This window comes from Thamnophis elegans, chromosome 4, assembly GCF_009769535.1.
Source record: "Thamnophis elegans isolate rThaEle1 chromosome 4, rThaEle1.pri, whole genome shotgun sequence".
NCBI classification, from domain to species: Eukaryota; Metazoa; Chordata; class Lepidosauria; order Squamata; family Colubridae; genus Thamnophis; species Thamnophis elegans.
This window is the reverse complement of record NC_045544.1, coordinates 123,173,087-123,245,175: the sequence shown is the minus strand read 5'-3', so window position 1 is coordinate 123,245,175 and position 72,089 is coordinate 123,173,087. Positions and strand designations below refer to the sequence as shown.

At 41.7% G+C, this 72,089-nt stretch overlaps 1 protein-coding gene across 1 annotated transcript; it reads left to right on the top strand.

Moving 5' to 3' along the window:
• The first annotated feature begins 25,396 nt into the window (after nt 1-25,396).
• MYL10 (myosin light chain 10) lies at nt 25,397-56,078 on the top strand. The gene is made up of 6 exons (XM_032216828.1): nt 25,397-25,480; nt 29,012-29,087; nt 30,327-30,431; nt 42,971-43,049; nt 52,838-52,886; nt 55,980-56,078. Exons 1-6 carry the CDS (start codon nt 25,400-25,402, stop codon nt 56,076-56,078), a joined length of 489 nt encoding a protein of 162 aa, XP_032072719.1. The 5' UTR covers nt 25,397-25,399.
• Nucleotides 56,079-72,089: the final 16,011 nt, after the last annotated feature.

Below are 72,089 nucleotides of genomic sequence, written 5' to 3'. Positions count from 1 at the left end.
ACCAAGCTTGGGACTCAGGACAGCCTACAGAGTTGCCCCTGCATGGCGCCATGTGAGTCTGACAACCAATCAGAATACAAGCTCAAATTCAAAAGCCCAGAGAGGGCACAAAACCCGGGCACTCTCAGCATCTCGTCCCTCCCCCACCAGCATTCAAGCCATGTGATCCCGTTCATCACTAAACCACCTTTCCAAGCAACTTCCATGAATCCAGTGTCTTTTCCCCCACTTGGAACTGAATCTTGAAGGATATTTCTTCCAACAGTATGTTTCCACAAAAGAGCAGAAACAAGGAAAGGGATATGCCACACTTTCAGATAAAGCATCAGCTTTTTCCCAGCCATCAAGCAGGGAAGAAGCAACAGTAGGATGTTCCTATTCTTAATCAAAAATCCATTTCAACTTCACTGGTAAACTGCTTTAGGATTGCAGACATCATAAACACTGTTTGGAATATAATTCTAACGGTTGGGTTGGCAATATATAAATCATATAGCAGTGCTATACCTGTTTCTTTAAACATACTGTAAAATGTGATTGGTTGCTGTTTCCCTCAATCGACCATAAGAGGGAGCCAGAACGACTGTTAGCTCTCTGTTTCGTTAGATGCTGGGCTGATCTGATCTGAGTATTTTTTGGAAGCTGGCTGTTAGAAAGTTCCGTGAGCTATTGTAAGTTTTGCAACTGCTAGCAAACTTTGTGTACCGGACTGAATTATCCGTGTATGACTTGGACTGTTTGATGGACTCTGATACCTCTATTTCCACGAAAGTAAAAGCCTATTTAAACTGCAGTGTCTCTGTATGCTGGTTTGTGTGTTCTCCAACACAACTCTCACTCTTCGCTGAACATACTCGCTCTCCCAATGGGGAGCTTACCTAACAAACACCATTCCAAGTGCTACTTTGTGCTTTTAGATGTTGTCTCCATCTCCAATACAGAACAGTAGAATAGCAACAATCAGTGTGAAGATCACCAAGCTTACATCTTTTGGATGGTGAGCTTCATAAGATTCCAGTTTGATTGTTCAGCATCTGGATCAAGTCCCTGATGACTGTGAAACTCCAGTCCCACCACAGAGATGGCCTGTCAGAGTGCAGATTTCGTTGCCTGATCACAAAGCTCCAGTACTGTAATAGCAACCGCTAAGGAATTTGTGTGCGTGCTTATTCCAGCGATATGGTTTTTGGTGGTGGAACAGAAGCATTGCTTGGTCTTAGGATCTGGCTTAGAGGATGGCCGATCTTGTTACAAAACTGCCTGGTTTGTAAGATAAGCGGGAGAGGTCTTTGTAAACTAACTCTCCACTTCTGGAAATTCTTTTATTAAGGATGAGGGAAAGAGCTCTGAAACATAATCCATTAGAATTTGCAACTGATTCCCACTCTCTTTCTCAGGAAGTGTGTCAAGATATATCTTTTTAAACGTATGAATTATTTTAATGATGTTTTTAATATGAATTATTGACATTTTCACAATTGGCACCACTGTACTAGGTTACATTGTCAGTCAATTTGGTTTGCATTCTACTCTTTTTCCTTTATCAATCTGAGTGCAGCAGAAAAACAAGTAGGAATTCAATTAATATAAATAATTATTTTATATCATATAATAAGGGAAAACTTTTTGTACCCGGAAGCCACTTAAAATGTCCTTCAAAACAACGGTGCCTCTAGAGCAGTGTTTCTCAACCTTGGCCACTTGAAGATGTCCGGACTTCAACTCCCAGAATTCCCCAGCTGGGGAATTGAAGTCCGGACATCTTCAAGTGGCCAAGGTTGAGAAACACTGCTCCAGAGTATCATTCTTTATTCTTTGGTCAAATTACATTGTTTAGTCTATAAATTCTTGACAATATCAGTCATCCCTCTCAAACATCAATAGTCAATGTGCTGTAGCACATCCCATAATATCTTTACGTAGTTTCCCCCCACCTTTTAATAAGAAAAAATTAACAATCTCTGAGGGATCCCTATTTTAATTATTGTAACAGATACAATTCTCCCCCAGAATAGGATCAGAATAAACCTCCATCGTGATTTTCATGAAGCTCAATCGACAGGAAATTGTGAAGATAAGATGCCTCATTATGTGTCTTTTTCATGTAACATGTTAATCCATAAGATGGTTTGGTTTTACTTAATGTGCTACGTGAATCTAGCTCCTGATGTTTGTAAAAACATTGTTTTAGAGGTGATCTTATTACACTATTGAGTATAGGTAGTCCTCGACTTACAACAGTTCATTTAGTGACTGTTCCAAGTTACGACGGCACTGAAAAAAGTCACTTATAACCATTTTTCACAGTTACGACCTTTGTAGCAGCCCCATGATCATGCGATCAAAATTCGGATACTTGGCAACTGGTTCATACTTATGACCATTGCTGTGTCCCGAGGTCATCTGATTACCTCTTGCAGAATTCTGACGAACAAAGTCAATGAGGAAGCCAGATTCACTTCACAACCAGGTTACTAATATATCCATTGCAGCGACTCACTTAACAACCGTGGCAAGAAAGGTTGTAAAATGGGGCAAAACTCACTCAACAAATGTCTCACTTAGCAACAGAAATTTTGGGCTCAATCATGGTCTTAAGTCGAGGACTACCTGTATTTGATCCATTATATTCTATTCCAGGATGTAAGGGAGGAGCATTTTAGAATTATGTGGCCATTGGGTATTGGTGTTCTTGTGGCCTGCCAGCGGCCAGAGGAAATGGTAGCAGATTCGGACAGTGAGGAGGTTGGGGAGGAACGTGAGCCAGTCCTGGAGTCTGGGGAAGGCTCTGATGAGGGCTCTGTGTCAGAGGCAGAGAGGGAGCCAGAGCCGTATGCCACTTATCAGCTGCCTTCCAAGTCAGACATCAGTGAGGCAGATGAACAGCTGTAGCCTGTTCCCAGTGTGCGCATGGGCAGAGTTGTCAGACGAAGAGAACAGCTAAAGAACAGGGGTCGACTTGGGAGTAAGGCCACAGGTGGACAATGAATGGCCCCTCCCAGAGGAAATAAAAGAGGAGCGAAAGGGGAGTGGAGTTTACAGGAGACAATTAGTTTGCTTAATTGGTCCGTAACTCTCCAAGACTCCTTGCCAAAGTTTGCAGATATCGGCCTGTCAGCTCTCCACACCAGATAAGGTCTGTGACTGTGAATCCTCCCTTGAAAGACTTTGCTGGATGTAAATGAGCAGAATTCACAGTAAATTAATAAAAGGTTTTTTTTTTGTCAGGACAAGGAGTTTGCTTCATGCTCTTGGGAAGCCTAGGTCAGAACAGGTGTGTAAGAATGCCATCAAGGAACGAACACAACTTTTCAGGTAGGACACTAGTCAGTTTGTTCATTGCTTAAGGCAATGTTGTTCAACTATCCTGCATTTTATTCCCTTTAGCCGCCTGCTTGTGATTGCAAATAGACTTCATGCCCTGACCCAACATGGCATTCTACTGAGGCCACATCGGATTATGTTCCTTTCCCTGGTGCTTATTTAAATTAGTTTGTTTTCCGTTTTTGACAGATTATCTTTTCTGATGGAGTGTAATGAGGTGTAAATAAGCAGAAGTGAGCTTGGAGGCTGAAAAGGAGCACTGTGTTTGTCAAGTTAGATACAGCAGTTCTGGGTCCACAGCAAAAGAGACAATCACAAATCAACAATTCATTGCTGTAGACATGCAACCAAGTTGCCAAGGCAGTTGCGGTGATGGAATGCAGAATCTGTTAGGCCTGGCCCTGCCAATTTCTTCAGAGGTGTGTGTGTGTGTGTGTGTGTGTGCAGGTATGTGCATGGACGTTTCTGTTAGAAAGGTAATAGTGCAGCTTCTCCAGTGTCCATTTTATCCTGGCACGACAAAACTGCGGTCCACTAAAGCACGCCCGATTAAAGTGCGTCGCTGACGTCATCAGCAGCACGACAACAGCGACCGCGGAGAAAAAAGGGCGCTTTAAAAAGCGCTTTGAAAGCAAGCCGATTCACGTTAAGGTAAGAGTTAGGTTAAGGGTTAGGGTTAGGTTTAGGGTTAGGTTAAGTGTTAGGGTTAGGTTTAGGGTTAGGTTAAGGGTTAGCGTTAGGTTTAGCGTTAGGTTAAGGGTTAGGTTTAGGGTTAGGTTAAGGGTTAGGTTTAGGGTTAGGTTTAGGGTTAGGTTTCGGGGGTTAGGTTTAGGTTTAGGGGTTAATTTTAGCTTTAGCACTCACAGCGTGCTTTTTTCGTCGCGCTGTGGTGACGTCAGGTACACGGTTTCGTCGAGCGCGCTTTAGTCAATGCGGTTTTGTGGTGGAACCCCATTTTATATGGTGTTGTGCAGTGTTTCTCAACCTTGGCAACTTTAAGATAGTGGACTCCAACTCCCAGAATTCTATGCTGGCTGGGGAATTCTGGGAGTTGAATTCTGCCTATTTTAAAAGTTGCCAAGGTTGAGAAACACTGCACTAGAGCATTCTTGTTTTCAGCCGTTGATTATGCTCCCGTTCAGAACTGAATCTTATTTTGCTCAAACCTTTCAAAATGGCAACGACACAGCTGGCTGGGGAATTGAAGTCCACCAATCTTAAAATGGCCAAGTCTGAGAGACATGGTGGCGCAGTGGTTAGAGTGCAGTACTGCAGGCCACTTTAGCTGAATGCTATCTGCAGTTCAGCGGTTCAAATCTCACCGGCTCAAGGTTGACTCAGCCTTCCATCCTTCCGAGGTGGGTAAAATGACTGTGGGGGCAATATGCTGACTCTGTAAACCGCTTAGAGAGGGCTGAAAGCCCTATGAAGCGGTATATAAGTCTAACTGCTATTGCTATTGCTATTGGTGTAGTGTTTAAGATGTTGGACTGACAGTAGGGGGAATTAGCTTTTATCTCAAATCCTTCCTCAGTGAAATTGGGTTTAGTTGGGTACATCACTTCAAGCTCCTGAACACAAGGCAAGATATAAAACTAAGAAATAGCTTTTGGGGTTAAGATCTTAGTTTAGCAATGAGGAGACCTCATCCTCCCTCAGCCATAGAACTTCACTAAATGATTGACTCTTTCTCAATACACCTTGCCTCATGTTGGTGGTGAATTACTTATTCATGTGATTTGTCTACCACTTTGCAATCAAAAATCAATCAATCCGGGCAACTATTATGAGATATGGATTGTGATGCCCTTGAGAGTGCAGCAGTAATTTCTTTTTTCTTTTTAAATCCTTTGTTATGATCTTTTGGCCAGAAAACGCAACCAGAAAATATGTAGACCTGTAATTATTAGTAATACTGTTTTAAAATAAGTAAAATGACATAAAATGCATTATTATAGTAGCTGTAACACAGATAGCAGTGGAAATCACAAAATTTATGCTAAACGTAGAAGATTGAATAAAATCTATCTGGCCTAAATTAAATTAGAATGATAGACATTAAACAGATATTTTAAAAAGTCAATCCACAGGATTTAAGTAGTTTTAAACTCATATTATATTATATATACTGTCTATATGTGTGTGTGTGTACACACACACACACACACACACACAGACATATACATACATACATACATACAGTGTGTGTGTGTGTGTGTGTGTGTGTGTATCTTTTGATTTGTTTACAGCTCTGTGAAAGATAAGCAGGATATAACATCTTAAAAAATAAGAAGTAATAGTCACATTTCTTCATACGAGTGAAATTCACAGGAATTAGAGAGCAGCATTAATTACTCATCATCAACTAGAGTTTTCAGCAGTATTTCCCCTTGTATAAGAAAAGGGAAATCTGCTGGGGACAAATAAAGCCCAACATTGGAGAAAAATACCACAAGCATTTCCTATTTGAGCAGGGGGTTAGACTAGAAGGCCTCCAAGGTCCCTTCTAACTCTATTTTTCTCTTATTCTGTTACAATAGAAGAAATCCTGAAACCCTTGAATTTGGTAGATAATATTTCAAGTAAACATTCAGAGCCTTTTATCTTTGTGCATTTTTTCTCTTCTTCCTCCACTGGGTCTTAGAAGGCAATTATTTGCTGAATCAGCTGTCCTTCTAATTAGCACATTGAATGATGGATATTCTTAGGGCAGGGTAGATTAAATAAACATATGCATTCCCTTTTTATAGGTATTTTAAAAATTCTCAGTTCTCCTTTGAGTACTTGTGTGTTGAGACTTGGAATTAGCTGTTAATGTGAAGAATCCAGACGGTGAAAGCAAAATATTTCCACTGTGGAGATTTTAGAACTTAACAGGAATCAAAATCCAGTTAAGTTATCTCTCACTATTACACATATAAGATTCCTTAGTTACAGGAATATCCTTTTTTTTTAAATTTTGCTGGGAGACACACTTTAAAGGAGGAACCCATTGGACCTGGGAATGGATTTAAAATATATAATCCATTTATTAAATAGATATATCACTGTTTCTCATACATACAATAAATTTTAAACTTCTTCTATATGATTAAAATTCTAAAATCATAATCCTGTCCATTTCCTGTTGTCGTTAGTTGCGAAGTCATGTCCAACCCATCACAACCCCATGGACAACGTTCCTCCAGGACTTCTGTCCTCTACCATCCTCTGGAGTCCATTTAAGCTCATGCCTACTGCTTCAATGACTCCATCCAGCCACTTCTTTCTCCGCCGACCCCTTCTTCTTTTGCTCTCAATCGTTCCCAGTATTAGGCTCTTCTCCAATGAGTCCTTCCTTCTCATTAGGTGGCCAAAATATTTGAGTTTCATCTTCAGGATCTGATCTTCTAAAGAGCAGTCAGGGTTGATCTCCTCTAAGACCATTTCTATTTCCTGGGGGCGAATAAAAAAAATTAAGTTAGCAACCCTGAGTGTATAACCAAAGGGCTGCATCTTTTTACATGTGTTTCTTCTGAGGATGTCCCAGATTAAAATTTAGCAGCAGATGTTCTAGATTGTATCAGAGGTTCAGGCCTTTTCTTTATGAATGCCCACATTGTCTTCAGTAGAAGGACTCTGGTTTTGCATTCCAACAATATACGTGGCCAACGCCATAGATAAGCAGAAAGAGATATTGATTTGCAATGGGAGGAAAGACATTTTCGTTCAGATACAGGCAGTCCTTGATTTACAACCTTTCATTTAGAGACTGTTAGAAGTCATCAAAATTTGGACACCTCGCAACTGACTCATATTTATGATGGCTGCAGTGCCCCGGGATCATGTGATCCCATGTTTGAGAACTTCTGACAAGAAAAGTCAATGAGGAAGCTAAATTCACTTTTAACAACTGCAGTGATTCAACTTGAGAACAGTGGCAAGAAGTTATAAAATGGGGGCAAACCTCACTTAACATCTGTTCTTGCTTAGCAATGGGAATTTGGGGCTCAATTGGGGTTGTAAGTCGAGGACCACCTGTCATTTTGTTCCCTAGCTTACACAATGTTGGGTCCAGAAGTTCTGTAATTGTGAACAAAGCAGGGCAAAAGTAATCATAGCAATTTGGAATGAGAGACTGAAAAGGACCGTATGTGATCAAATAATTTGTAAAAATAATAAAAGCGGGATTCAAATAAATAAATAAATTTTATTTCTTTTAAATAAAATAAATAAACAAAATTAATGAAGGATGGGATTTGAAACCCATCAACTCTTTGGAGAGCATGCTGTCAGATATAACCTTTGTATGAAACCCATCAGAAAGCAAAAGACTATATTGATCTTAAAACATTAGGGTGGCTGTTTTTTGTTTTTGTTTTGTAAAATAATTTAAGAAGCAAATCTTAGATTTATTGAGAACTAGCTGATAACCTGGCATTGCCTGGGTATTTATTTATCCCAATCCTGTATTAGACAGAAAAAGGAATGAATTATAAGTGGCACTGTAAGTGTGGAATGGGTTGTCTTCCCTACTTCCATTAACTTCGCCGCAACTCCTGAAGAGGCGATGGTAAGAGCAACTTCTCCCTGTGCCCTGATTTTGGAGACAATTAAATTAGTTAAAATTGTTTTCCCTGTGCCCCCACACAAGGGTCAAGAAAAATGATACCACCGTGTTGAAAATGTCCAAACGTAATTTCTAATGCTGGATTTTCCCTGTGGCTAGAGGGAGCCCCCTTGTGCAGTACTGTCAACCCATTATCATGGCAACTCCACTGCGCTGTACAGTAGAAGCCATTTTACAGCAGTACAGTAGAAGCCATTTTAAGGCACAACAGGCTGTATCTTAACAGAACAACCCCCTCCCACCAAGAGCTGTTAGGGGTGTCTTACTCCCAAAGTATTCGTTTCCAGAGAGAAAGTCATCCTTGTACCAAGTTTGGTTGAAATTGCTCGAGGCGTTCCAGAGTTATGTTGGAACAGACACACACACACATAGAGCCATTTTTATGTATAGAGATACTATTATGGAATGAATGCTTTTGTTTAATCTAGTGTTCTCCTGGGAAGATTAGACCAGTGTTTCTCAACATTCATATGTGAGGCTTCACTTCCAGAATGTTCCAACCAATGAACATTGTAAAGTATTGATAGTTTAGTTAAAATTATTCAGGGTAATTGAATGCCAGTTTGGTGTAGTGGTTGAAGGTAGCAAGCTAGAAAACATTACTGTACGCAGGAAGCCAACTGAGTAACTTTGAGCCAGTGACTCTCTCTCAACCCAAGGAAGCAGACAATGGACACCACTGCCACCAAAAAAAAAATGTTACCAAAAAGTCTTGCAGGGACCTGCAGATAGTCCATAGCAGTCATGACTGACTTGGCAGGAGAATTTAAATATTGTCTCATTCATTTAATAGCAGTAAAATATGATTAATCCTAGATCCAATCTACCAGCCGGAACGTATTGATTCACGGTTTAAAATAATCCTATTTCACTTAGTGTCCTGTGTTATTTTATCTTTAGTGTCCTACGATAATCCTTCTGTTCTGGGAAATCCGGGTGGTTAAAAAAAAATACCAGGAGGATTGGTGCACCTGGAAAAGATTTTCAGCCCGACTCTCTCCCTGTGGTCTCAGCTTTCCTGTTCTACTTACATGCTGAATTAATTTGAGGAAAACAAAACTCCCATCAAGTGGGATATGTGTGGAATGGCACTGAGATCCAATTGCAACCGTCTCTAATCTTGCATCTATTGTCTAAACTTGGAGTGGGCATATTTTTACTCCAGAATAATGCTATATATAAAAACACAATGGACATTTGGTTGGGTTGGTGGTCAAGTTGCCAGAGTAAGAGAAGATATTCATTATGGTAAGATCCTTGTTTCCTTTTTCTTCCCTTCTGCATTATCTTTTTTTTCCCCACAAGCAATTTCCGTCCTTCCCCTTTTGTTTCCTTTCCTTCCCCTTCCCCTTTCCATTCCCTTTCCCTATTTTTTTATTTAGTTTGTCAAACATGTAAAAGATAACAGATATAAGTATAAACATAAATATGAACACGGTAAATAGGTATGAATAAATGGAGACAGTAGGACATGGACGGTAGGCACGATGGTGCACTTATGTATGCCCCCTTACAGACCTCTTAGGAATAGTGTGAGGTCAACAGTAGACAGTCTTAGGTTAAAGTTGTGTGGGTTTGGGGATGTAACAACAGAGTCAAGTAGTGCATTCCAGGCGTTGACCACTCTGTTGCTGAAGTTGTATTTTCTGCAATCAAGTTTAGAGCGGTTTACCTTGAGTTTGTATTTATTGTGTGCTGGTGTATTATTGTGGTTGAAGCTGAAGTAATCATTGACAGGTAGGACCTTCTGGCAGATAATTTTGTGTATTACACTTAGGTTAGACCATAGGTGGTATAATTCTAGGTTGTCCAAGCCCAAAATTCCAAGCCTGGTGGCCTAGGGTATTGTGTTGTGAGTAGAGGAGTGGAGTACTCTTCTCGTGAAATACATCCGGACTCTCTCAATTGTATTAGAATCCAATATACAGACAAGCTTTGAATCATATAGTGGTTCTTCAGGCTAGCTTCTTGATTTTCAGCTTCCTGGATGAGTTGGAAATCACCAGGACTTCAATTTATATAGGCAGGATTTAACCTGTTCCTTGCTGTGAAGTAAATCTCTCACTTTTCACGGTGATAAGTCAAAATATGCAGAGGTCCTGGGATGATAGACAAGTTCTAGGCATTGCTTTTGAATTAAAGAGGGTGAAGAATTTGTTTTATTGAGTGCATCGCAATGATCCCAAATATGAGAATGACTTTATTAATACTGAGTGCATTGCAATTGTTCTAAATATATTAGCTACAGCTGTAATGTAAAGATAGTATTTGGTAATGCTCATTTTAATTGAAAGAAAAATGCTACCTATCTCCTCTTAGTGCAAGAATGTGCTTTGGAGTAGCATGCCACATTGATACAAACCAGACAAAGAGTGGGAGGGACAGGCTTCAGAGTTATTTTGTGGTTGGTGTGGAGGGAATATTTGTGATTTGCACTTTGTATTTCCCATTGTTTGGTCCCATCATAGACCTGCCTGCTTGACCTCTATTCAGAATTCAGACGGCTGTAACATAGTCCATTACAATATTAGCTGGCTCTTTTGCAGAAGGGGGTTAAAAGAAAAATGGAAGAGGATAAGCTTGAAGGAAGATTTTACAGAAGGTCATGAAGATGCCCGCCTAATGACTGTGGGAACTAGGATTAATAGTGCCCTAGTGAACACATTTCTGGTTGGATCATATTTATCATTGGCACAAAATCTGCAGTCTATCTCATTACTAGCCACATTTAATTGGTTGGATATGACCAAACTGCTTGCCTTGAGGTGGCGAGAATCTAAGACTAATCCAAGATAGTTTTCTGATTTGGCTTGAAGAAACAAGTTCTGACCTTAAAGGTAAAGGTAAATGTTCCCCTCGCAGATATGTGGTAGTCATTCCTGACTCTAGGGGGAGGTGCTCATCTCTGTTTTAAAGCCAAAGAGCCAGCGCTGTCCCAAGACATCTCTGTGGTCATGTGGATGTCATGACTAAATGCCAAAAGTGCAGGAACGCTGTTACCTTCACACCAAAGGTGGTCCCTATTTTTCTACTTGCATTTTTACATGCTTTTGAACTGCTAGGTTGGCAGAAGCTGGGACAAGTAATGGGAGCTTACTCTGGTACGCCGCACTAGGGATTCGAACTGCCAACCTTTCTGATCGACAAGCTCAGCATCTTAGCCACTGAGCCACATGTCCTGCCCTTACAGTCCCCCAAATCACCTAACCTCTGACCTGGAGAATCCCATAGACCTGTATATGACGGTCAAACATTTCATGCTTGAAAGTAGTGTTCTTTTCATGATACAGACATCTGCTGCCGTCCACCTTATTCTGCATAATAGTAGGTCTTCTCCTGCAACTAAAGTTCCCAATTCCAACGTGTTAAAAAGCATGTTCTTTGTTCTGGTTATTTATAAGCAAACATTATTTACTTGCACCTGATAATCACGGCCTTGCCTCTGCATTTGGGTGATAAAAATATGAACTTTCCAAGTCTGGGAGATTGGCATCAGCAGCTGCTGCTTATCACATCATCAGAGATGCCAGATGGGTGGAAATCAAAAGAAACCAGATCTGTTAACTATTGGCATCAAGACTGTGCAATCCTAATCCCTCTTGTGCTACCTTTGCTATTAATAGATATTCTACTTTTCTTCCAACAAGCTCAAAACAAGCATTCCTATGATAATGGTTATAGAAAGGAAGCCACTGGTAAGAGGTCTCCCCCAGGAAGTCCCTCGATTGTTTGAATCTGGAATTCTGCATTACTTGCTAGACAGGGCAAGTAAAATATAAAAAAAAAAGCTAGTAGAGATCAAAGCCATGATGGACAGTGGAGGTCCATATCTCAGGGCCAATCTGGTAAAGACTATTCCAGGGGTCGGCAACCTTAAACACTCAAAGAACCACAAAGGTCCTAACCGGAAGCCCCTTGTTCAATTCTGGAGCTGACCAGAAATCTGATTCCCTCACCATAGAGTCTCCTCCTAGAGTGGCATCCTTTTCCCTCTACCTGTCCTAACCGAGTGTGGAGCCAACCAGTGAAAGGGAGCCACAGCAGAAGGATGAAAGAGTCACATGTGGCTCCAGAGCCACAAGTTGCTGATCCCTGGACTATACCAAATGGAAGAGTATGTCTTGGAAGATCAGAATAAGAGTATAACAGAGTTGGAAGGGACCTTCGAGGTCTTCTAGTCCAACCCCCTGCTCAGGCAGGAAAACCTTATACCATTCCAGACAAATGGTTTTCCCATCTCTTCTTAAAAACCTGCAATGTTGGAGCATCCACAACCTTTGGAGGCAAGTCAATGATAAAATGAATTTATAAAGAAAATGAAAGATAATATGGAGAGGTATGGTGTGTGAAGATGGTGATTATGTTTCTTTTTCTTTTTTAAATCTTATGCCTCTTGTTCCTTTACCCTATTTATCACTCCTTTCCTGTACTCTACGTAACATTCTAAAGGGAAAATAACTATGCATATAGGTAAATTTGTTTGGATTATGACTGCTAGATTAATGATGATGATCATTTTCTGAAATACCTCTGAGAAGCATTAGAGGGAATTTAAAATAGTGGAAGGGAAGAAGTGGGGGTGGGTGGGAGCAACCAGACCTAACCTCAAATGATAGCAATATCCTTAATGAAAGCAACTGAGATTGTCTACACATAAGAAACTGTGCAATTATGCTAAATGAACTCTGCAGAAAAGCTGTGCCTCATCCCTTGCCTTTTTATGATGTCTTTTAAAATGTATTAAAATTATGGAGGTTCAATAACAGTAGCGTCACAATGGTTTGCTGGAGACAAAGAGCTACGGTCAGAAATAATTACAGCCATAATTACAAGGGATGGCCACTCACAAGACAGAAAAAAGCATGGGGAAAAAATTGCAGACTATGTAAATACAGGCAGTCCTCGACTTACAACCATTCATTTAGCAACCAAAGTTACTGTAGGAAGCAAATGGGAGGAATTTATCAGCAAGGTGAATTTACCACCACTAAAAGAAAAAAAGGATAACATCCTAAAACAAAGGCACCACTAGAAGCTTTTTAAGAAAAAACAGGAAACATTGGAATAGAAAATCATTTAAAAAACCCATAGAAACAGATAGCCCAAGAAATGAGACCAAAGTAATTAAAATTCCAATATAGTGGAGGAAAAACAGGAAATGCAGATATAAGAGGAGATCAGGCTACGTGACAAGGGTGAAGCAAAAGGTGCTAAAGACAAGCCAGGAAGACAAGGAAGGAAGAAGAAAGGTGCTGAAGACAGGTTATAAAGATAGTATCAGTTTTGGGAAACCTACTTGGGGCAAATAAAGTTAAAATTACAAACACGAACTAGCAAAGACCTCCTTGCCAATCAAAGAGCAAAGCAGGAATGAAACCATTAACACAGGAATCACGCAAAAGCCGGAATCATTAGCACAAAGCTACAAAAATATATATCAGACTTCACAGGTAAAAAGAGTATAAAATATCTAGTCAATCCCAGTCTAGTAGCTAGACCAGGAATGGTGTCCTTGCTGCTTGTACCTCCTTCCTGAAAAATAAAATACCTGGCTTCCACGCAGCTGTTCCACTCAAATTATTTTTCACGCTTCCCGGTGGGAAATTCAAACCTAGCAAAGGAAGATTTGAAACCTTCCAACATTACAATGGCACTGAAAATAGTGACTAACAACTAGTCCAGTGGTGGGATTCAAATAATTTAACAACCGGCTCTCTGCCCTAATGACCAGCAGGGTAGGTGGGGCTTGGTGGTCATGTTACTGGATGGGCATGGCCAACTCAACATCACTCACGTTGATGGGCGCTTCACCTTAGCTGTTACAATGTAATAAGGGTTAACAAGAGAGGCAGTTTCTGTAAGCAGGGCAATAAAGATTAGGCTAGAAACAACACCAGAATGTTTCCTTCCTGCCTTCCTTACAGGATTAGCCCTGTAAAGTGGAATAAAACAAAAAGAGATTTCTTCCAACAACTGGTTCTCCGAACTGCTTAGAAAGTTAACAACCGGTTCTCCTGAATAGGTGCGAACTGGCTGAATCCCATCACTGGACTAGTCTTTCCCCTTAAGAGCGGTAGTGCCACACAGTGATTAGAAGTAATATAGCAGGCTAACTCTGCCCACATCCTGGAGTTCGATCCTGACAGGCTCGAGGTTGACTCAACCTTCTGTTCTTCGAAGGTTGGTAAAATGAGGACCCAGATTGTTGGGGGACAACATGCTGATATTGTAATCTGGAGAGAGATTTTTCTGCAGAAGGGGGGGGGGACATGGTTTCACATGCTGCCTGTATCCCACGGATGGGGCTTTGCTTGTTTGTATGGCCCGGTTTCTGGCATGCTGCAATTGGTGTTGGTTCATGGCCGGGGGTTGGGAAAGGCACTATGAAGTGGTATATAAATGTAAGTGCTATTGCTATTATGACTACTGCAGCATCCTTATGGTCAGAGGATCAGAATTCAGGCGCTTGACAAGCTGCATGTATTTACAACAGTTGCAGTATCCCAGGGTCACATGATCACCATTTGTGACCTTCTCAGGTGGCTTCTAACAAGCAAAGTCAATGGAGAAATCCAATTTCTTAACAATGATGTGAATCTCTTAACAACGGCAGGGATTTGCTTGAAATTGTGGCAAAAAAGTTGGAAAATTGGGCATGGATCACTTAACCTCCCTGCTTGTCAATGGGGGTTCTGGTCCCAATTGTTGAGGACTACCTGTATTGGTATGTCAGGATCAGGGGTGGGCTGCTGGGGGTTCGCAGGGGTTCAGGAGAATCTCTAGCTAAAATTTTGTGCAGTTTGAAGAATCCCCAAATCCCACTCCTGGCTGGCCCCAGCCACCCTCCCCTCCCAGGAATCCTCCCACAGCCCATTTTCGATGCAGGTAAGGGCACGCATGGAGGCTCAGGGAAGGCAAAAAACGGGCCTACCAGAAGTTCGGGAAGGCTGGAAACGGTTCTCCAGAGGGCCTCTGGAGCCCGGGGAGGCTGTTTTCACCCTTCCAGAAGCTCAAGGAAAGCCTCCGGAGCCTGGGGAGGGCAATCCCCCTCCCCCACCTATGGTGCTGACTTGGCCACACCCACCGGGCAGAGAACCCCTTGCTAAAAAATTTGAAGCCCACCCCTGGTCAGGGTGAATGGTACAATACAGACCTAGTCTGTACCAAGAATATCTTCCTTTTCTTCCAAAAAAGTCCTGGAAGAAACCAGAATGTATACTGTGCTTCTTCTTTCCAGTCCTAGAGTGAATTAAGGGTCCCTAATCGAATTTGAACATTCCCACACCAGACAGCTATTGCTTTTGGGATCATCCTTGCTGAAAACTCTTTCCACTTTCATGCTGGGACAAATATCACCTGAATATGGAGATAAAGTAAGATATCAAGATGAAATAATAAGAAAGGTTATGGACTGTGCTGAAATGGACAAATTAACAAAAGAAATCCAGGGAAAAGAAGAAACAGAATTCTACCAGATATGGGATAAATGGTATAGGTGGATGGAGGAAAGAAACAAGAATCAATGAAGGAAGACAACAAAGCCCAAAAATAGTAGTTAAGGAGAATTAACACATATATATGTATCCAAGTGGTTTAAACTTACTAGAGGTAATCAGCCAATATAGCAGACAGAGGAGTAAGATAAGAGGGTTAAGAATGGTGAAATACAAATGAAATATAATGGAAGGGGATACAATATAAGGAGAGTGATATCGACTGGCAATTGCTATTAGAAAGAACAGGAAGCTCCTGTTCGTATTGTATTGTGTAAATGTGGTGTACGTCTAAGTTTTGTGTATGTGTATTTTACATGTTTGTAAATATTTTTTTTAAAAAAATGATGGGCCTGTGCCCTAAAAGGTAAAAAAAGAAGTAAGATATCAAGACATCATCTCAAGAGAATCAACTCTCTGAGGAACACAATACAGTGGTACCTCAGTATTCATCATTAATTGATTCTGGGAGGCACAATGAGTACCAAAGACGATGAGTAACAAATGTACTCAAGGAAAAACAAAGTTCAGTTGCCTTTTGAAAAAGCACCTTTGGAAGAACCTTGACCTGGGTGACTGAGAATCTCCATAGACGATGAGTACTAAGCAATTTTTTTTTCATAAGGAATAATGTAGTGAGTCACAGGGCAGCCCACACCAACAAGTTCTAGCTTGTGCGTTGAGTACCAAACAAACAATGAGTACCCAGATAAAATTTTCACATCAAAATATATTGAGTATCAAATCTGATGAGTTCCAAAGCAGTTGAGTAAAAAAGGACCCCTGTATTAGCAATATTATGTATGCCAGGTTCCGAAGAACACCGTCTAGAGAACAGGGTGTCAAAGTGTTGCCCCCACAATCAAAGTTCGCAGCACGGCAGAGCAAATTTATGGAGGAAAGTTGATTTACTAATGGCTACTCAATGTGTAACTTAATGGACTCACCATATTCTAAGTATTTTAAGTAGTTTTTATATTTATCCTTATAACTGTCTTCTGAGGGATCCAGTAGGGCCTACCTTATGGATCCTTGCTTCTATTTTCTGAGGGGTTCTATAACAGGGGTGTCAAACTCAGGTCATCATGGTGTTATCACGTGACATATCACAATTTTTTTCCTCCTTCGCTAAAGCGGGAGTGGGAGTGGCTAGCATGTGATGCAGGCGGCCCGCGGGCCGTAAATTTGACAGCCCTGTTCTATAGAAATGAATGTTCATTCTCGCGAATAGTTCCCATAAAAACTGAGGGATTTTTTTTCTTTGAGACATCCAAATCAGGGGTGGGTTGCTACCGGCATTACTGCTGGTTCGCTTCACGTGCCGTCACCACGTGTTGCTTGCGCATGAGCAGTTGCCTGTAAACTGTTCTGTGCTGCACAGCACATTAAAAAATCACTAAAATCATTCCGGCAAAGGCATGGGTTACCAGGGAACTGGTTTGGGGGCTGGGCTAGCCTGCCGTCCCTACCGGTTCGGTGACCCATGCCCAATTTCCACTACCGGTTTGCCCGAACCGATGCGAACCAGTAGCAACCCACCTCTGATCCAAATCCTCCCCTTTCACCCGAGTGCTCTGATGCCTGAAAAACTGCTGCAGAAAACCCAAAGCAAAACCTTTTCTTCCAGCCTTGAACACCCATCCGTCACTTCAGAGGAATCTGTTGTGACATCATAAACTGAGACACTCGGATTAGATTTATCATCTAATTATAGCAGAACTGGGGGGAAAAAAAGATGATCTTTTTTTTTTCAAAAAATGATCAGAGGTATGGAATGCTGTCCATAAAAGGAAGGCATCAAACCATGGCAGCATATTGGATTAAAAAGGAATCCCGTGGGAGGGAAACTCCTAGGTACATTAATGGCATTTTTTTCTAAGCAGGCACAGAGAGAGCCTCTCAGAAATCCTGAATCTGGAGCTGCTGAGAATTGTATTTTTCAAAAGCCCCCAGAGAGCCACAAATTGAAAAGGAATGCTTTTCAGTTCAGTTTTCAAAATAAAATGGTGAAATGCTGGGGGTGGGGGGTGGGGGGGAATGTTGCAGCAAGGAAAAAGGTCCGCTGGATCAAATCCTAGATGTTACTCTAGCCCAGTGTTTCTCAAGTCTTAGCAACTTTTAAATTGTGTGGACTTCAACTCCCAGAATTCCTCAATTAGCAGTGGAAATTTTGAGCTCAGTTCTGGTCATAAGTCGAGGGCTACCTGTAATTCCCCCGCAAAAAAACATGGCAAGACAACTCCTTCAATGAGCTATTCCTGTGATGGCGAACCTATGGCACATGTGCCAGAGGTGGCATGCACGTCCTCTCTATGGGCATGTGAGCCGTTGCCACAGTTCAGCTCCACTGCGCATGCATGCATGCCTCCCACAAGCCAGCTAGTCTTTGGGTCTCTGACACGCATGAACAGGGGGGCAGGGCATGTGGGGGTGGGTCATGCACATGCATGGGGGCCAAGCACATGTGCAGGGGCAGGGTGCATGTGCAGGAAGAAGCATGCGTGGGGGCGCACCCACGTTGCATTTTGGGACTTTGGCCGCACATGAGTGCATGCGCTTTGGGCACTCGGTCTGGAAAAGGTTAGCCATCACTGGGGTATTCCAACAGTAATGCTTTGCCTTTGAGAAGTTGTTGGAGAATTCCTTCTTCCCCAAAGTAATTGGGATAAAGTCTTCTAACTTGGTGGAGAATTCTAAAATGCTACTTTTGCTTCTCTCGGAATAACTTTAGAAAAGACACAACCTTTTTTGACTGGCAGAAAAAATACATACTGGAGCTTAATTTTAAATATTTAAAAACAATGTCTGCAAAGTGATCTGGAGGCTAAAAGGTGCAATCTGAATTCATAGTCACAGTGACGTGCGGTGAGGCTTATGCCTGGTGAGGCTCAGCTGGGCATCCTTTTGCGAAGCCTCGGCGGTGGGGGGGGGGAATTTGCGGCCTCGGCGGTGGGGGGGGGAATTTGCATCACAGGAACCGCCAAGCGCCTGGGTCTGCAGCAAAGGCGCTTGGCGGCTCCCGCAATGCAAAGTGCCCCGCCGCCCATCCGCTGACCCGGCCTGCGGCCGCTGCTTCTCCAACCTCCACCGCTTGAAGTCTCAGATTGCCTCTGGGGAAAAGCTGAGTGAGAAGCGGAGCGAAGCTTCTCCGTGGCCTCCCGGCGCTGCGCAGAACATCTGCGCAGCGCCGGGAGGCCGCGGAGAAGCTTCGCTCCGCTTCTCACCCAGCCTTCCCCCAGAGGCGATCCGGGACTTCCAGTGGCAGAGCCTGGAGAAGCAGGCCGGGGCAGCAGGCGGCAACATCGGGGATGGTGGGGCACTTACTTTGCATCGCGGGAGCCGCCAAGCGCCCAGGTCTGCAGCAAAGAGGCAGCCTCCTCCTTCTCGCCCACTCCTCTCTCCTCTGAAGCATGCCCCGCCCAACGTAAGCGTGCTCAAGAAGACACGATTGGCTGCTTCCAAATCAGGAGGCGGGAGAATTAGTGCCTCTTTTCCATCTGAACTTCTTTGCCTTTTAACTCTTTATTAACTTTTAGAAGGCGAAAAATACCTTATGGAAAAGAGGCCCCGAGTTCTCTCGCCTCCTGCTTTGGTTAACACTAAGCAGACACCAAGCCACTGTGAGCTGGAATCTGGTAGCAACTATCTTGGCTTTAATTATTTTTAAAAATATATTTAAATTTTTTTTCTTTTCCTGAGGAGACTGGTGAGGCTCCGCTTCCCTTGCCTCTAGTGACTGCACGTCCCTGCATAGTCATCATATAAAGGAAATTAAGTTTCATCTTTTAATGAACTTAAAAAAAAAAACAATTGTCCGTCTCATTTGGAATCAACTCTGCATTGTGAGAGATGAAATGAAATCCTTCTTTTCTCCCAACTGGAATTAAAGATCTAGAACAAAAAGAGAGAGTAATTTAAAAACAAAACAAAGAAATCAGAGGGGAAAATGCATCAGAACAAAAAAATGTTCAAATGTATGCTTGTAAATACATACGAGATCTTGAGAAATACATTTTTATCATCCATATTCAATGTTTTTGTCCAAAATTACAAATAATATAGCAATAGCAATAGCAGTTAGACTTATATACCGCTTCATAGGGCTTTCCGCCCTCTCTAAGCGGTTTACAGAGTCAGCATATTGCCCCCAACAACAATCCGGGTCCTCATTTTACCCACCTCGGAAGGATGGAAGGCTGAGTCAACCCTGAGCCGGTGAGATTTGAACAGCCGAACTGCAGAACTGCAGTCAGCTGAAGTAGCCTGCAGTGCTGCATTTAACTACTGCGCCACTTCAATATATTATAAAAATAGTTTAATATGGCCAAAATTTATTCTTAGATGATAGGTTTTCCAAAAACAAAGCCTTGTTCAAATTTTTCATTCAAAGAACTTTCCACACTTTTAAATGTCAAAGTATAGTAAAACATGTATGTTATTTTTCAAATGTTATGTAATAAAAAAACCTGGCAACTGATAACAGGAACTGAATTGATTTCTTACGTTGCATCAATTTATATGCATTAGAGATAGAAGACAGTAAACCAACAGTCGACCTTTCTGATCAACGAGCTCAGCATCTTAGCCATTGAGCCACCACATTCCTATAGTACAAATACTATATTTATATATAGAATATTATTTAGTTCTGTCTAAAGTCATCCATGGATCATCTTCATGACTTGTTGAATTACGGTACCTTTTAAAAAGTTTCTATGTTAAAAAGAGTTTTGTGAGATTCACGTTGAATCTCAGATCCCCTTCAAAGTTTTAGACTTTCAAGAGAATCTGTCCAGAGATGGGTTGCTCCCGGTTCAGCCCGGATCAGGCGGACCAGTAGTAGTAGCGGTAGGAGGCTCCGCCCACCCACCCAGACGCTTCTGTGCATGTGCAGAAGCGTCGCGCACATGCAAGAGCAAACCGGTAGTAAAAAAATTTGGAAACTCAACACTGAATCTGTCATGCCTTATTTAAGGAATGTTTCTGATACATTGAATTCCTTGCTATTCATTGAAGAAGACAATGTACCATTGTAGCTGAAACAAAAAAAAAAATTTTCTAGAAGAATTATTCAACCTGACTTGAAACGATTTCTGTTGCAAATATATTCAGTCATCTATATTTGCAATTCTGCCTTTCCTTTCCTTGTAGTGAAGAAATTCACTTTGTGTTTATAAAGATAATAATAATAAAAAGATGGGGAGAAGGAAGATCATAAGCCAAGGCTTTGCAGATACTTTCCAAATTTCTGATGTCTGCAACAGAGCAGAACAAGGAATGGCATTCCTCTGGAAGTTCAATATACAATTTTATTGTATATGCTCAAATGCATCTGATGCACAATTGGATCCTTGCTTGCCGACAAAAAAACCAGCCATTTTTGTTCAATGAATTTTGCTTAACAGTCAAAAAACAGTCATCTGGGGTTGCTAGTTTTCTGCCAGAAATTGCCAGTTACTGTCCCATGAGTAGAATGGCTACAGCCTGCTGCTCATTTCCCAACAAACAAATAATTAAAAAAAACCATTATTATTTTTTTTCTACCACCTGGTTGTTTCTTTTTAAGAATTTGATGTCATTGACTACATATAGTCCTATTTAGCAATTGCCTCGTGCAGCAACTGTTTGCCGTTTGCAGTTACAACGGTGATGAAAAAGTAACTTTGCATTTAGGACCTTTGCAGCAGTGGTGAAATTCAATTTTTTTTACTACTACTTCTGTGGGTGTGGCTTGAGGACATGGCAGAGGAAGGATACTGCAAAATCTCCATTCCCTCCCCACTCTGGGGCCAGTCAAAGGTGGCATTTGCCGGTTCTCCAAACTACTCAATATTTCTGCTACTGGTTCTCCGGAACCTGTCAGAACCTGCTGAATTTCACCCCTGCTTTGCAGGCCACTGGAGTTATTAAATGAATCTGGATTCCCCATTGACTATGTTCGTAGAAGGTCACAAAAGTTGATCATGCAAACCTGGGGCACTGCAACCATCATATATATCAGCGGCGCCAAACTGAAGTCCTATGGGCTGGATCCAGCCCGTGGAATGCTTAGATCTGTCCCATGGGGCTGTCCTGGAAACAGTAAAGGGCTGGCCTATGGTGCAGCTGCTGACCCTCCCAGACTCCGTTTTCAGCCGGGTTGGCCTCCTGCAACCTTCTGCCAGTGAAAATCTCCCCCACTCCCGAGCTTGGTTTACACTGGCAGGGTCAGGGGGGCCATGCATAGCCACCTCAAGCTCCAATTTCTCTGGCAGAGGGCCACGTCCACTGTGGCCCAGCCGTGTGCCCCCCAGTGTCTTCCGCCCAGGTCAAACACAACCCTGATGTGTCCCTCAATGAAATCGAGTTTGACACCCCTGATATTTTTGAATCAGTTGCCAAGCACCTGTATATTGATCACATGACCATGAGGATGCTACAATGATTGTAAGTGGGATAAACAATCATAGGTCACTTTTTTCAGTGTCGTAATTTTGAACAGTCACTAAATGCACTGTTGTAAGTCAAGGACTACCTGTACTGTGCACGTGTGTTTTTCTGTTCAGCATCTGAGTTCTGAACTAATTCAGATTTTCCATGGCTTTCAATGGTAGCCCTGATTTACATTTAGAGCTTATAGCTGTTCCTCTTGTTTTTTCTCCTTGACTCCATGACCTGGAAAAAATGTAAAGAATTCTTGCAAGGAAAACCTAGCCTAAATTTTAAAAGAAAAGAAAACAAAACCTTTGGCCAAGAGAGTACAGCTTGATTCAGCCTCTGGTTTTATCTTTGCAGGTTGATTTATTATTTTGGTGAGTGGAAATTAAAAGTACTCTTAGAGAGACATTTAATTTTGAAAAGGAGGAAAGAATTCTAGGGCTGATTCTACCCACAAGAGTGGGAAATTTCTGGCCTCATCCATTCTGAGGATGATGATCAATTTGCATTTCACAAATAATATAACCCAGGATAACCTGGCAGTTATCTTTCTTTATTTGTCTCTAAGAGTTGTGAGGCAGTACTCAGATCAAACTGAATAGAGAATATTTGCTCTCCAAAATCTGACAGAACATATATATTAATAAAATAATTTTAAAAATGTATTCAAGTAGAGAAAACTACTTGTTAACCTTCATGCAGGTCAAATGGCACAGAAAATCATGTGTACCAAAGACTATGCCCAAAATGACTTTCATGCCCCCTTCAAAACTTTATATTGTTACATTACATTGTTATTTGTAAACCACCCAGAATCATTTAGGTGAAATAGGCAATGTAGAAATTTGATAAGTAAATAAGCTGCTGAAAACAAATTCAGCCCTTGGAAAATAGAGAAACTGAAAGGACATTAATCATCATTCCTTGACTACTGCCATCTAATGACTAAACTATATGTTATCCATGTCAAGGAGTTTCTGAAATCACTACTACTAGCAGTTAACGACAACAATATATTAATTATGTTGCACTTAGAAACTAATTGTGCAAACAGGAATAGATATCAATAGGACACAAAAAATGCAAAATATAAATTAAAAAGCTAGACTTCTCCAACTCTAATGGCAAAATGGAATCTCAACTAGGTAAATCGCTTTCTACTAAAAGAAATAATAAACTAGAACTTATAAAATCTACTAACAATAGATTAACTGTTAGTAACGGGGCTAATTATATCAAGTTATTAAGCAATGTGCTTTATCAGTGATAACTACCATGAAGTTGGGATTTATGGAAAGTGCTTTTGAGATGCATTATATTTGATCATAGTTCTGGTTATTGTACATGCTGTTAATTTTCTATTTTCTTATTTAACCCCTTCTATATGGCATGTTATAGGGACGCGGTGGCTCAGTGGCTAAGACACTGAGCTTGTCAATCAGAAGGTCGGCAGTTCCACAGTTCATATCCATAGCGTCGTGTAACGGAGTGAGCTCCCATTACTTGTCCCAGCTTCTGCCAACCTAGCAGTTCAAAGGCACGTAAAAAATGCAAGTAGAAAAATAGGGGCCACCTTTGGTGGGAAGATAATGGCGTTCCTGCACCTTCGACATTTAGTCATGACATCCACATGACCATGGAGACGTCTTGGGACAGCGCTGGCTCTTTGGCTTTAAAACAGAGATGTTACCATTATATATCACACCAGTATATATTTTCTCCTCCCTTCTTCTTAAAAACCTGCAATGGTCATATTTGTATTTTCATGCTCTTTTTTTATATACCTATGATGCTTCTGGTATCTTTTGTTAATGTGTATAGATAAGCCAAGGGGGACGTGGTGGCTCAGTGGTTAAGACACTGAGCTTGTCGATCAGAAAGGTCAGCAGTTCGGTGGTTCGAATCCCTAGCGCCGCGTAACGGAGTGAGCTCCCTTTACTTCCCTCAGCTTCTGCCAACCTAGCAGTTCAAAAGCATGTAAAAAATGCAAATAGAAAAATAGGGACCACCTTTGGTGGGAAGGCAACACTGCTCTGTGTCCCTTTGGCATTTAGTCATGCCAGCCATATGACCACGGAGGGATCTTTAGAGAGTGCTGGCTGTTCAGCTTAGAAACAGAGATGAGCAGTGCCGCCTAGAGTTGGGAACGACTAGAACATATATGAGGAGGAACCTTTACCTTTTGTCTGGCACATCAGAGGTAAAAGTAGGGTCGATCTGTGATTGCATGACTATGGCCACAATCTTAACTGTTTTGATTCCCCCACCCCAAGAACGTACCTGGTTGAAACAAAATCAAACCAGTGGAGCAGGGACCTGTTAGTCCTACAAGAGTAGGAAACTAAAGTCATGAATACTAATACTTTTGTGTTCTGACCCCCTCCTCCGTCCAGTAACGAAAGCTGAGGCAAGCTTAATTAGAATGTACTTTTAATAACAAGAAGCCAAAATCTTGGTGGCTAAAAGCCAAGCACACAAACCGTTAAGGACCTTGGCAGCAAGTCAGACAAACCTTGGCAGCAAGTCAGACAAATCTTGGCAGCAATCCAGCCTGCCAAGTTAGTTACGTTCTCTTTAGTCAATGCATTGACTTCTGCAAGAGGGACGTGTCACAAGCAGTCTTTTTTATAGTCTGGAGAGGAGCCTAATGACCACCAGCCGAGCGCAACTACCTCCTGTAATTGCGTAATTATTCCTGACGCTGAGTAGCTCTTCGATGGCATGCATCCAGGAACAACTCACTGCTGGCTGCTGGATCACTCTCCCTTGTCTCCTCCCCACTGGTTGTCTCCTCCCCACTGGTCCAAGGCTCAGGCGCCACCTGGTGGCCAACCAGTCTCTCTACGCCCTGCTTGGATTCGGAACCTGTCCAGGGTCCTCCACATCCTCCAGAGCCGACTCATAGGGCCCCTCGCTGTCGGAGTCTGGTGGCAGCTCCAATGGCTCCTGCTGGGCTACAACACTTTTGTTATAGGGCTACAATAACAGAATCTTGTGTCTGAATGCGCCTCCCTCCCCGCTCTCTTTATCTTTGAAAGAACTAGAGTGGTCCGGTCTGAGATCCTTTCTCATGTTACAGTTCTGTCCCAGACTCAGATCCCTTTTATCCAGAGGTGGTATTCAGCAAGTTCTGAACAGTTCTAGAGAACTGGTAGCGGAAATTTTGAGTAGCTCGGAGAACCAGTAAATACCACCTCTGACTGTCCCCACCCTCATCTATTCTCTACCTCCTGACTCCCAGCTGATCGGGAGGGAATGGGGATTTTGCAGTAACCTTCCCCTGGAGTGGGGAGGAAATGGGGATTTTACAGTATCCTTTCCCTTCTGCCAAGCCACGCTCACCAAGCCACGCCCACGGAACCAGTAGTAATTTTTTTTGAATCCCACCACTGCTTTTATCTGACCAAAGTCTTGGTTATGACTCTTCCTCCTGTTCCTCAAGGTGATTCCTTCTGTCCATTACAAAACTATGGGAGGTATTTAGAGCTCCTCTGAAACTCCAAAGTGGTTTCTGCCTAATGTGATTCTTCTTGTTTTTAATTCATAGGCTCCCAAAATGGCAAAGCAAAGGAAAGAAGAGGGCAGTGCCAATGTTCTGTCCATGTTTGAACAAAGCCAGATTCAAGAATTTAAGGAGGTACCTTCCATTTACTGCTTCATGATTTTAAATTAATTGATTGGGAAGACAAATTAATATGGAGCTCTTTGTTTTTTAAATGTTCCTGTGGGAAATTTTATTGTGAAGGACAAAAGAGGAAGAGTTGGCATCTAAAGTGGGTCACTTCCATTTTTGACCTGCGAATGGTGGGGAGAAGGGCTTACAAGTAGTCCTCATTTAATGTCTACTTGTTCAGCAGTTCAAAGTTATGACAGTGTTGGACAAATGGTATTTATGACAGGTTTTGGATTTCCACCTATTGCGACATCCCCACAGTCACACAATTGTGATTTCTGCTGTTCTCTGCCAACTTCCCACATGCAAAGTCAATGCCCTCAGGAAGCCAGAAGTTGCGATCATGTGAGATCCTTATTTCACAATTTATGTAGTCCTCGCTTAAGCATGGCAAATTAAGTCTGCCAGAGTTGCTGTTGCTAAGTGACACAATCATGGGACACTGTCCTTTATGACTGTGTTGCTTAACTGTGGCAGTTCTGGTCCCAATTGCCATCATACTCCTACCTATAGTGTCATTTAGGAGAGACCGCCTGCTGCCAATTACCTCCCAAAGACCCATTAGATCACACAGGGTTGGCCTCCTCCGGGTTCCGTCTACCAGCCAATGCCACCTGGCTACTACCCGGGGGAGGGCCTTCTCTGTGGCAGCTCCGGCCCTCTGGAACGAACTCCCCGCAGGGATTCGGACCCTCACCTCTCTCCAGGCCTTCCGAAAAGCCATCAAAACCTGGCTTTGCCGGCAGGCCTGGGGTTGATGAGTTCCCCTCCCCTCTTGACTTGTGTGGTTGTGTGATTCTTGGCTATTTTAATTACTTGTATTTTGTTCTATGTTCCCCTTTTCCCCTTTTGAGTTGTTCGCTGCTCTGAGTCCCTCCCGGAGAAGGGCGGCATACAAATAATAAAATTCAATTCAATTCAATTCAATTTACCCTGGAAAGCAAGAAGTCTTCTACTAATACCCTGGAGGGAGGGCAGGACACAAAGAAGTCAAGGCTGTGTCCACAACCACACAGTTGAAGCCTTGTCCTTTGTACGTGTGATGTCTTTGCTTGTACAAAACAACAAAACTTGGATCACACAGTTGCTACTACCAAGGTTGCTAAAACCAACCTAGCTCTGGAATAATAAACATAACATCCAGTAGACCGAGGGGGGGGGGGGACAATTTGTTGCTGCAAGTACATCTTATTTATGAAGCAGAGCAGATGGTTTACAGATAACTTGCAATTTTAAAAGAGCAGCAATTAAAGCTTTATTTGCTAAATCAAAGGCGTTTGATTGAAATTTGAAGTCTGCCATTCATATGTGATGGACTGCAATTCCCAACATATCCAGCCAACGTGGATAATGGCCATGCTAGCTGGGGATAATATGAACTGCAGTGCAACACACCTGGGAAGCATCAAGTGGGATTGGTTAAGATTGTGCTGAGATAATTGAAAAGGATTAAAAATCATTCTTGTTTGTGATGGTGGAAATTCATCCATCATCATCCATCATCATCTATCATCATCATCATCCTATTTATTCTGGCTAGACAATTTAATAATTATTTAACTACTCAGGACATTCATTTTAAAAAGTAAAAAGTTAAGCAAAGGAGTCTTTATTTAGTCTAGAACCATGATGGCAAATCTATGGCACGCAGGCCACAAGTGGCACATGGAGCCATTTCTGAGAGCACGCGAGGCATTGCCAAGTCAGCTCCAGCACGCATGTGCGCTGGTCAGCTAATTTTTGGCCTTAATTTTTGGCCGTTTTCCCCCCACCAGAGGCTTCAGGAGGCTCCCGAAGCCTGCGGAGGGGGAAAAACAACTCCCGGAAGTTCAGTGAGGCCTGCACGTATGCATGGGTGTTGTTATTGTTGTTGTTGTTGTTGTGTGTGTGGAGGGGGCATTGCATTATGGGTGTGGGCACACACGCTCCTCCCCTCTCCCCCCACTTTTGGCACACCTCAACAAAAAGGTTAGCCATCACTGGTCTAGAAGGAGGATTATAAACAAAAGGCCAAACTGCAAAATAAATAAACAATTGTGGAGCAATCTTTGTGTAAAATATTTGAGGACACAGTGGCAAGCATTTTTCACAGTTTCTACACTTGATCTCAAGTAAGCTTTGAGGTCTCAGGTTCCCTATGCTACATTGTAAAGGTGGAGCAGTAACCATCAGTGTGAAACGTTTTATACAGGGAGTCAGATTTTGTTACACCTGTTGTAACAACTGGGATGCTTTACAGGTACCATATTTTTCGGAGTATAAGATGCACCTTTTCCCCGCCAAAAAAGAGGGTGAAAATCTGGGTGCATCTTATACACTGAAGACAGCATTTTTGGCCTCCTGAAACCCCACCCTCTTTGTAAAAATGGCCATGCATAGCCTTTAGGAGGCTTGTAGAGTGTTCCTGGGGGCTGGGGAGGGCAGAAATGAGCAAAAAACAGACTCTTTTTGGGAGGTCTGCAGAGTGCAAACACTTTTTTTTCAATTTGCCTCTTCAAAATATTGGTGCATCTTATACTCCAGTGTGTCTTATACTCTGAAAAATATAGTGGTTCTTGAATTAGGACCACAACATAGCCTGGAATTCTGGTCATGTCATTGCAGTCATAATTCAAGATACCACATGACTGGACTTAATTCTATGAGTAATAAGCAAGTCACCACAGTTGTTAAATGAATCTTATGGTCAGCAAGTGAATCCAGCATATCCAATGGGTGTTTTTTGCCATTTTTTTCTAGAACATAAATTGCAGTGACATGACGACACCACTGTAACCTGTAAATGTGAGCCAGTTGCTAAGTGCCTGAAATGTGATCACAGGACTGGGGGTGGTTGGGGGCTAAGTTAAGAGCCGCGGTGGCACGGTGGTTAGAATGTAGTACTGCAAGCTACTTCTGCTGACTGCCGGCTGCCTGTAATTTGGCAGTATGAATCTCACAAGGCTCAAGGTTGACTCAGCCTTCCATCCTTCTGAGGTCGGTAAAATTAGGACCCAGATTGTTGGGGGACAATATGCTGATTCTGTAAACTGCTTAGAGAGGTCTGTAAAGAACTGTGAAGTGGCATATAAGTCTAACTGTTACTGCTATTAACAGAATAACAGAATTGGAAGTCTTTTAGTCCAACCCTCTGCTCAGGCAGGAAACCCTATACCATTTCAAACAAATGGTTGTCCAATTTCTTCTTAAAAACTTTTGAGTGTTGGAGCATTCACAACTTCTAGAGGCAAGTTGTTCCACTGATTAATTGTTCTAACTATCAGGGAATTTCTCCTTAGTTCTAGGTTCCTTCTCTCCTTGATTAGTTTCCATCCCTTACTTCTCATCCTGCCCTCAGGTTGGCAGCTGTAACTTGGAGGACGAGTCATAAGAAGCTTTTTAAAAGTCTGTTGTAACAATGTCATTCCTGTCTTCTGATACAAAAACTTGAAGAGCAATCGGGACCTGCTGGTTCTTTGCATTCCAAATATTGATTCATGTTTTGTTCCTCAATAGGCATTCACTATCATGGATCAGAACCGAGATGGTTTCATTGACAAGGCTGACCTGAGAGACACTTTTGCTGCACTGGGTAAAGATAAAGAATCACTGTAAAATGTGTCATTTGCTGTAATACTCTTTTATTTATTAAAAAGTTTCTTTGGAGGAGGGGTTATCCTAAGCGTATCAGCACACTGCAAGTACTTCTTAGTTGGCATAAGAACAACAGAATGTTGGCCATTGAAGACAGCTTCCAGGTTAGAGATCCTGTATTACATAGAACAGCATACACATGGATGGGAAAAACTGGACTTTAACTAAGCTTGTGCGATATTGGCCAAACCTGCTAAAATTGATTGACACTGTCCTTAGTATCAGGGAATCTTGCACGTAGCACAGGGGTGACTAGAGCTGATAGCCAAGAGTTGCCAGTATATTCCCCAAGAGGACACAGTTTATGTAGTTACTCTAATAACTTCAGTGAAATTAGATAAAGTCAAATTGAAATATCAGATTATAGAACATATATAGAAGTGATAGAGGAGAATATTTGTAGCTCTGGGTTGGAATGAGGGGGGGCTTGGTGCTCTCTGACCTTGGTTCTTTTCTTGTAGATGTTTCATTATCAAACTAGGTGACATCTTCAGGGTACTGATTATTAAGTAAGCTCCCCTTTGGGAGCGAAGCGTTGTGAGAGTTGTGTTGGAGAACACACAAACCAGCATACAGAGACACTGCAGTTTAAATAGGCTTTTACTTTCGTGGAAATAGAGGTATCAGAGTCCATCAAACAGTCCAAGTCATACATGGATAATTCAGTCAGTCATCAATGTCTTTCAGTTAAGGGATAATCCAAATAACATAGTCCAGTATCATATTAACAGTCCGGTACGCAAACTTTGCTAACAGTTGCAAAACTTACAATAGCTCACGGCACTCAGATCAGATCAGCCCAGCATCTAACAAACAGAGAGCTAACAGTCATTCTGGCTCCCTCTTATGGCCGATTGAGGAAAACAGCAACCAATCACATTTTACAGTATGATTTAAAGACACAGTTACAGCATTGTTACTTGATTTATATATTGCCAACCCAACCGTTAGATTATATTCCTAACACTGATGATGTTACATAGTTTGGTAATAGAATGTCTGCAAGAAAGCGACCAAAGTCAGAGAGCATCAAGGGCCCCTTCATATATAGAAGCCTTATTTGGCCTAGTAATATTAATAATATCTCAGCAATCATCTTATGTTCTCCCAGACCATAGTGACTTGATTTGATATTTCCTTGGCTTTCATAGTACATAATCAGAATATTATATTACAGGGCGTATGAATGTTAAAATGGAAGAGTTGGAAGCAATGATCAAGGAAGCTCCAGGTGCCATCAACTTTACTGTCTTCCTTACTATGTTTGGTGAGAAACTGAAAGGTAAGGAGTAATCAGATGAGAATGGCATGTGTGGAATATGGGTCTATTTTCCTCACCCACATTAGCAGTCTTTTTGCCTGTAGGTTCATTTGTCTTGTAGTATAGTATCGTTCCCCCAGCAAAATCATGGGCTAACTTAAGCTGTAGCCAAATTTTGAGTGAGTCCACTTCCATAATGAAGATTATTTTAATAAAGAAAAGCACAATTAAGTGGGAGGTTGGGCTGCTATAGAGCACAGCACCTTACTTAAGCTTTATTGCCAAGAGTGCTTCTGGTTGCTTCTCATATAGGTTCCTATGGACTCACTGGAAAGCAGACAAAATCCCATTGGAAGGGGAGGTAATAAAGAAGGTATTAGACTGTGCAGAAATGAATAGGTTGACTTTGAGAATAAAGGACAAGGAGGAATCAGTGTACTACAGGACATGGGGACAATTGTATGAATGGCTTGAAGAAAAAGGAACAAAACATGAAATCCCAGACCACATATGATTAAAATAGGGGGAGGGGAAATAAGAAAATATTAAAATGTAAATATACATGCAGAAAAATGTAATGAATTGACATATGTAAAATAACGATTATAAGAATGTATATCTAAGAATGAACTTGAAAGGAAAAATAAAAAAAACATTTTACAAAAAAAAAGTTCCTATGGACTTGTGGACCACAGGATTGTGGATGGTTATACCCCAATGCCTTGTTGAAAAGGTACTTCCTCGATTAGAAACGAACAGGCAAACAAACATTTACCTGTAAATGACTGTTTTTTGTTTTAATTGCAATAATATGCACATGAACAACTGCCTTCAACTCAATGTATATTGTTCTAAACTTGACTGTAAAAAATATGATTTCTGGAACAGAGTTGTCAGTCTGGAATGCTCTACTTCAGTGTTTCTCAACCTTGGCAACTTGAAGATGTCCGGACTTCAACTCCCAGAATTCCCCAGCCAGCGAATGCATTCGCTGGCTGGGGAATTCTGGGAGTTGAAGTCCGGACATCTTCAAGTTGCCAAGGTTGAGAAACACTGCTCTACTTGATCCAGCTGCCTGAGCTACAAATGTTCATAGTTCCAGTTGCAAATTGACTTCCGTGGACCTTACTTAAGTGGTCACTAGAGGGGGCATGCATAAGTGTACAATCGTGCCTATTGTTCCTGCCATTGTATTTTTTCTTTTTTTCTTGTTCACGTATAAATTTTTTTAAAAAACCAGAACAGTCTGTTGGGTGTGTGGAGAATACTCTGAAGGTCCAGAAATGATGTTGGAGAGTAGCCTTCCAATGTCAAGGGCCATTCCTACCCTGCTTTCCCAAAAATAAGACCTCCCCAGGTAATAAGCCCAATCGGGCTTTTGAGCGCATGCGCTAAAATAAGCCCTCCCCTGAAAATAAGCCCTCCCCAAAAATATTGCAACATAGCAGCAGCCATAATATGGCCATGCTCGCCACCTCCTGCACCTCAAAAATAACAAGACCTCCCCGAAAATAAGACCAAGCGCTTATTTCAGGGGTCAAAAGAAAAGTAAGACCCTGACTTTTTTTCGGGAAAAGATGGTACCACAGAAGGAACTTTATGAGCAAGAGTAACTTACCACCTGTGTCTACATAATGCAGGTTTTACATCAGATGCTAAGACAAAATTAAAGGAGAGGAGAAATTTCTAGATTAGCATCTTGTATGGAAAAAACCCCCATCACATTCAGCCATTAAGTCAGAGGTGGGTTGCTACTGGTTCGCACCGGTTCGGGTGAAGCGGTAATGGTATTTTGGTGCTGGTTGCCCAAACTGGCAGCAACCTATGCTGGCCATGCCCCTGAACCAGATCCCTGGTCGGTGATGCTGTTGCTGGCATGTATTTTACTAATTTTTTCATGTTCGGTGCATGCACAGAAAAATTTAAAGTCAACTGTGCACATGCGTGCAAAGTGAACCAGCAACAACACCGGCAGCAACCCACCCCTGCATAAAGTGATTTATTTGTTTGGATGTAGCATGTCCCTTTTTTCTAATTTGAATCTTCTACTCTTTTTCTTTGCTGAATGACCCTGAATGGTGGTGGGGCTGCCAGAACCCTGCTGGTTCAGGAAAGTAAAAAGAGGTTTTAAAAACTAAGAGTGGGGGGGGGGGCAGGGAGGAAGGGAAGGGAGAAAGAAAGAGAAAGAAAAAGAAAGAAGGAATTTCACTATTTAGCCGGGATTCAGCAAAGGAGAAAAACAAATGCTGTTGCTTTAAATTGGAACTGAGCATGCCTGGCTGTGGAATTCTGGGAGTTGAAGTCCACAAGTCTTAATGCTGCAAACTTTAAATTGAAACCTGCTTTAAATTGAAAAGCTGCTCAAAAGGAAGTTTGCAAAGTGACATTCAGTAGTTTGTTTCTGGTTCAACTGAACAACAAACTGGATAAAAGGTAGGATTCTTATATGGTTCTATGTTTTTGAAGTTTTGGGGTATGTGCAATATGGGCTTTGTGTTTCTAAAATGGTTTGGATCATTCCCTCCTTATGAATGGAGCCAAACTTTCTATAGGCTCATTATGCCATTATCTCTTATCTGGCAGGAATGTGGAATGAGCCTTTCTGGGAGTAATATTTTAGGGGGGGGGGGGGTTGGTTGCCTCCCACAAAGGGGAGAAAGAAAAAAAGAAAGAAAAACAGCACAGCAATTTAGGGCTAGAAGGGTACTCAGAGGTCATCTAGTCCAACCCCCTGCTGCAGCAGGAAACCTTACATTGTCTGGATTATTTTGGTGCCTCTAACAGAGAGGAAAATTGCCAGAAAGGAGAAGGAGTTTACTAGGACAAGGCTGCCATGCAGAGGAAGGCAGAAATAGTCCTTGACTAATGGCTACAATTGAGCCGAAAATATTTGGTTGCTAAGTAAGAGCGTTGTTAAGTGAGCTTCACCACATTTTACCCAATCCATGACATCTCCTGGTGAGTGACATCAAGTTGGCCACGCCCACCCAGTCACATAACCACTACGCCCACAGAATAGGCCATGCCCACAGAATAGGTAGCAAAAAAATTGAAACCCACCCTGGGGTGAGGGGACCACAGATCACGTCCACAAAGAACATAACTCAAGGGGAGAGACCACATCATTTGAAGAAAGGCCTTTCCCCATATATTCCAATGTAAATCTTAAGATTTTATTTGTAGATCTCCTCCAGCTGCTTTCCATTAATAAGATTCAGTAAATCATTACTTCCTATTCAATTAATTGTTCAACTAATAGAACCTGATCTTCTCATACTTGCCTAAACTTTAAGAATGTATACACACAAAAAACACACACACACAAATTAATGAACTAAATTTATCAACTAAATTTCAATTTACTGGCTGATAAAGCAAATTTTGACTTCAATCCTCGATCTAAGGTGATTGAGCTCAATAAAGTTTATTTCAAAGTAGGGTCAGAATTGTTATTTTTTTCTCTGCAAAGGCCATCATGGGAGGAGACGTTCAAACCCTTCTATTTAGCTCAGACACATCTGTATCCCTAAGGAACTACTTTGTTTCGAAATGAAATATTTACTAAGACAAATATTCCTGCAATCAGTCCTAATTCAGGTTGGCTTGCGGAATGCTAATTAATAGCCTGTTAGTTTAGCATTCCAAAAATGGTTCTTGTTGATTCTGTAGATTGTTGACAAGAACAAGAGTTCCTGAGTTGATATGGGGGGTAGGATGAGGGAATGGCCTAAATATGATAACGTTGTATTATTAATTTAAAAGTAATCCAATAAGATTTAGGTCAGTCTGGGTCTCATGAGACGAGAGGAATAGGCAGACATCTCCTGCCCTCCTTTTCTCATTTTAAGATCTGGAGCAGATCAAGGATTTGACAGACAGAAGAGTGATGCCTTTTGGACTGGCAGGGGACCTGTCCTTCCTGCTTCAATCCTGAGAGATGCCTCCCTGCTTACTTGTGATGATTAAGGGAACTGGGTATGTCTACCTATCAAAGAGAAGAAGCAGGGGTAACATGATAACTGTTTTCCAGTATTGAAGGACAGTCACAGAGATGAGGATGTCATTGTATTCTCCAAAGCAGCTGTGGGTCGGTCAAGAAGCAAAAAATGGGGGGGAAATGAAGGAGACAAGCAACCTAGAACTAAGGACAAATTTCCCGACAGGCACAACAATTAATCAATGGAACAGTTTTCCTCCCAGAGTTGTGGATGCTCCAACACTGGGAGTATTTATAAGAGATCGGACAACCATTTGTCTGAAATGGTATAGACTTTCCTACCTAAGCAGGAGGTTGGAATAGAAGACCTCCAAGGTTCCATCCCAGCCCTATGATTCTACGATTTCCTGAAATACTGGCCTGGTTTGGATGCCTTCCTTACCTAAATGACTTCTTCTGACATTTTTCAGACTTATAGCTTGGCCTCCTTGGTTGAGTGAAGAGACATCTAGACAGTTTTTCCAAGCCAACCACATGATGACTGCAGCATTTCTATGAATTGGCAGCAACTATAGTGTTCCTATATCTCAGGTGCTGCCATAAAGAAGAGGGAGTCAAACTATTCTCCAAAGCACCTGAAGGTAGAACAAGAATCAATGGGTGGAAACTGATCATGGAAAGAAGCAACTTAGAACTAAGGAAAAATTTCCTGACAGTTAGAACAATCAATCAGTGGAACAGCTTGCCTCCAAGTTGTGGGTGCTCCAACACTGGAAGTTTTAAAGAGATTGGTTAACCATTTGTCTGAATTGGTATAGTACCTTGATGGTGAACATATGGCATGCATGCCCGAAGTGGCATGTGGAGCCATGTAGCCTGGAATGCGTGACGTCACCCGTTCCTCTTCTGGGTTTCTGGTGCATATGCGCACATGACAATTAGCTGGCCTTGGTGCGTGCGGCAGTGGCGGAAACTGGAAGAGATGGTCTTCCATTTTCTGGCATGAGCATATGCACTGGCCAGCTGATCATCACACATGCATGCACGCCAGCAACTGGAAGATGAGCTTGCTTGGACGCATGCGCACCAGAAACCAAAAGTTCATTTTTCAGTGCGCACATGCCCCCTGGGAAGCTCCTTTTCTGGGTTGCGGCCCTGACAAGTGTGTGTGTGTGCACGCGGTTCGCCATCACTGGTATAGTGTTTCCTGCCTAAGCAGGGGGTTGGACTAGAAGACCTCCAAGGTTCCTTCCAACTCTGTTATTCTATTCTATTCTATTCTATTCTATTCTATTCTATTCTATTCTATTCTATTCTATTCCATTCCATTCCATTCCATTCCATTCCATTCTACTAGATGGCAGGAGTGGTGAAGCAGCTTTAGCCATGTGGGGGAAGATTCCTGCATCCTTCAAGCTAGGAGATGCTTTCTTTGTCAAGGATCAATGGCCTTCAGAAAAAAATCTATTGGCAGAACAGGAGTTCATGGAGCTGAAACCAGGAATGAGTGGAGACAGAGCTGAACATATGTGGGACAGCAAGTCTCTCTCTTTCAGGCACTTCTTCTTTCTCTGCCAAGCAGCAAGGTCTAAAGATCCTCAGACATTATTATCAACATCTGAGCTTGCAGAGGGCGATTAGGCCGAGGAACTTCAGGTTGTTCGTCTCTGCCTAGAATCTGTCCTACAACTTTCTGTTGCGCTGGATGCCAGCGTATTCTGCACTCCAGAGCAGAACAGTTTTGAACAACTCAGTTGAGATCAAGTCCCATAGAAGTTGTCTCTTTCACTAGTGGACTCATATCCATGAAAGATTTGTTTTTTAAAAAGTCTCCAGCATTGGAGTTTTCCTACCCTCTCTGATGGGGAAAAATGTTCTGACCCAGGCTTCCTTAAAAAGCAAGAAGCAGAGTCTTGGTCCCGGCAAAACCCCTTTTATTTACACGATTGTGAATTCCTTTCATTCATAGTCCGCAAGGCTTAGCAAACAATCTTTCAGAGGAATGTTTATCAACACGAACCTTATCTTGTTTGGCGAACTGCCAAATAACTAGTTTCCAAACGCAGGGCAAGGCAAAACTTGGCACAGAGTCTCTCATAGTCACAAACAGAATTTTCCACTCTTGAAATGACCAAATGAATGAATTGTTTCCTGCAAAAGCCCCACTCCCTGTTCGCTCCCCTTTTGTTCCCTATGGGAGGGGCCATTCACCTCCAAGATGTGGCTTTACTCTTAAGTCGACCCTGCTTTCTTAGTTGTTCTTGTCTTCTGGCAGCTCTGCATATGCACAAATTGGGAACAGGCTCCAGCTGTTCCTCTGCCTCACTGCTGTCTAACTCCCTCTCTGCCTCTGATACAAACCCCTCGTCTGAGCTTTCCTCAACCCCCAGGTCTGGTCCATGTTCCTCCCCAACCTCCTCAGTGTCCGACTCTGTTGCCATTTTTTGCCAGCCACCGGCAGGCCACAACAACAAAAAAGAGACAAGAGAAGACACAAATACGCCTTGTGTATTTTGTCATCTTCCTGGACTCTTTGCTTTGAAGTGGAACTTTGCGGCCAGCATTCCCTATTGATTAGCTGGTGCATAAAGTGGTTTCTTTGATGAAGTGAAGGATCTCTGTGTGGTATACAAATTGCATTTCTTCCAACTCTTTGTAGAGAGGAGACCCATGTGGTTGGCATTAGCACAAAATGCTTTTTCGTTCTTCTTTAACTATTCATCTGGCGTCAGAATATGTATCTCCCTGTTCAAAATTCCCAGAAACCCACCCCACCCCTCTGCTCCTGCTTTGACCAACCTTTGATGAATTTAATTGATTTCCAGCACAGCTAATTTTTTTGAATAGGGAAATTGTCCAAGTTATACCATGGTGTTGGGTTCTAAAGGGAAAGGATGGCAAACCTGCCATTGTGGCTTCCTTCACAGCTTCGTTCTTTGTTGCATAATTGCTTTTAAAAATCTGTAGCTTCAGGCCAGTTTGAAAACTGGGGGAAAAGATGGGTTTATTTTGCTCAACAAATCCTTTGTAAGGGCTTGACTAGCAAGTATTTTCTTTTGATCAGGGACAGGCAAGAGTTCCAAATGTTCTATTTGTCCCGTTAGCATAAATAGATGGAATGAACTTACTTCCCCTTATTTTCAAGTAGGCAATAACTTTTTTTACCCAACTTTAACGATTTCCCTTCCTAAAGTTCTGATCAGTCTGGTTGCATTGTTCTTTCTAATGCTGGTTTTATTCGGCCAATATGTAATGTATTAATTTTATATTATATATTCAGAGTTCTTATTAGGATCAAAAGAATAGATAGATAGATAGATAGATAGATAGATAGATAGATAGATAGATAGATAGATAGATAAGTGTAGGTAGGTAGGTAGGTAGCTAGAGGTAGAGATATGATAGATGATAGATAAATGATAGATAGATAGATAGATGATAGATAGATAGATAGATAGATAGATAGATAGATAGATAGATAGATAGGGAGGGTGGGAGGGAGGGAGGGAGGGAGGGACGTAGAGGTAGAGATAGATAGGTAGATAGATAGATAGATAGATAGATAGATAGATAGATAGATAGATAGGTAGGTAGGTAGGTAGGTAGGTAGGTAGGTAGGTAGGTAGGTAGGTAGGTAGGTAGGTAGGTAGGTAGAAAGGTAGAGGTAGAGATACGATAGCTAGCTAGATAGCTATCTAGATAGATAGATAGATAGATAGATAGATAGATAGATAGATAGATAGATAGATAGATAGATAGATAGATAGATAGATAGGCAGGCAGGCAGGCAGGCAGGCAGGCAGGCAGGCAGGCAGACAGACAGACAGACAGACAGACACCCAGTGTTAGCCTACATTCCATGAATGTATAAGGGACTTCTCCGTTAAGTTAGTGTTTTTCATGGCTCTTTTAGAACTGTATTTTATATTGTTTAGCAGCAGCTCCCCAGATTTTCAAACAATATTCTATAAACCCTGCATCATCTATTCTTTTCAGATTCAATTTATCAGATTGCATGCATTTGTTTATAAATATTGATAAACTCCCTTTTTTGACTGACCCCACAGGCAGAAGAATAAGATTATAGTATGAAGCACAATGAGTATTTTAAAAAATGAAACTAGCATCTATTTAATATATAAATCAGGCTATATCTTTTTATCTGTCACTCTATCTCATATAAAGGGCTGCAATTCCTGTTGCATTTGACTACTTTGATCTTTATTGTTGGTATTAATAACTTCCTCTAGTTTATAATTATTTTAAAGGGGAATAAAAATAATAATGCCATAGAACAACTGAAATAGTAGTACAATGACTATGGCAAAGGAAAATAAACATAATCCCAATAGTAATAGGCACCTTGGGTGCAGTCCTACAACATCTGGAGCATCATTTGAATGCTGGCATTGACAAAGTCACCATCAGTCAATTGCAAAAGGCAGCTTTACTTGGAACAGCTGACATCCCGTGACTATACCTTTAAACAACATCTGTTATCGCAAGTCCTCAGAAAGAACTCAATAGGTGGATAAAAATGCCAAATCAGGCCTAAGCATCTAGCTGACTGTGCAATGAACCATGCTATTCTATTCCAAATGAGTGATGTGGCAGGATTCATAAAATGTAATACTTGCTTATCTCCCTAGCCTCGCACAAGGTATTTGTGCAACTTATTCTCAACTTTCCCAGGATGTGAGGGCGATCTGGCTGCGACATCTGTCATCCCATTGATCGCCAGGGTTGATTCAGCTGATCTGGCTGGCTAGGTGGGTGTTCCCTTCCTCCCTCACAGCTCCAAGTGCGTCCCTTCCGAAGCTGCATGCTTGATGGAAGAGGAGGACGACCATCCCAGATAGAAGGAGTGTACCAATCTTCTGTTAAGGGTATACGATAGCTGCTCTCCCCTGCTAGAAGCTCCAAACAAGTTCAATTTTTCCAATTTTGTGGAGCCCATGTGTGATTACGTTCATTTATGTAGATCTTATACCTCTCTAAATTAATGCATGTAATACGGAATCCTGAGAAGTCGTGGATCATATTATAGGACTCCGCTTGTTTACGTGTCATAAATATACTTACCCTCTAAACCACATGAAAATTTTAGTGGATCACCAGGAATATCGACAGGAAGGCAATTGCTAACAATTGATTTGATAGTGTTTCAGATTCAGGTCCTGTTGGTTGGGTGGTTATTTAAATAATTATGGCTCTCATATCTTAGTTGCAAAACTCAGGCAGCCTTCAGGGGGCAGAACAAAGTTGATTTTATGCTCACTTTGCTATCCCCTAATGGTTATCCAGATTTTGCTGCTAGGTAGGGTGAATGTCATTTTTCTGCAGCTGTGAAAGCATAAGTGACCTTTTCACCTTGAAGCCAAGAACCAGGAACATCAATTCTATGTATCTGTGTGTATTTCTTTCCAAGGAATGTGCTGCAAAGATTAAAAGGAAACTATTAAAGGAAACAATCTGTTATATTTTTTTCAAGGCATTAATCCAACAGGCACTGATGTTGGCAACCAGTTTCTGGAACTAGTCCCTCTGTCCTGTGAACTCAGAGAGTTATTTTGCAGCTGTTACCTTGTAGCTATTATCACTCTTCCAAAGGACAATCTGTTTTGCTTTCACAAACGTTTTATTCTGAAAAAATAAAATAAAAAAGATAATAAATTAAATATATATGGAATAATAATAAAATAACTCTATTTAATTTGTTTCAATTAAACCAACTTTCACTTTTATCTAGTCAATACAGGGGTGAAATTCAGCAGGTTCTGACAGGTTCTGGAGAACCAGTAGCGGAAATTTTGAGTAGTTCGGAGAACCAGTAAATGCCACCTCTGGCTGGCCCCAGAGTGGGGTGGGAATGGAGATTTTGAATGTTGAATGTTGAATGTTGATTTTATTTATATGTCGCCCTTTTCCCCCCAAAGGGGACTCAGGGCGGCTCACAACTCAAAACCAGGGAAGGGGGGTTACAGACAAAGTTAAAAAACGACACAAAACAATACATGGTTTAAAACACACAGCAGTCATACCATTCAAGACTGGGGCAATGGTTCTTTAGCCCCAGGCCTGTCGGAACAGCCAGGTTTTAAGGGCTTTGCAGAAGGCCTGGAGGGTGGTGAGGGTTCGAATCTCCACGGGGAGTTCGTTCCAGAGGGTCGGAGCAGCCACAGAGAAGGCTCTCCTCCGGGTAGTCGCCAGTCGACACTGGCCGGCGGATGGAATTCGGAGGAGGCCTAATCTGTGGGATCTAATCGGTCTAGTGGAGATAATTGGCAGCAGGCAGTCTCTCAAGTACCCAGGTCCAATACCATGAAGGGCTTTTGCAGTATCCTTCCTCTACCATGCCCACCAAGTCATGCCCACAGAACTGGTAGTAAAAAAAAAGTAGAATTTCACCCCTGAGTCAATACCACCTTTCTTTCCTGGCCTGGAGATCAAAAAAAGTTACAGTCAAGTAGTTTTATTTATTCATTCACCTATCTGCTCTGTTCTCATCTCATGCAAGAGATGGAGTATTATCTGTCAAAGGCTGCTTGCATTGCATCATATCCAAAAATACTGCTAGTATCTATTTCTGATGATGTTTGTCCATCGTGTTCAAACAGGACCTTGAAATCTGTCAGGTTGTGGACTGTCCACAATTTGTCCGCAGGTGGCTGGTAAGGCCTACACAGGCATGAAATGTTCTGCCACATGTCAGGAAGACATGTGTGGGCACCATTGTTGCCGCATTTGCAGCTCTGGCTTTGCGCAGTGCCCACTTCTCTTGTGCTACGGTTGTTCTTCTGTTCTCAGATGTCTGGCAGCCTTGGTGGATCACTATGCGCCATGTTGTGCCTATTTCTAAGGCATTTGTAGAAGTGGGACTGGAACAATAGCTTGGAATCTTGGTTCCCTAGTTAGTTGTCAACATTATACAACAGGTCTGATCCTCACTGCCAATTACCTCCCTGCGACCTATTAGATCGCATAGATTAGGCCTCCTCCGAGTTCCATCTGCCAGTCAGTGTCGACTGGCAACTACACGGAGGAGAGCCTTTTCAGTAGTAGCTCCGACCCTTTGGAACGATCTCCCCATGGAGATTCGTACCCTCACCACCGTCCAGACCTTCAGCACAGCCCTCAAGTCCTGGCTATCCCGTCAGGCCTGGGGATAAAGATCGTAATCTGTCCCCACTCGAATGATGAATGAATGTTGTGTACTATTTTTACTCATGTATCGTTTCATGTTTACTGTTTTGTACCCCCTTCCCTATATTTTGTAAGCCGCCTGAGTCCCCTGAGGGAAAAGGGCGGCCTATAAATAATAATAAAACTCTAAACTCTAAACTCATTTGGGTAAACAAGAGATTCCAATGTCCATGAGAAAATAGGAACATTGATAAAATATGGGGAGGGAGAGGGGCTTACTGAAGTTTAGTTTAGTTTACTGTCATTGCACCTCGTATAATGAAATGAAATGCCAGCTTCAGTGTACATTATACATAAAAAATAAAACAAAAATACACGGCCTTCACATTCTATACAAATGAATTGAAAACCCCTGATATTGTATTAATATTGCACTATACAGTATTGTTTGTTTGTTTATTGGTCTTGTATGCCGCCCACTCCCGAAGGACTCCGGGCGGATTACAATAAACAAGGGAAGGGGATAAATACACAAAACAACACTTTAAAATACACAACAGTTACAGTTTCCGTGGGGCGGGATATTTCGAGAGCCCTCTGGCCTGCTGGAACAGCCAGGACTTAACGGCTTTGCGGAAGGCCGGGAGGGTAGTAAGGGTCCGGATCTCCATGGGGAGGTCGTTCCAAAGGGCTGGAGCTGCGAGAGAGAAGGCTCTCCCCTGGGGAGTCGCCAGCCGACATTGGCTGGCAGATGGAATCCAGAGGAGACCTAACCTGTGAGATCTAATCGGTCTATGGGAGGTAATCGGCAGGAGTAGAATTCAATATAGTTACTGCTCTGGGATAGAAGCTGTTTTTCAGCTTATTTGTCCTTGTTTTTATTGTCCTGTACCGTCTGCCAGATGGTAATAGTTCAAAATAAGGGTGCCCAAGATAAGTTGGAACTTTAGAAATGTTTTGAACTTTCTTAAAGCAGTGGGGGATAAAAAGCTCCTCTAAAGAGGGGAAAGGACAACCAATGATCCTCTGGGCAGTGATGTTAACCCTCTGGAGTGTAGCCCTATCTGCCACTGCAATTGGCAAACCATACATAGGTGTAGTAAGTTAAAATGTGGTGCAGAAGGACAAGAAGATGCTTTCAAAACTAACTCAAGATACAAGAGTGGCAGCTCATGCTTGAGTAGTAACACGGCTGCAGAAAATTGGAATTGTTCCCTTTTAGATATATCCCAAATGATTGAAAAATGCAGAACAAGTACCCGTAAACACCTGCCATAGCAGAACTGGGTGAATTACCTTAGATGGCATTGTTCAGTGGAGTTTATTCATGCTTTCAATTGCCAGACCTCAAAGATATAGGAATCAATGAAATGGTAAAAAATAATAATCAAACATTGCACATTCAACATGTCTACCATTAATGCCGGTGCAGAAAAAGTGTTCAGAGTATAAAGAATCTGATTGTTCTTTTTTTTTTTAGGCACTGATCCAGAAGAAATCATTTTGAATGCTTTCAGAGTTTTTGATCGAGAAGGGAAAGGTTACATAAAAGCAGATTAGTAAGTAGAGTTTTGCTTTTCTTCCCCCCAAAAAATCCCTTTCCTTCCTGTTGTTGTTTCTGTTGTCACCATTTTGTCTGTAGTATTGTGCCTTGTTTCAATGAGTTCTCCAAAAGATCGAATCTATTGCCACAGAAAAAAAAATCTGCTTTTAGTCCAATTTCTGTGAGGACACTGAAAGTTTTCAGTGCATTGAGATTAAGATCCACATGAAAATGCTAAATATAGAGCTTAAAGCAAAGATTATTCAAAGCTCAGTGCATTCAGATTATTAAAGGTTGGCTTTCCAAAGGTGATTCAGCTAACTAAAAGCTAGAGGAAAATCAACCGATGGAACAGCTTGACTTCAGAAATTGTAGGAGCTTCATCATCTATCAGAAATGGCGTAGGGTCTCCAGACCTACAAGGTTTGTTATTCTGTTAAAATCTGCCCCGTGATTGTTTGCTGTTATTTATTGTCATGTTATTTTGTTCCATCTTGTAGCGTGTTTTGAATTTGTGCAGTGCACAGAACTTTCAGAGTAATGTGGTTTAATGCTTAATTTATGTTTATTTTTATTGCTTTTTAATTAATAACAAAAAACAAAATACAAACAAAAATTGTTATAACTATCATTTTAACCTACTATATTCTGTATAAACGAGTCCCATATTTCATTACACTTATCCATAAAAGTCTACATTTATAGATAATCTGCTCATAGGTAGTTTAGAGCAGAGGTGGGTTCCTGCCAGTTCTAACCTCCACAAATCTACCGTGCCGTTTAGAACCAGTTCCAGCTCCCTCCCCCTGCCCGTCCGCACCACGCTTGCCCCATCCACCGCTCACTGATTGGCTGGCTCACTAATCGCCCCGCCTGCCTCTAAGAGTCCTATCTAAACCTTAAAATCTTAAAGCTGTCAAGTTTGAACACCCCCTTTTTTTCCTAAAAGGTTAGGGGTGCAAGGGTCTTGTAACTTGACAGCTTTAAGACTTGTGTGCTTCAAATGCCAGAGTTTCTGAGCCAACATTTTGGTTGCTAAGCAAGAGCGTTGTTAAGTGAGTTTCACCACATTTTACAAGTTGGCCATGCCCACCCAGTCACATGACTGCCAAGCCACTTCCACCCAGTCACATGACCACCAAGCCACTCCCACAAGATGTGGCCAAAAGAGGCCACATCTACAGAAGAGGTTCTAAAATTTTTGAAACCCACCACTGGTTTAGAGCATGTGTAAAATAAATAAGGAATCCTTCCTTGCTGTGCTGTCCCACAGGTGGTGTTAGGGACAATGAATTAGGACCATACATTAGGTTCCAGTTAAGATGATTTATTGCTCATACCTATACACAAGAATCTAGGCAACTAATGACCAACACTAAATGGCACTAAATTAAGACTCAATGGAATTCAAGAGTGGTTGGACTTAAACCATTTGTGGGAATGTAACAATTCTAGGCTTATTACTCACTTGGCTCCACCCCCTGGCTCTGCCTGCTCTTCTCCTACAGGTGGACTGGGAGCAAAGTTTCTATAATTCCCAGTGGAGGATAATTGGGCTTATCATGCCAAAATATATTGAAAGAATCAGGTTGGGAAAAGCTACATTAACCTGAGACTAAAATGTGATATTAGTATATAATATATAAACTCAGGGTTTGTCTTGCTGGGAATGATCACACTAGTAGCAACCAGTCTTCTGTAAACCAGTTAGATTTGCTAACAACTCCATTCTTTCATCACAAGAGAACCTCATGTTACTTGTTAGACCTAAGGGTAATATTGATCCTTACAGATCTATTTCATGACTATATTTTGACATTCAGCACCATTTATACACTCCCATCATTTAGACCAAGGGTGTCAAACTCAAGGCCCGGGGCCAGATCCGGCCCCTGGGGTGCTAAGATGTGGCTTGCGGGACTGCCCTGGAAACAGCAAAGGACCGGCCCGTGGTGCCTCTGCCAGCTAAAACGGAGCTTGAGAGGGCCTTCCCGAACTCTATTTTCTCTGGCAGAAGATTGCAGGAAGCAGCTGAATCCAAAAATGGAGCTTGGGAGCCTGTTTTCGCTGACAGAGCACTCTGGCCACCACAGGTACCCTCGACATGAGTTGCAATGAGCTGGCCACACCCATCCTGGCCCCCGGAGGTCAAACACAACCCTGATATGGCCCTCAATAAAATCGGGTTTGACACCCCTGATTTAGACGTTGAAATCTAATTGTTATTTATTTATTAGAGCCTCTCTTGGAGAATTTGTCCTGTTCATGAAAGGGTTGCTATTAATTAATATCATTTTTCCATTTTAAATTTGTTTAAAAGAGAGAGAAATGGCAATAGCAAAATAACTCCCTTCCCCCTCAAACTTGGCCATGCTTGACCTTTTAACAAAAACGTTGGTCTTATTAACCTCCTTTTGGGGCGCATTTCATTTTTTCCACTGGAGATATTTTTACTTCTTGCTTGGGAAGCTATGACTCATTTGGAAGATTTGAAACAGATTATATGTATGCACACACCACACACCCACACATACATGCATATATCCATGCACCATCCTCCTAGGGCATCCATACTGATGAGCCCAAAAATCAGGCACAAAGCATGCTTGAACATCAGAAAGCTACAAAACTGCAATTATTGTTTTCTGCTTTTTTCAAAAAATAATAGTTGAGTTGCTGTAAGAAAAGCCCCATATATCTGAATCCAACTAGAATTGGTTGGAAATTAATTGCCCTCAAAATTTAGCCATCAACCTGCCTGTTCCTAGGGCCTGGAATATCTGAGGCTTTCCCCTCTGCACTCTTGGGGTGGGGGGAATTCTCCTTTATCTTGCTTCCTGCCTTATCTAATTAGCTAAAGGGATGCTCAGTTTTCTGTCTAACAGGAAATCAATGCAGAGGGTAGTAATTTCTAGCAGTGGGAATTCAGTCGTCTACTTCCTACCTAGGACCAGTTTCTTAATCCTTAACTGGAATAGTTGCAACATTTTCTGCCAATTTATTTTATGGGAGTTTTCTGTCTTGTTAAACAAGGCCAGCAACTGTCTAAGACAACTGTTGTTTCAGGATGGGGCAAAGGCCCTGGAGCTCACCCATAACTGGGGAACCATCAAACAAATGGATGTTTTTTTTATTTGAAAAAACTAATTAATTGGTACTTTTCACTCAGACAATAAAAAGACAAAATTAAATTATAACCCCAAGAGTTATTGTACAATCTGGGGTTTTCCCACACCCTTCTCTGTACTGATTTCAATGGATAAAAAATAACAGGGGAACCAAACACTGATCTATTATATATATGGATGGATGGATGGATGGATGGATGTTTGTTCCAGGATAACTCTGGAACGCCTTGAGCAATTTCAACCAAACTTGGTACACGAATGACTTACCCTCTGGAGACAAACACTGTGGGGGTAAGACACACACTGTGGTGTGTGTGTCTGTGTGTATCTGTGTGTGTGTTCCAGCATAACTCTGGAATGCCTGGGCATTTAAAGAGAGCAAGTGTGGCATCCTAGAGCGGCAATTGTTTGTGATGTCATGGGAGGGGGAACGGAGCCTGATTAGGCCAGTACAGCAGTAGGCCTAAGAAGGGAGCTTGATTAGGTCATTACAGAGGACTTTGGTTGAGCGTGCCATGGCCTAAGCAGATTCCCCACCTCCACCTCACTGCGGCAGCCTGATCTGGCAGAAAACAGCTTCAGCCTGTGTTCCCGGGATCATCCTTCGCCCTAACTCAGGCATAGACTTTCCTCACACAATAGGTCTGTGAAGCAAAGGGAGCCTGATTAGGCCTTTGATTGAGCGTGCTCCCTCACACAGTGGGCCTACGAAGTGCCAGGATCATAGGCAGGACGGGGAAGAGGAGCACATGGGAGAGGGAAGGGAGAGGCCAGGGATGATTGGCATGGGAATAGGGAGAAGAAAGGCCTCTCTCAATGATTCCCTGCCAGACAAACGCTTCAACGTCTATAAATACCTGAGCAACGCTGGGTCATCAGCTAGTATAGCATGTAAAGAGAAGAAAATGTTAAGAGCAACACAATGTAAAGAACTTTTTAAGTATTTTTGATGTGTCAGGATGGGAGGTCCATATCAAAACCAAATGTATATATTTGATTTTGCTGTGTTGATTTTTCTTGAATTGAGTTTACTTTTCCTTCATGGCAGCTTTGACCATCTTCAATAATAAGGGTAATTTTATTAAAGAATTTTTTAAAAAAATATTTAGGGGAAAAAACATTTTGAGGAAGATTCTCACCTGCCACCCACACACACATCAGTTCATCAATTTATTAGAGTTTGAACTAGCTTTGATTATTTTTATAAATAACCCAAGGTGGCAAATTGTTCGTTCCTCGACCTGTTCAAGGAAATGAATGCATTCAGCGGTTCAGAATGAGGGCTGTTTTCTTTTAGAAAATTTTGATAAAACAAGGAGTGAAATATAAGATTCCTCAACTTAAGAGGCTCAGTTTTAGGAGCTGTGGTGGCCCAATGGTTAGAATGCAGTATTGCAGGCTAATTCTGCTGACTGCTGGCTGCCTTCAGTTTGGCAGTTTGATTCTTATCAGCTCAAGGTTGACTCAGCCTTCCATTCTTCCGAGGTTGGTAAAATGAGGACCCAGATTGTTGGGGGCAATATGCACTGTAAAGCGGTATATAAGTCTAAGTGCTAAATTGCATAATCTTAAGCATGCAATCATTAAAAAAAGAGATTGCTAAATGTTATTGCTATCACTCATCGTTTAATTACCATTCAAAGTTACAATTGTCGTCCTCCCCCCAATGTATTTATGACCTGCTTCGATGTTCTGATAGCCACCTCCCCTCCCACAGTCATGTGACTGCAGTTCAGTCACTTGGCAACCATCCCACATCTATGGCCATTTGCAGTACAACTTACAAAGTTTTTGCTGACAACTAGTATTTACTTTCAGTTTTCAACAAAAACACCTTATAATGAACAATATTTTAATAACAACCATGGATTCACTTGACCATGTGTTTTGCTTCACGACTGCTGCCAAAAAAAGTTGTAGAACCATTTCGTTTCACAGCCATTATGAGCTTATGACGTCACAACTTACGACCATAATGTATAGGCTCCAGTATGATCATACGTTGAGGACTACATATAGTATATTATGGGAAAGAATATTTCTCCAATGTATATATGACTGGCTGGCATAAAAATAGGAGTGGTTAGAGTGCAGTACTGCAGGCTACTTCAGCTGACTACTAGCTGCAGTTCAGCAGTTCAAATCTCATTGACTCAAGGTTGACTCAGCCTTCCATCCTTCCGAGGTGGGTAAAATGAGGACCCAGATTGGTGGGGGGCAATAGGCTGACTCTATAAACCAGTTAGAGATGGCTGTAAAAGCACTACGAAATTTATATAAATATATAGTCTAAAGCAGCGGTTCTCAACCTGGGGGTCGAACGACCCTTTCACAGGGGTCGCCTAAGACCATCAGAAAAGACATATTTTCAATGGTCTTCGGAACTAAGACACTTGCGTGGCAGTGTTTGGAGCCAGGGGAGCAGTGCAGCAGGCGCTGCCTTGCGAAAGGGAGGGACTACCTGACAAGAGCAGCAGTGCAAGGACAGCCAGCGCCCAGCCAATTGCAACACGAGAGGCACCGGCGGGTGGATCGGACTGCTTCGCTTGACGATGGGAGGGGAGGGGGGAGAATGGAGTGCCAGAGAGGCAGTGTCCTGAGAGGTGATTGGACCAAGTTCGGCCTCCCAGCGAGGAGGGGAGAGGACGCTGGGAAGAAGGAGCTGAGAACTGGGGCGGGAAGGATGGCGACAATGTCCCTTCAGTCCGCAGCCTCCTCCTCCTCGGAGACTCGGAAGTTCACATGGGAAAAAAGGTAGCCGTCACAAAACATCTTCAGCAGCCACTTTGAAAAAAAATAAAGCACAACATCTTTTTAGTTTTAAGTTTTAAGCTTCCATGCTTAGAATGGAATGGAATAGGAAAATGGAATGGGAATGGCAATGAAATAGGAATAGGATGGAATAGAATAGAATAGAATAGAACAGAATAGAATGAAATAGGAATAGAATGAAATAGAAATGTTTATTGGTGAAGTGTGATAAGACACACAAGGAATTTGTCCCCAGTGCACCAACTCACTGTACATATAAACAGCAAGTAATAGGTCATAGGTCATAATAATAGTTACAATCATTAGTTACAAACAACAATTGATAAATCATAAAGAACCAGTAGGACAAGATGAAAAATAGGAGGGGATATCCAACTTAGTACTGTATTTCTCTTTGACCCATTTTTTTTAGCCTCTTTCTTCTCTGTTTTATTTTTATTTTGTTACCAACTGAAATGTTTCATGGACTTTTTGTAACAAGGTTGGAGATTATGTTATATTATATATATTATTTTCATTAGCAAACCATTTCACAATATATAATCACATGTTGTTTTTGTGATTAATCACTATGCTTTAATTATGTTCAATTTGTAATGATAAAAATACATCCTGCATACCTGATATTTACATTACGATTCATAACAGTAGCAAAATTACAGTTATGAAGTAGCAACAAGAATAATTTTATGGTTGGGGATCACAACAGCATGAGGAACTGTATGAAAGGGTCACGACATTGGGAAGGTTGAGAACCACTGGTCTAAAGTATATAGGTATATAAATCTAAGTGCTAGTGCTAAGTGCTATTTGTGGCATATTGGCCAAGCTGGGCCCAAACTGATAGGTCCTGTTCCCGCTGGTTGTGGAGAAGGTTGCGTGTGGCAGAAATACACTTTGTGTGTGCTATTGCTTTGCTATTCTCATGCAAGGACTGAAGAAGCTTCTTGGATGAGAAGTGAAATGACTTCAAACGGCGGGGGAATCCATTGTCTTTTGAAAAAGCACCTTTGGGACATGAAGAATGGGAAGTTTATTTCTGAAAAATGGCAGAATGTTGTCTTTTAATCCAGATTTGCTTCAGTGTTAGGCAATCTGATTTATAGTATATCATCTATTTAAGCCTTAAGAATTAAGTAGGCCTCTGATGGAACCCTAAAAGCTTTGGAGCCTTTCTGGACACATATCCAGACATGAAATACCATGTCATTGGCCCTATGAAATCTTTCTTGAAGCAGCATCCCAATTAATAAAACACAATTGTTTCCATTTCTGTTTAAGTAGCCCTGTAGGATTTACCAGTCTTGTTTTAATACTGGAACTGGATGAGTCTGGGACTGCGGATCCTGTCATCTGGTGCGCCACATCAAGGACACTGGGCGGGTACTCATTTATGAAAATCTTATGAAGATCTGTGATCTTGTTCTTGTTGGACATCTTTTCTTTTCATACCCTCTGGGGAAACAAATATTATGGAAAACAACAACTGCAGAAAGTTCTCTGTTTGGAAAATCTGCATCTTTGTTTCTCTATAAAATAAATAATGGAAAATGTGGAGGGATTTTTTTTGCCCCCGGACCTCTTTATATGACAAGATGTGAAATGCTTAGGATTGTATCTGAACTGCATTTATTCATCCTTGCTTTGTCCTTTCCCATCCTAACTACCTCTTTATTTATTTATTTTTTTAATTTGGTTTGTCAAACATGTACAAGGTAACAGATGTAAATATAAACACGGACATGAACAAAGAAAATGAGTGAAAAAAAATGGGGACAGTAGGACAGGGACGGGAGGCACACTGGTGCGTTTATGCACACACCCTTTACCTAGGAATGGGGTGAGGTCCATGGTAGACAGTTTGAGGTTGAAGCTGTGGGGGTTTGAGGATGCAACAATGGAGTCAGGTAGAGCATTCGAGGCATTGACCATTCTGTTGCGGAAGTCATATTTTCTGCAATCAAGTTAGGAGCGGTTAACCTTCAGTTTGTATCTATTGTTTGCCCATGGGTTATTGAGGTTGAAGCGGAAGTAGTCGATGACAGGTAGGAAGTTGTAGCAGGCAATTTTGTGTACTAGAGGGTGAAAATTTGGGAGCGTCTTACACTAAATGCAGCATTTTTTATCTCCCGAAACCCCGCCCCACGCATCCCGATTTTCACAAAATCGAGGGTGTTTTTGCCCTCCCCAGGCCCCAAGAGCACTCTACAGGCCTCCCATACCCTCTGCATGCCCTGTTTGGAGTTATTGTTTGCAAAAAAACAAAGCATGCAGAGGGTTTGGGAGGCCTGCAGAGTGCGCCTAGGGTCCACGGAGGCCAAAACCTTTTTTTAAAAAGAATTTTTACCTCTTCAAAATCTTGGTACGTCTTATACTCCGGTGCGTCTCATAGTCAGAAAAATTTGGTAACTTTCTGAAAAGGTAATTGAAATAAAAATGTCAGAGATTCTGGTGGCACCTCAAAGATTAATAAATTGACCATAGAGAATGAGAGTTTCATGGACTCTCATGAATCTACTTCAATGTAGTCACCTGACTCATATATTTATTTGAGTATAGAGATGTAAAGAAGGGAAAGGGTGGAGAATGGGGCCATAAGGCCATAAGGAAGCAACAAACTAGAAATTATTCTAGTTCAGAATAGTTTTTCACCCTTGGGAAGTTTAAGTTAGGTGGACTTTAACTTCATAGCAAGTATTATCCTGCCCCATTCAGTGTAGAGGAGAGGGAGGGAGGAGTACCTTATAGTAAATGATACATGGAACAATTCCTTTTGCACCTTTCAGTGATCACACAGTGTGTGTATGTGTGTGTGTGTTTGTGTGTGTGTTTGTGTGTGTGTTTGTGTGTGTGTATGTACCAGTGGTGGGTTTCAAAATTTTTAGAACCTCTTCTGTAGGTGTGGCCTGCTTTGTGGGAGTGGCTAGCAGGCCATGTGACCAGGTGGGAGTGGCTTGCCAGGCATGTGACCGAGTGGGAGTGGTTTGGCAATCATGTGACTGGGTGGGCATGGCCAACTTGTAAAATGTGGTGAAACTCACTTAACAACGCTCTTGCTTAGCAACCAAAATGTTGGCTCAGAAACTCTGGCATTTGAAGGACGCAAGTCTTAAAGCTGTCACGTTACAAGACCTTTGCACCCCTAACCCTTTAGAAAAAAAATCCCCAGTGGTGTTCAAACTTGACAGCTTTAAGACTTGTGGACTTCAACTCCCAGAATTCCTCCTCTCGCTCTTCATCTTGATGATGTGCGGACGGGCGGAGGGAGGGAGCTGGAACCGGTTCTAAACGGCACTGTAGATTTGTAGAACCTCTTCTATAGAACTGGCAGGAACCCACCCCTGGTATGTATGTATGTATGTATTCTCAGCTTACAGCAGTTTGTTTGGTGACCATTCAAAATTACAATGGCACTGGAAAAAGTGACTTATCACCATTTTTCACACAACTATTGTAGCATCCCCATAGCCATGTGAGCAAAATTCAGGTGCTTGGCAACAGACTCATATTTATGACAATTGCAACGATCCCCTCTGGAACTTTCTGACAAGCCACGTCATTGGGGAGGTTAGATTCACATAACAACCATGTTTCTAATTTAACAACAGTGATTCACTTGACAACTGTGGCAAGAAAGTTCATAAAATGGGACAAAATTCACTTACCAAATGTTTCTCGTAGCAACATAAATGTTGAGGTCAATTGTGATCATAAGTCAAGAACTAACTGTACTATTCACCGCTATCAATTTCCTTTTAGTATCAGAGACAGCATTGCATTGATAAAGCAACTTGGCCAGTCATCTTTATGCTATTTTTAATTTAATTTTCCTTTACTTTATCTCTTTTATTTTTTATTTTATTTTGCTTTATTCCATTTACTTTATCTATTTTACTTGATACAGTATGAAAGAAGTGCTCATGACGCAAGCCGACCGGTTCACTGAGGAAGAGGTAAGATTTACTTCATCATGAAAGCTGCATGCATCCCACATATTTTTTTTCCCTATTTGACAAGAATAATTTTCATGGCAGGAAGTGCTGGGAAGGATTTTGTGGTCAAAACATGATGTAAAGAATTATAATTTTTCCACAAGAGTTTGGCGATTCCTGAATACATGGGAAGAGCTGCTTCTGGTTATATAAACACTCTTTAAAAATCTGTTATCCCTCCACTCCTCCACCCCAAATTAGGAACCTAGCAGGTCCAAATTGTGGTAAGAAGGATTGTTCTTATCTTCTCTGCCACAGACCTGTGGCACCATTGAACACTGAAAAAAGGACTTTGTTGATTTCAATGGGGTGCACTTTACAATGAGCATCACTTCTGAGTTATCCAACTGTGCCAGGTGGGTGGATTGCTGCTGGTTTTACTACCGGTTCGCAATCCGCATGCAACTTGCACTGTACACACGTGCACTGTTCATAGTAAATTGCTCTTTGTGCATGCAGTGACACGCAGTCACTAAAAAACCAAAATGGCAGCACCCAGCAATGGCGAAGGAATGAGTTCCCGGGGCATGAAAGGTCTGGGTCGCTGCCATTTCTGTGACCCAGGTCTGAATTCCACTACCAGTTTGGCCGAATTGGGCCAAATCGGCAGCAACCCATTTCTGAACTGTGTCCTCTATAAGATTCCACTCTAGCATCTCCTCTATTGAGGAATGCTAACTAATTAAAGGGAGGGAGGGAGGGAAAGGGAAGAGGAAGGAGGGGATGAATGGAAAGGGAGGAGGAAAGGGAGGGAGGAGATGAGAGGGGAAAGGAGAAAGGAAAGGAAAGGAAGGCAAGGCAAGGCAAGAGAGGAAGGGAAGGGAAAGGAAGGGAGGAGAGGGAAGGGAAGGAAAGAGAAAGGGAAGGGAGGGGAAATGGAAGGGAAGGAAAGGAAGGGAAAGGAAGGGAAGGATCAAAATCCATCTCTCATGCATGCTCCCATTCAGTATTTTTCAAATTTGGCAGCTTTAAGATCTGTCGAGTTTAAGATGCATGAAGTTCAACCCAAACATACTGGAGAGATCCTGGAGGGTTGAAACCTACAACTCTTAAAGTCCACACATCTTAAAGTTGCCAAGCTTGAAAAATACTTAATGGGAGCATCCACAAGAGATGGTTTTTGAGTCTCTGCTTCACATATTTAATAAAACCTTAGGAAGAACTTCATGAAATTACAAGCTGTTCAACAGCAAAATGCATTCCTGTGAATGAAAAAGGATTTAATTTTCTCAGAGGTTTTTCAACAAAGGTGGTTGCTCATCAAGACAAATCTAGAGCAGAAGCATCTGATGTATTGTGCCAGCAGCCACTGTTGAAAAGAGAAAGGAATAGATTTTTAAGAACTTTTTTCATTTTGGAAGAGTGGTAAAAATGACTGAACTCCTTTTTTAAAAAACTGAAGGGTCCCAAATGCTTTAGTTTTTCCTTAAGAAGAAGTCTCAATAATGTTTCTTGCCTTTTTTAAAACATCTATTCAACACTACACTACTTTTTCTTTTGTGATGAAATAACCAAAAATATATCATATGAAGACCTGAAAGATCAGATTAGAAACAGATGGTTGTGGAGAAAATCTATGTAGCGGCTAATAGTCTGCAACAAATAGATGACACCAGTGGTGGGATTCAATTTTTTTTTACTACCGGTTCTGTGGGGGTGACTTGGTGGGCGTGGCATGGTGGGTGTGGCAAGGGAAGGGTACTGTAGAATCTCCATTCCCTCCCAATCAGCTGGGACTTGGGAGGCAGAGAATAGATGGGGGCGGGGCCAGTCAGAGGTGGTATTTACCTGTTCTCTGAACTACTCAAAATTTCCGCTACTGGTTCTCCAGAACTGTACACTAAGAACTGGCATATCTCTTTAGCTATCTAACTATCCCTAACCTTCAAAAGTTATCTGTTTTTATCTATACATGTGAATAGATATGTAAATATAATGGTAACAATTCACTCCATTTTGACAAATGTGCCCCTTGCAATTTTGTGCCATCTTAAGTGGGGTTTTGTGAATTTTTTTGCCTAAAATCTCATGATTTCTAGTCAGAATGCCTACTTTTTGCAAGATTTGAAACTGAAAAAGAAGTGGGCCATTTAAAAAGGCTAACTTCCACTATTCAAATTCAATATAGGAATACTGCAGATTCAAGCATCTTATGTTGCTAATATCTGTGCAAGAGGCTAAGAGTAACCACATTCTGCATTCATATAAGATTCCCCCACTCCTAATAATAGATTTGAAATTTGTCCCATTTTTAGAGCATATTATGTTTGACTGGATTGCCCACAATCAAAATATTGTATTTTTATCGCAATTGCAACCAGTATTCATGTGAAAACCAGATTTATTGCCTCTATATGATCATTCTTAATAATACATAGTTCTTAACTTAAAGCTGTAACAGAGCTTGGGATTTCCATCAAAAGTCATTGCTGCCATAAGTCAAGGCTTGAGACCAATCTGATTTTATGATATTTTTTGTGATGATCACTAAGAAAACTCCATGGTTGTTAAGCCAGTCAATGCATTATATGGATTTTTTTTGCTGGAAACTGCCTAAAACCCCCAGTTTCTAGCAAAATATATTGTAAATTGTATCAGGTGAATATAGAACTTTGCAACTAGCTGTAAAAGTGAGTTGATTGACAAACACTTGAAATGCGGTCATGAGATTGCGGGTTGTGTGTGTACCACTGTCAGAACTCCAGAATCGAGTCGTAAGTTCCTTTGGGGGGGGCGGATTCCATCGTAACTTTGAATAGTCACTAACTCTTCTCAATTCAAAGCAGAAGACAAAACGATCAAAATGGCGGCCATGCTTTTCCTTGCAAAATCACATTTGACAATTTGTCTAATTCCACCTTCAACCGCCTGCAGTAAATTCTTGTCCAATAGCTTTGCTGTCAACACTTCATTCTTCCAAGTGTGAAGACAACAATGAATTATGTCCCTAAGGACTAGAAACCTGGTTAGGATTTGTTTTATGTATGTGGCAACTGCAATTATTAACTCTCCCCATATGTCCTTTCTAACCTTTATTTTGTACATCTTCTTCAGGTGAAGCAGACCTTCAGTGCTTTTCCTCCTGATCCCTCCGGTTATCTTGATTACAAGAATCTTGTTTATGTTATTACCCATGGGGAAGAGAACGATTAACAGGATGTTGAACTGATCCATCAAGAAAACACAATTCACCCATGTTTCTTTGGTACTGACATATTGTTCATTGGAAGCCAGATTAAAACATTATTCTAAATTACCTTGGTGGGGTTTTTTCTATTTGACAAAACTACATAATACTATTTTTTGTATGTTTTCTCCCCTGTCTCCCTATTCTTCTTCTCATATTTTCATTTTCTGCTGTTATTGTTGTCAGCAATATATAAATGGAATGTTCTTGATGAACTGGCTTTTTTATGACTTGCTGACACATCTAATATTCACCAGATGCCTTTACTGGCCAGCATGATGGTTCTTAACCTCTTCTATTTCCTTTATTAAACACTTGGGGCTGTCTTTTTTTTCCTTACTGAGGAAAAGCCTTTGTTAAACAGTCATGATTATATATAAATGTTTGACTGGGCTTAATCTGATCCCAGGCTAACCTCAGGGCCTGGTTTAAATTTGAAGGCTCAGCTGCAAAACCTGTAAATTGGAATAATATTAATATATATTTTTTCAACATGCATTTTTCCTACCATTTTAGAATTAGCTGCATGAGCTATAAAGAATCTTTAGAAACTAGTAAAAATGTTTTGCATTCAATGGTTGCATTCTTGGCAATCACTGGAGATCTCTTTTTCTCAATCTGAGGACTATACCTACACCCTGTTTTCAAAGTTATATCTATGGCAGGCAACAAAATTCCCCATAAATCATTCCGAGTGTGCTTTATTATTCCGTTAGTCCATCTTTCTATCCCTGGGGGTCAGTAACTTTTACAAGCCCCCTTAAAAACTAATTGCCTCAAATCTTAGGAGATTTGGATTATCTGACACAACATTTCAAGATAGATGACTTGCGAGATATCAGCCTTTAATTTTTTAAAAGGTAATAATTTAGTTTGGAGTTTGTTTTTGTGGGAAGTTGGTAGGCCTGCATCCGTAGTTGTCATACTGTACCACACAATTGCCAGATTCTCTTCAGAAGAGTTGGCTTTGCCAACTCTGCGTTATCCCTAAAGTGGGATTAAATATTGTAGATCTAAATTACAAGATAGGGGATTCAAAATGAGCATTAGAAGCTTCTTGAGAAGGACCAATGAAAGGAAGCTTTGCAGAGAGAGAGCCAAACTCAAAACCAAAAACAATTTACTGATTGTGAGAGCTATTAAGCAGTGGTACAGCATCCTGCTAGAACTGATGGTGCTCCATCACTGGAGGATTTCAAAGATTGGACAGTCATTTGTCTGGAATGGCATAAAGATATCTTCCTGGGACAGATAGTTGGACATGAAGATCTTCAAGGTCTCTTACCTTCCCATAGAATCTCTAAGATTCTATTTTAGACATTGTAGAAAGAGAACCATGCTAATCTATGGTATCTAAACAATCAGAAAGAGAAAGCATATTTTAAGAAGTAGCCTGCAATTCATCAGAGCTTCTTCCTTTTAATAACACTTGTTAATCAGAAAAAAAAAATATTTTTTTTCTATGATCCTTAGCAAAAGCAATTCAGGAAAGGGGCTGAGGTTTCCAAACTCTACAGCATGGCACTGGGAGTAAATCACAAGGATGACATAGGATATTTATTCAACTTATGACAACTCAGCCCAAAATTTATGTTGCTAAGTGTGATAATTTTAGGTCAGTTTTGCCTCATTTTATGACCTTTTTGCCACAGTTGTTAAGTGAATCATTACAGTTAAGTTAGTAGCATACGTCGTTGTAAAGTGAATCTGGCTTTCGATTGGCTGCTTGTCAGAAGGTCACAAAAGGGATGACATGATCCCGAGACACAGCAACCGTCATTAATATGAGCCGGTTGCGAAGTGTCCAAATTTTGTTCATGTGACCATTTGGATGCTGTAATGGTCGTAAGTGTGAAAAATGATCATAAATTGCTTTTTTTTTCAGTGCCATTGTAACTTTGAACAGTCACTAAATGAATTATAAGTCAAGGACTACATGTATTTAATAAATAGAATTGTTAGTGAGTTCATCGCAGTACCTTTGTGGTGCACAACTTAGGAACTAAGGAAATTTAGGGCTCTCTTATCTAGAGGGAAAGTGAGCTGTCTTTCATTGGAAGTCTTTAAACAAGGATTAAACAACTATCCAGGGAGACTTTAATTCTGGAGTTTGTGCATCAGGCAGGGATTAAACAGCCCACCTACAAATGTGCTTCCATTTTTACCAGTCTCTGTTTCATGTATATGTTTAATTAGGTCACTTAAAGACCAAACAATTATATATATGTAAATGCTAAATTTGATTAGTGTTAAACACGCTTAAGGTTTTTTGTGAGTTATTGGTATGCAAACTCAGCTTGTTTGGTTAGCTTATGGTTCAATCTTTGTATGAACCCAGGAAATGAATTTGTCATAATCAGATTAGGCACACAGTGTGAACACATTTCTGCATTCTATTTGGTGTGAAAGTATTGCCACAGTTACTAAAGGGCTGGATTTACATAGTGTAAATTAAGCAGAGTTACCAAACTGTAGACCCAGGACCTGAAAGAAATTCCCCCAAAATTCTTTGAAAGTTGTTTTACCAAGCATGTCAGAAGGATAACTGGAGGACAATCTTATTAGTTACGTTTTGTTTCAATTAAATTTTGATGTTTTTGTGTGTGTGTGTGTGTGTGTGTGTGTGCGCGCACGTGCAAAAAGTGGCCTATTCTCTACTTTTTTTTTTAGCTTTTCCTCTAGTATCCCACTCTAAGATTAAACTCTGTTCATAAAAATATACCTGAGTTCACACAATGCTGTCACCTCAAATTAAATAAATCACATAGGAGAATGTATGAATCTAGGAGACTCTATAGAAAAATGACCCAGGACTAGAATTTATATGTATGTCCTAACTATCCTGATGCTGTGCTGTGTTTTTTGACTTACTAAAAAAAAAAAACCCTATTGCTGATACTAGATTCCCTCATTTCATTTTATGTCCTTTTGTGCCCACAAGTCTTCTTCCACCTGGTTTGTTTCACAAAACACTCCAATCCATGGTTGGGTTAACCTCAGTTGACAGAGTATAATACAAATGTGCCATAATGCACTGAGCCATAACCATGATTTACAAGCCAAATTGCTGCTGGTTCACACAACATGCTAAGCCACAAACAACGACTCCTATTGTGGCTTCACAGTGTATACGAAGTCCACTGCTGTTTTGCAGAAGCCTGGAAACTGGAAGAGAGATTTAAAAGCAGGAAAGAATGGAAGGCTAACCAGAATTCTGCTGTAATCCTCAAGTTACAACCACAATTGAGATCATTGCTAAGCAAGGAAGTTATATCAGTCACGACCAATTTCATAACCTTTTTTTTGCTACAGTTGTTAAGCAAATCACTGCAGTCGTTAAGTGAATTATGCAATCATTAAGCAAATCCGGCTCCCACCATTGACTTTGCTTGCCAGAAGCCAACTGAGTTGCTCACAAATGGCGATCATGTGACCCAGTGGCATTGTAACTTTGAACAGTTGCTGAACGAATAATTGTAAGTCGAGGACTCCTTGTGCAAATAGAGCTCCAACATGGGGAAGGATCTGAACACCATGCTGGCCACACTTCTAAACTGATTTAAATTTCAACTGTAGATTTGCCATGGCAGTTTTTTTTTTATCCTGGAAGCCATTGAAGAGGAGCGTGTATGGAATCCATGACCCTTTGATATTTATAAATTGATCTCTAGCTGCACAACCCTTGTTAGTAAAGTTTTTAAGGAAGTATTATAGATCCACTTCCATCCAAACCACAGGGAATTGAAACTCCAGAATGGAGGAGGGATGAATAGTCACTCACAGTCCAGATTCAGGGCCAGGTAGATGGGGGTGGGGCCAATCAGAGATAGTATTTATCTGTTCTCCGAATTACTCAAAGTTTCCGCTACCGGTTCTCCAGAACTGGTCAGAACCTGCTGAATAATGCCTTGGTAAGGCCACACTTGGAATACTGCATTCAGTTTTGGTCACCACGATGTAGAAAAGGGGGAGACTCTAGAAAGACTGCAGAGAGGATCAACAAAGATGATTAGGGGACTGGAGAATAAAACATATGAAGAACGGTTGCAGGAACTGGGTATGTCTAGTTTAATGAGAAGAAGGACTAGGGGAGGCATGATAGCAGTGTTCCAATATCTCAGGGGTTGCCACAAAGAAGAGGGAGTCAAGCTATTCTCCAAGGCACCTGAGTGTAGAACAAGAAGCAATGGGTGGAAGCTAATCAAGGAGAGAAGCAACTTAGAACTGAGGAGAAATTTCCTGACAGTTAGAACAATTAATCAGTGGAACAGAAATTGCCTCCAGAAATTGTGAATGCTCCAACACTGGAAGTCTTTAAGAAGATGTTGGATAGCCATTTGTCTGAAATGGTATAGGGTTTCCTGCCTAGGCAGGGGGTTGGACTAGAAGACCTCCAAGATCCCTTCCAACTCTGCTATTGTATTGTATTGTATTGTATTGTAATATCACCTCTGATTAGTTCCTTATGTGCATAATAATGGGGTTATTAGTTATTCAGTTAGACTGAAAAATCACAACTGGGCATCCACTGTGAGGGACAACTACAACCTTGGGCTATACAACCCTGTATTAAACCAACCACAGCTCCAACTTTGGATTGTGCAGCTGGCAAATTTGGAAGCGCAGTCTTTCCTTTCCATAGGGAGCCATTTTTCCTTCCTTTTGCAGGCGTGAATGTAAACTTTCCTACAAGTCTTTCATAAACACTGGCTGGGTGGTGGGAAATAATTAAGCACCAATAATGAAAAAACTGACAGGAGGCCATAATATAACAGCTTGAGAAGTGGGGACCATCCTACCACATTCCCCCCCCTCCCCAGTTGCTTTTTTTGGAACAGACCGGTGTTATAAATTGCCTGGGTTTAATTGGCTAACTTCAAAAGCATTTGAATATCCACCTGCCAGTCTTCAGACTTTCAAGTGGGGTGGTCAAGACCAGGGAGAACTTGATGGTGGTATGGCTTATATCCACCTGTCAAATTCTGCAGGCAGTTAACCCGTATGACATAAATACCAAATGTTCTGTGCTGTTTCAGATGATTTAATGAAAGGACAAGATGGCTGCCCCATTGGTCTACTTACAAACAAAGATTACTGGCTGAGGACCTCCGGGGAACATTTTCTTCCCCCTACAGTACATAGGGGGGAAAATAATCTAATAGATTACAAAAATGCAACAACCCCGGAGCCAAAAGGGTTTCTAAATAATAACAGAGTTGGAAGGGACTTTAGCGGACTTCTAGTCCAACCCCCTGCTTAGGCAGGAAACCCTACACCACTTCAGACCAGTGATGGGTTACAGCTGGCACGCCCCGGTACCGGCATACCAGTGCCTGCTGGGAGCACCAGATACCATTCCAGTATGGTGCTCTGGAGGGCCTGCCCACCCGCCCGCCCGTCCTCCTTACCTGTATTTGATCCAACCGGGCCATTTGCACACATGCACAGAGCGTACAGAGCATACGGCGCCTGCGCAACACTGGAGCATCGCGGGCAGTGGGTGCATGCATGTGGTGGATGCCCGTGCCCATCACAGAGTACCAATTGTGACGGGATCCGGAACCCACCACTGCTTCAGATAAATGGATATCCAACATCTTCTTTAAAACTTCCAGTGCTGAAACATTCACAACTTCTGGAGGCAAGTTGTCCTACTGATTAATTGTTCTAACTGTCAGGAAATTTCTCCTTAGTTCTAAGTTGCTTCTCTCCTTCATTAGTTTCCACCCATTGCTTCTTGTTCTGCACTCAGGTGCCTTGGAGAATAGCTTTGTTCCCTCTTCTTTGTGGCAACCCCTGAGATATTGGAACACTATCATGTCTCCCCTAGTCCTTCTTTTCATTAAACAAGACATTCCCAGTTCCTGCAACCCTTCTTCATATGTTTTGGCCTCCAGTCCCCCAATCATCTTTGTTGCTCTTCTCTGCACTCTTTCTAGGGTCACCACATCCTTTTTACATCGTGGCAACCAAAACTGGATAATAAAGTGGTATTAACACTTCACATGATCTTGATTCTGTCCCTTCGTTTATGCAGCCTAGAATTGTGTTGGCTTTTTTGGCAGCTGCTGCATACGGCTAGCTCATATTTAAATGGTTGTCCACTAGGATTCCAAGATCCCTCTCACAGTTACTACTATTGAGCAATACTGTATACTGTACCTGGGCATTTTGTTTTTCTTGCCTAAATGTAGAACCTTACTTTTTTTCACCACTGAATTTTATTTTGTTAGATAGTGCCCAATGTTCAGGTTTGTGAAGATCCTTCTGTATCTTTAGCCTGTCTTCTGGAGTGTTGGCTATTCCTACCAGCTTGGTTATCATCTGCAAATGTGATGAGTTCCCCATCTATCCCCTCGTAAACCATCCCATCTTTAATAAGGTCAATATAGGAGCAGGATTAGTTAGGATTGCTAATTTTCAAACCAGTGGAAAACATACTGGAGATTTTTCAGACTGATTTCTTCAAATGAACATGAAGTTATGACATTTTTATTCAGTGGTTTGCCAATTAATTTTGACAGCGTGAATTTAATTGAGGTTCAGGGAACTACCAAATGGGCTATTTTGGGACATCAGATTGGCCACATCTGCTTTCCTTTATGCACCTTTTACAAATGATTGTTGGAACAATAGATTGAGATAGTGAAATGCTAAATTCTGCGATAGAGGTCTTTCTCTTTAAGGTTCACCTCCTACCCCTCAAATCATGGAATTTCAAACCTTCTTGTTTAGGGCTGTTAGATATGGGCTGCAAATCTTCAAACAAACACTATAGTGATAACATCATTCTTGTATTCTGTATTTCTCTGCTACCTTTTGGTAGCTCTTAAGCAGGGGTTTCAAACTCACATCTTCATGGCGGCATCACATGATCTATTGGGACTTCCCCCTCCTTCGTTAAACCGGGCATGGGGGTGGCCAGCATGTGACACAGCTGGCCCCGAGCCAGGAGTTTGACAGTCCTGCTCTAAAGCCATAAACTTTTGAATATTTCTTCCCAAGATGGAACACTGCCAAAAGATCTGGGAAAATTTCAAAAATTCTTGGACCTGGGCTATGCTAATTGGAAAGTGTGGAGGATGCAATCCTCATATCTATAGAGCAATAGAAATCAAATAAAAATAAATAGATAGATAATAGATAGATGATAGATTAGATGACAGGTAGAGAGCTTAGATGAGAGATAGGGAGGGAGGGAGTGGGGGAGGGAGAGAGGGAGGGAAAGAAAGAAAGAGGGGGAGAGGGAGAGGGAGGGAGGGAGGGAGGGAGAGAGAGAGAGAGAGAGAGAGAGAGAAAGAGAGAGAGAGAGAGAAAATTTAAAAAAAAAATATCTGGAATAACCAAACTGGGAAGGTTGCTCCAAGCAGATGCTAACTACCTATCATAAACTACAGCAATTTTACATAAACATAGACTTGCTACTGTGGTCTGGAGCAGGGGTGGATTCTGGCAGGCACTACTGCTGGTTCGCTCATGGCCACGCCCGCATGCACAGTTCAGTAAAAATTGTTCTGCACATGCGCATAATAGCAATAGCAGTTAGACTTATATACCGCTTCATAGGACTTTCAGCCCTCTCTAAGCGGTTTACAGAGTCAGCATATTGCCCCCACAGTCTGGGTCCTCATTTCACCCACCTTGGAAGGATGGAAAGCTGAGTCAACCTTGAGCTGGTGAGATTTGAACCGCTGAACTGCAGATAAAAGCCAAAAACAAGATGGCGGCACCTACAGCACCACCAGGAGAACCAGTTCGGGGTCGTAGCAAGCCTGGATCACTGCCGGTTCCAGTGACCCAGGCCGCCAAATGTTACCAGTTCGGCCGAACCAGGCTGAATCTGTAGGAACCCATCACTGGTCTGAACTCCCATCATCTTCTTCCCAGTTGCTGATTTTCTCTACTTCCAGGAGAAGAAGCGAAGGACTCTGCTTTTATTAGCAATGAAGTATCATTGAAACCAAGAGAGAGTCAATCTTGTCATTGCTTATTGAGTCCTGTAGTTTTTAATCTCACTTTTTTTTCCCCGTTCTTGTACTACACCACAGTGGGGACAATGTACAGGGAGGAACTGAGAGGCAGAAAAAAACACTACGTCAGCCAACCAATGATTTCTGGCATATGTCTGCTGTCAGTATAAAATTCTCTCTGGTATTCACATTTTGGACAGTCAGCAGATCATTTCAACAGAAGTTTGATGAGTGCAGGATGAGTTGTCGTAATTTATGCAAGTAGGAACTGCAGCAAAATGTTACAAGGCAGAGGCACAATCATTCTCATTTTGTCTCAGGTTGTGGCCGCTCAGCATGCCAATTCTTGTGAATATAGGATGTTTCCTGGAGGCAGTGCTCCACTTCAGCTAAAATAAGTCCCAATGTATAATAATCAGAATAGAGCTGGAAGAGACCTTAGAGGTCTTCTAGTCCAACCCCTGCTCAAGCAGGAGACCCCATACGATTTCTGAAAAGAGACTGTCCAGTCTCTTCTTAAGAACTTCCAGTGATGGAGCACTCACAACTTCTGATCCACTGGTTAATTGTTCTCACTATTAGGAACTTGCTCCTTAATTGCTTCTCTCCTTGATTAGTTTCCATCCATTGTTTCTTGTCTTGCCTTAGGTGTGTATAGAATAGAATAGAATAACGAAAGGAACCTTGGAGGTCTTCTAGTCCAACCTTCTGTTCAGGCAGGAAACCCTATACCAGGGATGGTGAACCTCTTCGGCACCAAGTGCTGAAAGGGCACACATGCATGCACAGCTCCCCCCCATGCACCCTACCCCCTCACACATGCATGTGTGACCCCTGGACGTGCCCCATGCATGCTTGCACATACATCCCACATATGCCCTACCCCCATGCATGCAAACATGCCCCCCCTACTCCCTGTGCATATGCAGCAGAGACCCGAAGAGCAGCTGGTCGGCAGTAGATGGGCACACACGCATGGTGGAGCTGAATTGGGGCGACAGCTTGTGGGCATCAGAAAGGGCACTGCTTGCCACTTCTGGCATGCGGGCCATAGGTTTGCCATCACAGCCCTATACCGTTTCAGACGAATGGTTGTTCAATCGCTTCTTAAAAACTTCCAGTATTAGAGAATTCATAACTTCTGGAGGCAAGTTGTTCCACTGGTTAATTGTGTCCCCTACTCCTTATCCCCAAGTCAATAATTGCATCCTTCTGAGCAACATGGCATAGAAGGATCCTTAAAGAAGAAAAAAACAACAATAGATTGAGGAACCTACATCCTGCATTCAAAACCCATCCTTGGAGAATAAACAAAACTCAGATCTGAACATCTTAACATGAAAAACAAAAACAAAACAATTCTACCAAATAAGTAAAGTCTCCAGAAAATTTCCAGAGAGCTACTTTTGCAATCAAAGCAGCTCACACATCTGGAATCAGTTGCTGAGGATTCAAAAACCATCAAAGCAAATGACATTAATAAATGCCAAGAGACATTAGGCAGGCACAGAGGAGCGAGAACGACCAAGGACAAAGAGGTGGGGAGGGGGGGTGACATGAATTCTCCATGCAAATAGGACTCATTAGCTGCAGAGGATCTTGTCTCCTGTCTTCACGTCTCCTAATTTCTTTTCATCACTTTCTGGCATTGCTAATAAAAAGTTTTTGTTATGTGTTGCGTTGCATGTGTGTGTGTGTGTGGGAGGGAGGATTGTTGCTGTTTGAAAAGGATCAAGACTGTATTTTAGGTAGAGACAGAGATGGCATCCAGACTACACATCCCATTTGATTAACTCTCCCCCAAAGTTTTAAGTAGAACCAGAAAATGCAAAAGCATTTCAGGAGTTTGTCAAAAATAAACTGTCTGGGTTCACCCAGGATTCTTAACCTGGTTACTGAATTAATCCATTTTCTAGGTTGCACAGGCAGAATATTTTATTGTAAACTAGGCTAGCTTTGGGGAAGATGATAAACTATTGACCGATATAAACCCCGTGTCAAAATTAAAATTAACCAAGTTTATGAACATTTCCTGATAGTTAGAACAATTAATCTGTGGAACAACTTGCTTCCAGAAGTTGTGAATGCTCCAACACTGGAAGTTTTTAAAGAAGATGTTGGACAACCATTTGTCTGAAGTGGTGTAGGGTTTCCTGCCTAAGCAGGGGGTTGGACTAGAAGACCTCCAGGGTCCCTTCCAACTCTGTTATTTTATTTTATTCTAAAATGCTGGTGCAATGTTTAACTTAATTTCATTAGGTAGCATGTGCCACTGATACCCACCTTTGCAATACTAGACATATAGCATACATTTGATCATACATGTGGACACTGAAAATACTGTCTGTAAGAAAGGGAGACAGATAGTTGCTATTAGTGAAGCAGGTGTTATACCTACAATAGTAAGGAAATTTATTTACAGGTGGGCCTTATTCATCAATTGCCTGGACATAACTGTTTGCAGTTATAAATGTGATTTATAAACTTCAGAACACCTTTCTTAGTTATGAGTCATCAGTTAATACATGCTTGACCTATTTTTTATTTTTATTTTTCTCCCCCTGACAGAGAGGAGGCATTGCCTAAACAAGCAGCCTATTCCTCAGCTGCTTTTCTCTATACTTAGCACTTCCCTAAAAGTGTAAGCTGCAAATTAAGAAGCTCAGCTCTGTGGCCTTTATTAATCAATAAGAAACCTCCTCAGCCCCTTGCTACTGCCTGACACTGGCAAGGTTCTAATCAGTTTTACACTAATCAGGGAATTTTTTGCTATGTAAACTAGAGGTTACCACCACATTACTTTAGTTGTGTTCCTCTGGTGTCAAATAAAACCCTGATGCAGCCATCAATGAAACCGAGTTTGATACCCCTGTAGAATAAAGTAGATGAATGGGTGGCATGAGGTTAGGCACTTCCACAAGGGAGAGGTATGTGTGGCTGTCCTTCTCTCCTACACAGATAGTCTTTCACTTATAATGATTTGTTTGGTGACTATTCAAAGTTATAACGACACTGGAAAAAGTAACTTACAACCAGTCCTCCCACTTATGACTGTTGCATCATCTCCAGGATAAGGTGATCAAAGTTCGGGCACTAGGTAACTAGTATTTGTTTACAATAGTTGCAGCATCCTTACAGAGGTGGGTTCCTGCCAGTTCTAACCTCTTCTATAGAAGAGGTTCCACAAATCTACAGTGCCATTTAGAACCGGTTGCAGCTCCCTCCCCCCGCCCGTCTGCACATCATCAAGATGAAGAGCGAGAGGAGGAATTCTGGGAGTTGAAGTCCACAAGTCTTAAAGCTGTCAAGTTTGAACACCCCTGGGGTTTTTTTCTAAAGGGTTAGGAGTGCAAGGGTCTTGTAACTTGACAGCTTTAAGACTTGCACACTTCAATGCCAGAGTTCCTGAGCCAACATTTTGCTAAGCAAGAGCGTTGTTAAGTGAGTTTCACCACATTTTACAAGTTGGCCACTCCCACCCAGTCACATGGCTGGCAAACCACTCCCACAAAGCAGGCCACACCTACAGAAGAGGTTCTAAAAAATGTTGAAACCCACCACTGCATCCTTGGGTCATGTATTCCCCAGCCAGCTTCTGACAAGCAATAGGAGAAGCCCAATTCACTTAACGACAGCACAATTCACTTTTACAACCATGGTAATTCACTTAGCAATCATGGCAAAAAAGGTCATAAAATTGGGTGCAAACTCACTTAACAGCCAACTTGCTCAGCAATGGTCTCAGTTCTGGTCGTAAGTCAAGGACCATCTGTATTAACACAGAGGGATCCATTCTATAAGATGATCCACTACAGACAAAATTTCCAGAGGGGTAATAACACAAATTGACTGTATCGCCAACTTAGACCCTAGCTGAAAGTTCTTAGTCTTCCACAGTGACTTATAGTGAATGGTTTTTTTTAATTGAAAGAAAAAGCAGAAAGAACAGCTTCTTTAATGAAACGCTGACTTGGGATATTTGCTGCAGGATGCAAAAATGGAGAAGGTTCTGTTCGCTCCTGTTTGCTTTGGCCTAGGAACCCCCTGCTTAACAAGCTAATTTAATTAACTTTGCAGGTTCTGTATCATTTGCTGGCCCCTCTTTTCTTTTTCCTTTAGACTAGCTGAATTGGTGAAGACAAGGATAGACTTTCAAAGCTTTCCTGTACGAAGATGGTGAAATAAAACACCGCACATTGAACCGCCTCTTGATTCTGGGTACCGTTTCTGTGTGCATTGGATAAAGAACAGGATTGGACTGATTTGTATAATTAAAACATCTGGGTAGGGCAGGATTTCTTCTTTTGGATGGTTCCACCCACATCTTGACTTTGATGGGGGGAGGGGGGCAGGAACAAAGCATACATTTTTGTGGGGCTAACAGGAGTCCCAGTTTTCATTTTAAAATGTTTCTGATTCTAATTGTGTGAGGCAAAGAAGCCATCCTCAAATGAGGCTTTTATAAATTGCAAAGGCTTCTGCCTCTCTCCAAAAACTTACAGCTTGTCCTCCCTTCCTTGTCTGGATATTTGGGCTTCTTCCTCTGTCTTTGTCCTTTGCATTTCTGCGGCGTTAGTTCCCTTTATAAAGCAGGAATATCTAACCTTAGCCATTTTAAGACTGGTGAACTTCAATTGCCAGCATTGCCAGCGAGCCTGTTCTGACAGTTGAAGTCACAAGTCATAAAGTTGCTAAGGTTGGACACTCCTGCCTTAAATGGACTGTAAGCGGTGCTGGGATTTAAATAATTTAACAACCAGTTCTCTGCCCTGATCAGCTGGGTGGGTGTGGCCAGGTGATGTGACAGGCAGCACTTGGCCTCTTGTACCCCGTTACGAGCAAAAACGGACTGCGGAGGGGGGGCACCACACCACCCCTTGCATCCTGTTTTGGGCATAGTAAACCTCCCTGAACTTATCCGGGAGCCAAAATGGGGTGCAGGGGGACACCTGGAAGGGGCGGGGTGTTGTAATATAGTTCCTTGTGTAGGTGTGTGTCCCCCATGGCCTAGTTCATACTAGGGCTTGCAGAGCCACGCTGAATCACACAGGAGAAAACGAACTCCTAGAACGCCATAACATCCTGATAATGCATAACATAACATTCTGAAATGTGCCCTACCATTGACGTCCAGGATTTTACCATATATAGACTGAGCAGTAGATTAGAAATTGTACTTTTACAGGCTGTTTTTAAGCACATGCTATTGCTCCTCCTGCCTTTGTCCTATCTCAATAAAAGGGGCTCTCAGACCCCAATCTGGGTCGCTCCATCCCGAGAAAGGTTGTCTCCTGTCTTTTCTCAACATTGGCCTCATGGGTGAACCACGGGAACGTTACAGCAGGGTAGGAAGGGGCAGGGCCAGCCAGCAATTTAACAACCAGTTATCTCAAATCAACCCGAATCAGTCTGAACCAGCTGAATGCCGCCATTGACTGTAAACTAAAAGGTTTGTGTACAAAGAATGAAAATAGGTAAAGTAAGAAAAAACAAAACGGTGGCATGGATGTTTGGGAAATAGAGATACTCCTTGAGATATGACCGTGATGGAGCCTTCCCATTAGGATCATAAGTCATTATGGTTGTAAAACTGTTTATGAGTCATTAAGGGAACCAATGGTTTGCTATGGGCATGGTTTTGCCAAAACCTAGAAGCAATGACAGTTTTTGGCAAATTGTTATAAAAAACAGGATGCTGCAAATGCAGCTGTCTTGCCAGGGGTTGGGAGTACAGGTATGAGACTGCAGGGACCAGCAATTATTGGAACTTCCTAGCTCCACTATAGGTAAAGGTAAAGGTTCCCCTCACACATATGTGCTAGTCGTTCCCGACTCTAGGGGGCGGTGCTCATCTCCGTTTCAAAGCCAAAGAGCCAACACTGTCCAAAGATGTCTCCATGGTCATGTGGCTTTGACTAAACGCCAAAAACTCACTGAACACGGTTACCTTCCCACCAAAGGTGGTTCCTATTTTTATACTTGCAGTTTTACATGCTTTCAAACTGCTAGGTTGGTAAAAGCTGGGACAAGTAACGAGAGCTCACTCCGTTAAGTGGCACTAGGGATTCGAACCGCCAAACTGCCAACCTTTCTGATCGACAAGCTCAACATCTTAGCCATTGAGCCGCCACGTCCCGCATCCACACTATAAGTCTCCTTTTTCGGATGGGTCATAACTTGGATCAGCTGCTAAACAACCAGTTGTTAATTGAGGACAACCTGCAAGGGGAAATTAATGAAAAAGGTAATTTGATGCAGAAAAATATAAGGCTTACAAAGAAGTTTCTTCCCAGGGGAATCAACAGATTATATTTAACTTATTTTTTTAAAAAATCTGGCCCTATCATGGCAACTTATAAGGACATGATACACACTTCTAATCCCCCCAAAATTAAATAGCAATAGCATAGCAATAGCAGTAGACTTATATACCGCTTCATAGGGCTTTCAGCCCTCTCTAAGCGGTTTACAGAGAGTCAGCATATTGCCCCCAACAATCCAGATCCTCATTTTACCCACCTCGGAAGGATGGAAGGCTGAGTCAACCCTGAGCCGGTGAGATTTGAACCGCTGAACTGCTGATCTAGCAGTAGCCTGCAGTGCTGCATTTAACCACTGCGCCACCTCGGCTCTAAACAAAATGTAATGATTTTTTAAAAAATAAATAAAAACCAAACATCTAAAAAGGCTCTGGGGTGATTCCTGTGTTGGCTGAGCTACACTGCAGTTGGATTCCTAACAGTTAAAAAACAAAACAGAAAACAATAGACAAAAGGAAACCGAAAGGAGAACTAAAGCACAGAATGGCTCTGCATAAGAGAATCTCTAAAAAAGAGTGGAGGCAGTGATGTCCACAAGGTATGGTCAAAAACGGTTGATCATACCATCATAGCTGCCATCTTGATTTTTTTGACATACTCTAGCTGAAGGTATTTGATAACATTTTGTCACGCTTATTAGCACTTTGAAGAACTAGGTAAAGCCTCATTGCCTATTTTTTTATTTTTTTATTTTTTTTATTAAATAAGATTTTATTGGTAAAACGAAAATACAACATCCATAACTTGTAAAAAACAATACAACTACATTTCGAGATATTCCCATACTATCAAATCATATAAACATCAAAGGTTAGGTATCTTATTCCTTCCCTCCCTCTTCTCTTCCCTCATTTCTTCTTTTCCATACCCTTTTCTTCCCTCCCCCCTTACTTCCTTCTCCCCTGCCTTCCCTCCTTTCTTTTCTCCTTTCCTCCTTTCCTTCCCCCTCCTTTCCCTCCCTCCTCCCCCCCTCCTATTTTTTTTTTGAATCAGTAGCAGTGGTGGTATTCAGCCAGTTCCGACAGGTTTTGGAGAACCGGTAGCGGAAATTTTGAGTAGTTTGGCGAATCGGCAAATAGGCTGGTCCCATCCCCACTGCCTCCCTGCCTCCCAACTGATCTTCTTTTGTTGCCCTGAACAGGAGAACAGAGCTGGAAAACAGGTTAATGGGGTGGAGAGGGAATGGGGATTTTGCAGTATCCTTCCCCTGCCATGCCCACAAAGCCACACCCACAAAGCCACACCACACCCACAAAGCTGTGCCCACAGAACCGGTAGTAAAGAAAAAATTGAATCCCACCACTGATCAGAAACTATATCTTTAGGTATAATTTTGAGCAGCAGATTTTAAACTTGGCAACTTTAAGATGTGTGGACTTTAACTCCCAGAATTCCCCAGCCAGCTGTTGCCTGAGAAATTCTGGGAGCTGAATTCCAAACATCTTGAAGTTATCAAGTTGGAGAAACACTACCAAAGGTTAAAGCATGCTCTTGCTCACAATAGGTATAACCTTTATTTCAGCTGAATTTGTAAACAGCAATGAACAGAACTTGACGTGAGATTTGAGGAAACAAAATTGACTGCACCACCAATCCCTACAAAAGCAAGTAGAAACACTGAATAAAACAGAAATATTATTTGCTGTTTTGCAGAGGCCATAGTAGCAGCTTGAGACATAAAATAAAG

Excerpts from the sequence above, each read along its gene's own strand:
- MYL10 (XM_032216828.1), top strand. The coding sequence starts at position 25,400 with ATGGCAAAGCAAAGGAAAGAAGAGGGCAGTGCCAATGTTCTGTCCATG. Across the intron at positions 25,481-29,011 it reads AGATTCAAGAATTTAAGGAG|GCATTCACTATCATGGATCA; the intron begins GTACCTTCCATT and ends GTTCCTCAATAG. Across the intron at positions 30,432-42,970 it reads GTTTGGTGAGAAACTGAAAG|GCACTGATCCAGAAGAAATC; the intron begins GTAAGGAGTAAT and ends TTTTTTTTTTAG.